The sequence below is a fragment of the Oryzias latipes genome, chromosome 9 (assembly GCF_002234675.1).
Source record: "Oryzias latipes chromosome 9, ASM223467v1".
In the NCBI taxonomy this organism is placed as follows: domain Eukaryota; kingdom Metazoa; phylum Chordata; class Actinopteri; order Beloniformes; family Adrianichthyidae; genus Oryzias; species Oryzias latipes.
The window spans coordinates 14,237,627-14,308,834 of NC_019867.2; the positions used below are offsets into that span (position 1 = coordinate 14,237,627).

Genomic DNA, 71,208 nt, shown 5'->3' on the forward strand with positions numbered 1-71,208 from the left:
CAAACACCCTCCCTGGGCTGATGGTATCCACTGAATTTATTATGTTTTTCTTTTTTCTCCCAAAAATAGAGTAATAAACATGTGTAGGCTGCTGAAAGAAGTCGACAGGAAGCAATTCTTTGCTCACTGTCATTTATATTTGCTCAGAATTAAATAGGCACCATTCAGTGTCTGCCCACACAAGAGTTTGCAGTTAGCTTTTGAATTGCAGGAGATTATTATTAACAGAATTTTTACTAGTTTGACTTTTCAATTTGTTTAGAATTTTTCTATTTCTATATCACTTTGCAAGGATTTAACAGATTATTTTCTTTCTTTTATTAGTTAATTGATATGATTCAGTTATTATCATCAATATTTTTTTCAGACCCCTGTGCGTAATTCAAAGGATAAGAAAATGCATGTCTTCACCTCTGGGTCTGTAGCGATGGAGGTTAATCTTGAAAAATCTGGTTTCTTCCAAGGTAATATCCCCCAGAATCCCACCGACACTTCCTGGTTTAACATTTAAGCTTGCTCTAACACGAATGCCCTTTCTCACAGGGGAAGGAATAAAGGTGGTGTCGTCCATCCAGAACAATTCCTCTCGGGAGGTCAAGCCCAAGTACTGCTTATACAGAAAGCACAGCTTCTATGCACAAGGGAATAAAAGATACCATACTAAAGATCTCGTAAAAGAGGTTGGAGCATCCATCCCTAAAAAAACATCAGAAACGGTCAAACAGGTTATTACCATCCCCCATGATGCTGAGCCATCCATCCTCAACTGCAACATCATCAAAGCAGAGTACAGACTCAAGGTGAGCAACGATTGGATAAGGTCAACAACACAGATCTTTGTTTCAAAAATCATATTTTGAAATAACAAAAAGCTACAACCAGAATTAGAATTGGGGACTTAACTGTTGTTTTAGTAGTTTAAATATTAAATCTAAATGGCACAAAAGGTTTGTTGATGAGGATTTTCATTCATCCTGGTGACGTTTTCTTGTAGTTATGGCATCTGGATTTCATCTCTACTTAAAAAATGTTCTTAGACGAGTGGCAGAACGAGCTAAACAGTCAGTCCTCTAGACACGCCTATAATTGCAAAATGGAAAGCAGACCATCTTGCTGCGGTGTGTCATGCATGACATAACAAGACACAAGGCTTTTGTAGAAAAACACGCAAAGAGATCATTATATCTAGGTGAAAGGTTTTCACGTAAATTGGAAACATATTTGCAATCAAATAATAACTAGCATGTCCTAAAAGAATTCTGTTTCAGATGCCATCTACAGCTTCTTTCCAAAAAAGAGAAAATGAAAAAGGGTATTCATTTCCATAATTCCATTCAAAAAAATTAAACTTTCATAGAAAATAGATTCAGGTTCACTTTTTAAATGATTTCAAGTGGTTCCAGTTCATGAAACTTACAAAAACAGATGATTAAAATACTGTGGAGAAATCATCATTTACTTCTCAGATTTTTCAAAAAGATAAACGATTAAATCAAATCAATCAATATGAAGTATTTTCTAAATGATATCTCCATCTTCAATTCTTCAGTAGTATGGGCTGGGGCCAGGTGCTGCTGTAAGTGTGGTGTTTTTTTGAAGCTTTTCCTGCAGCTCCTTCCACTCTTTCTGGATGTCTGCTGCTTCTTGAATCTTGTCCCTTTGACAATCTGCTGAAGTTTACAGTCAGTTTTTTTTTTGCTGGTGCATATTCTCCTGCCAAATTCTGGCCTTCCATTAGACTTCCCATTGGTCTGCTTGGACACAGCGCTCTGTGGAAAAACCAGCTTCCTTAGCTATGAACTGAACCATTTTGATGACATGTGGGGAACCTGTGCAGCTGCTTTGCATTTACTGGACGATTAGTTGGTGAAACTCAGTTTAAACATACATGCTCTGCCACATTTGGGCAGATTTCTCCACAGTATTGTAATTTTGTGAAATCCTATTTTTGTGGATTTTATGAGCTGGAACCACAATTAAAAAAAAATAATAATAAACTGTGGGCCTTGAATCTATGTTCAATGAAAACAGCATTTTTGAATGGAATAAAAGAAATGAAAACACTGTTCCATCTTATTCTAATTTTATAGAAAAAGGGTCTGTACATTTATTCTATTGAATATATTAGCATTCTTGCGGGTTAGTAGCATCAACAGGTGTTATTTAGCTGCACAAATTAAATGATAAAACTTGAATAAGTGGTGAATAAGTGGCAAGTTCTATCAATAATCAAATGTTGTTGGTATAAAACTGTAAAGTAACAGAATTGTTGTCCATAGGTGTACCTTGATATCAAGTTTGCTTCAGATCCAGCAATCAAATTTGATATCGTCATCCTGCGGGGGTCCCAGGGGTCTGCTGGCTTACCACCATCATATTCTGCTGCTGCTGGCCTTGGACCGGAAGCCTTTGGGAATTCAGCCCCTGCACCATGGAACCCAGCCCCTCCATCAGGGAACCCAGCCCCTCCTGCATGGAACCCAGCCCCCCCTGCATGGAACCCAGCTCCTCCATCAGGGAACCCAGCCCCTCCAGCATGGAATCCAGCTCCTCCGGCATGGAATCCAGCTCCTCCGGCATGGAATCCAGCTCCTCCGGCATGGAACCCAGCTCCAACACCAGGGAATCCAGCCCCTCCACCAGGGAACCAAGCCCCCCTACAACCATCATCAGTATCTTCACCTTTACCTCCTTCTTATGGCACACATCAACTATACCCTTCTCCAAACGATTTTTCTCAGAAAAAGTTTTAACAAAGCTTGGTCAGTCCTCACAGAATGGACTCTGGTGTTCAAACATGAAGTTACGAAGAGGTCTTTACGGAGACGTCATGTGCTTTCAATCATATTTGACATGGTTTGACTTACTTGCTTTTTTTTTTAAATACAACTTTAAACAACTATACTTTTAGTAATAAAAATGAAAGATTTTATTCAAGAGTATATATTTTTAATGCTTAACAGTATGTATTTTTAATGCATGCTTAAACTAATCAGCTAACTAGACTAGGAGCATGTGGCTGTGTCTTTCACTCTACTAAACTGCCAAATTCAGGGAGATCCTGTACCAAAACAGTTTTCAAATCTATAGAATTATTATTTTATGGATTAGCTCTTCTAATCAGGATGTGCTGAAACGTCGCTGAAAAGTCAAGTTGATCCAAAAGACTGCAGTCGGTCATGCTTTTAATCAAAGCTGCCCTTAATCAGCTGCATGGTAACACCTTTTTAAATAGCTCCCTGCTAAAGACATCATAGGTTCATGTGTTTGCAGAGCAGCATTTACCTCACATGGTTTGATTGTTTCCACAATGAGAAGCAGAGTCTTCTGCCATCATGTTAAGCTTGAGAAGAAGACTGCCTCATTGCGTCAGCCTTTTCATTGTTCTGGATTCCTACAAAGAGGCTCATTCTTGGATGCTGGACCTTCACAGCTCCCCTCTTTTTCTGCGTTTTGGTGTTTCTTTTGGTGCTTTTAGGGTGGTAAAATGATGGTTAATCTGACTATGAGTTCCTTGTTCTCTACCTCACACACAGATGCTGTGAATTTCCCTCAAGTTTCTCCTTTCAGCATGCTTGCTAATAATCTAAATTCATTTTTTCTATTGTATCAGAGGAACAAATATGCAATTAACAATACTGCATCATTTTGATAGGAGAAATGGCTAATTTTTGACAGCATTGTTACATAGTTTATTCTAAAGACAAATTTTCTTTACTGTTTTCTGTATATAATCATAAAATATGATTCAATCTGTCCTGTGTTTTTTGTATTTGTGCCTGTTTGTAATTTTAGATTCACCTTCCCAGTTTCAGATACCTCAACTTTCTTAAAGGAAAAACCTGTTTTAGCAAATTTATTTCCAACATAATGTGTCAGTAGCCTTGATTGGGGGCTGTGTTGATGGTGCTGCATACAATTCCTATTGATGTTGTCAGTTTTGCAAAATAGGCTAATATTGGGAGAAGCTGGTCCTGGAAAAGGGAACGGCGATGCGACAGTTGTGCAGAAAAAGGAAAAAATCTTATAAAAAAAGATTTTTAATATTTTTTATTTTATTAGCACAGAAATTGTAATCAGAAGCTGAAATCTTCAAATTCCTCAAAATTAAACATAAAAAGTATGACACTGTCAGCATCTCTCCATCTTTTTTCTGAATCCTTGGAATCCCAGCTACTGTTGGCTGACCATGAACAGATCACCTGACTGGACCAAGGTCACACACTGACGTTAACACCTTGGCACCAATTAGAATCACCAATTAATCTTTGAAGCATTTTGGGCTGTGGGAAGACGCCAGAGTCCCCAAGAAAATGGATGCATGCACAAGAACAACATGCAAACTCAACACAGAAAGGAGTCAGCCTGGATTTAAACCAGGGCCTTCTCGTTATAGGCAAGAGTCCTACTCACACAGTGCAGCCCATCAGCATCCCTCCTGGAGTGAAATTTACCAATTTCTAAATATCTTCTTTGCTTTAAGGTGCCTGAGTTACCGATTATGTATTCTTGCCATATGAACATGATTTATAGCTCTTCTTAGTGTTGAGACATACCTTTGTTCTTGATATTCACAAATGAATGGCGACAGGAGAACGTTATGATTAAAACTCATTTTTTGCATAATATCTCAGAAAAAACACACACATGCACAACTGTGCTTTTTTTATTGCTATCAGTACCATTTAAAGCGGGGTCCACGAATTACAAAAAATCACACGTTCCTGTAACTTAATTTGTCAAACTGCTGGTTAGAGTTACTTCTGTGAAAGCAATACCTGCAGGCCTTATCATGTGATCACTTGTGGCATGATTCCAGAGGAATCCATGACACAGCATGCATCTCTGCTCAACAAAGGGAAGCCAGGTATGCCTGCGTAGGTTGATTCACACCTGTTGGGTGAGTTTTGTCTCATTCTTTCACGTCTGACGCTTCGGAAACTTTCAGGTGTTGCCTCATCATGGCTGTCAAACATTTCTCTGTGGAGTACGACAAGCTGAGCGAACGAGGCGCCCACTCTCCCGGAGACGTCCTTTCCGGAAAAGTAACTGTGGTGACAAGTAGGAAAATCAAAGTGCAATGTTTTTATGTCAAAGCAAAAGGAAAGGCCAAGGTCGCCTGGTATGAAGAGGAAGGACAAACAAAAGTGCTCCACAGCAACAAGAAGAAATACTTTGAATTTGAACATATTGTTATTCAGGATAAAAACAAAGGCGATGGTTAGTAACTTTCAGAGGACTTCAGGAAAGCTATGTTTTAGTGCATGTAAGAATTTGCTTCTTTTTTGTTTTTAAAGGTTCTGAAATAATGCCACCAGGGAAAAATGTGTATCCATTCAGCTTTGTAATTCCTAATATGTAAGTTTACATTTTCACATTGGATTTATATTTAGCATCTCCCACACAATCTTCTAAATAACACGATTTTCTTTAATGCAGAGACATGCCTTCCTCTTTTAAAGGGAAATGGGGGAAGATCACATACAGTTTGCGAGCTAAGCTCACTCAGTCCATTTGGCTTTTTCACAAAACCAAAACCGAATTTCCTTTTTTCACCAACTCGGAGTTTCCGTTTGGCTCTAAATCGGAGGCAATGATCATTGAACTCAAGGTACCAAGGCTATTTTTTGTGTTATTTCTTTTTTTCCCACCACTGTGATCCTCTTGTTTCCATGAAAGTCATTTATTTTTATTTTTTTTCAGGAGCAACAATTTGCCTCCAGGGTTACATTTTTTGGCTCTGGAAAGGTCACCATGAATGTCAGCTCTGAAAAAGTGGGGCTAGAGCAAGGTAAACAGATGCTGGATATAATATCTGCCTCTGCATCATTCTGTCATCATTCAGATGTAAACTGTTCATTTCTCCCACATACAAACAGGTCAGGCGGTGGGAGTATTTTGTGAAGTGCTCAATGATTCAACGTGCCTGGTAACTCCCAAGTTCTACCTGTGCGAGAAACAGACATTTGTTGCTCAGTCAAAGCGGAGAATTCACACAAATGAGATTCTGTTTGGGACAGGAGATCTGGTTCCTGTAAGCAGCTGCATCACCACCAAAGTTCTAAGTATCCCTCCACAGAGCTACCCCACCTTTTTCAACTGCTGCATGATGAAGCTTGAGTACAGAATCAAGGTACCTTTGTCTTATACTAAGCATTACCCGCAATTCATGATGAATTATGCAAATGTGAGACATTGAAGTGTCATGTTACAGTTGTTCTATGACGCCACTTGTTACAAAAACAAACGGGAAAAACAAAAAGTGCAAATAATCTACCCATTGAAATCTAATGTCAAGCAAAATTCACTTATCTAGATCCAAAGTATCCCAATAATCTAGGCTTTGGGTTTAAACTTTGTTTGAGTTTGTGGATTTTTTTTCTTTTCTTGTCTTTAACAGGTTTCCCTTGATGTCCATTCAGCAACAAACCCAGAAATCAAACTCCCTCTTGTCGTCCTGCGAGGTTTTCCAAAACCTCCCACACAAAAACCAAAGAGATCCATCTGGTTTAAGAAGTTTCCTGCTTCAAAAAATGCATAAACTTAAAAAAGACAAAGAAAACAAATGTATAAAATATTGAATTTTCCTTTTGATAACAAATTAAAATTAAAATCAGTAGATATCTTTCTGCTTATTGGTACATTGTGTGAATGAACATTTTCTTTTCTCATACTGTTTCAGGCTCAGCTGATCTCTTTTTACATTTGTCCACTAGGGGGAGATGTTACTCTCAAATCAATTCCACATGCTTCTGAAGATTTTATTCAACGTCTGAGTTCTTGTAACAAAAGAAAATGGTATCATTAGTTTTTAACAAAGTCAACAGTTTACGCCAAAAAAAAAGAGATGAATACCTTTTCTGCATAAATTAGTCCAGTGTTTTTCAACAAGTGTGCCGCAGCACACTTAGTGTGCCGTGGGAGATGGTCAGGTGTGCCGTGGGAAATTGCCCTTATTCACTGATCTAAAAACATTTACCATCTCCAGGTTATCAACTCTTTGTTCATCCAAACAGGCCCTAATAAAACACTGAGTAGTTAAGAATATGATAGATCGTAAAATACTTTTTTCTTTGTGTTTATTTGATTCTATTAAAGACATTTTGATAAGAATGACGGTACCGCGATTTAGCCGCAGCTTCAGCTGTTTGTGGAAAAGTCCCGCCCCTTTAACTGTCTCCAACAATCATCAGTCTGGCCAATCAGAAGTGGTTAAAGTCTTCACTTCCTTGTTCCGATTTAGTTCATAAAGTCTCTCAGTTCCAACAGAACAAGTGAACAAAACCATGAAGCTTAGAGACGCGAGTCTTTCTGCCTTTTTGTGGCAGTTTTCACACTTCATCTTCCGTGATGCATTGGTTTAAAGTGACAGTGTCTAGCACATGAAAATATGCCAATAAAAAAATTATTTTATGTTTTTCAGAAAGAAATGGTACTGTATGTAAACAGTATAAAATCCTCCACTAACAAAAAAGCTGTCAGAACAATTGAAACATGGTCTCTTTTGAAACTTTAACAGATTCCTTAGCCTTTATTATTGTTGTTTTATGTATGCTTAACCTGTTTTACATTGTTATTATTATGGTTTTTTGATTTTTGTGTTCATTTTCCTGGCGAATGTGAAAATTGTATTTTGCACACAGTGTGGAGTTTTGTGTTTGGTATTTTGTATGTGCAATATTTGTTAATAAAGTTTTATTTAAAAAAGGAGTCTTTCTTGTTAAACGTCTTGAAACCACTAGCAAACAGTTTTTAAATCATCTAACTTTTAGTACATCTTTTAGAAAAAACAGCTGCAACTTCCAACTTTTTCTGCCACAATAATTTTCACAAAAATGCATCTGAGATTGCGGAGGTGCTGTAGATCAATGCAGACTATTATTTTATTTTTTTGGATGCTGGTGTGCAGCGGGATTTTTGTCAAGGTTAAAGTGTGCCGTGGCTCAAAAAAGGTTGAAAAACACTGAATTAGTCGATGCTGCCCATAAAATAGACTCAGTCCCACTCCGATCAGCTTTTGATCTATTGTAAAAGCATTTCCAGGGGTCTTTTAATCATAATTATGCCAGTTTTGGCCAAAATGAAAAAGCCATTGTCGTTTTCTAGGACATAGTTTCTGCAGAGCGCCAGGAGTTCACAGAAATTTGCCTCTGAGTTGTGGGCGGGACTATTGGCACCGAAGTAAGCCTCTGCTGATATCCCACCATCCCTTGGTTTACACCCTCTCCCACTAGCTTACAAGCTCGTGCAACCCCAAGCTAACATTAACAATGCAACAAAAATGTTGAGCAATTCTGGAGCTATCCAGTCGTTACAATTTTGAGCCAGACCCCAGCTCAGACGACGTAAAGGAAGACATTCATGGATCTATTTGTCTGCAAGTCTGTATCAGAATATAGCAGAGCAGAGAGCTTTGGCCTGTCCATTTCACTTGCTGCATCATAAAAGACAACTTTTCAAAAGGCATTTTTTCATCTGCTCCTGATTCATCCCGATACGAATAAAGAATATTCAAAAATGCAGTTTAATTCTTAAATGTTTTCATATAAGTTCTCCATTACGCGTAAAATGCTACAAAAACATGTTAAAATCACCAAAAACGCAATTTTCTTTGGAGTGGGTCTTTAAGACACCTTGATGCTGAATGCTGGAAATTGCACATTCTGTGGTTACAATGCATTTTTGAAATAAATAATCTAGATATTCTGGCTTCAAGCAAGTGTTGTTAATTTGTAATTTTAAAAATATCTCCATAATGTGACTGTTTGGCTGTTTTGCCATTAATTTTAGTCAAAACTTTTTTGATATTACTTTACACAGCTCAGATTCTGCTTCGTCCAGTGAAATGGCTATACCAACAAAGTATTAGTTTAGTATTATACGGATGTGATTGTAACATAAAGCAGCTCCTGTAATTCCAGCAGCACCTAAATGAAGATGTCCACAAAGCAAAGCAGCACTTTTGTTCAGTTTCAACAGCAACTGTGGTTTTATCGGAGGAGCAGCAGAGCCTGCCTGGTAACCAGTCTGGCTCTGAGTGGGGTGTAGAGGCTGCCAGCCAGCCCAGCTCCTTCCACACTCACACATGCACACACTCACACACCGCACTACAGCCCTCCCTAGTTTTTGGAGAGGGGAGTCGGAAGGTGTGGCATCTGGCACCTCCCATCTCCGCAGCCAGAGCCACTACCATGACAACCATGCGGGCCTGCTGGCGACTCCCTGTCTTCATCGGCCGCTGTTGCCATGGCAACTCCCCACGGGGGCTGCCGCTGATCAGCAGGAAGGGCGTCCAGTTGACTAACCCTTTCCCAGCTGGGGAACGAGGGAACGGAGAGGCGGAGACTGTGTGTGTGTGTTTGAGGCAGAGCCGTGCCTCTGCTAGCAGAGACTAAAGGAGATGAGTCCTAAAGAAGGAGACGGGGAGTCTGACCTGCTGAATTGGCCTTTCTCTGACTGCATTGCCTCGTCAAGTGTTCAGAATGCCTTCAACTCATTCACAAGTCAAATAATTATTCCTAATTTAACTGTACTTTCTGTTGAGGCGTCAGAAACAGCTTTGTTCCTCATTTTACTAGCTATGTACTTGCTGTTTTATACTCTAAGTCAATGTGTTTCAACCGTTTTTGAGCCAAGATTCATTTTTTCCTTGATAAAAATAACAAGGCTCACCATCACATGAAAATGTAATAAAAATAATACTCTGTAATCTATACTAACAATATATGATGATTCTTATCTAAGTGTCGTGAATAAGAATCAAATAAACATTTAAAAAAAAGTATTTTATTATCCTTCATAAGTGTGAAACCTGGACCTGTTTGGATGAACACAGAGTTAAAATCCTGGTAAATGTTTAAGACCAATTAGATGAAATCAAATAAATTCCTCAAGGCCAGACCTGGCCATCTCTAACGGCACACTGTTTGAAAAAAACTGCTTCAGGTGGCCACCCTCCCCCCCTTCCAACTGGAACCCATAGCTCTAATTTACACCCAAAATGATCTTCTAGTCTGTATAAAAGGGTCATTTCTGGTTACAGTATTTTTTGGAATATAAGTCACTCCAAATAAGTATAAATCACAGCCGTTCAAACTTAAACAAAAAACATAATAAAGAAGAAAAACAAATGATAAATAAGTCGTATTTTTGGGAGAAACTTATTAGTAGAGGAAAGTAGAGGAACACGAACCGACATTTTATCTTGAAAGGAAAATCTAAATAACGGAATAGAAAACCATAATAAACTGAATATCTACACGCTTCACTGCTGTTGGTGCTTATTTAGCTTCAAGAAACATAGAAGGAATCTAGTATATCAGTGCAATAGATGAGCAATTATTAAGATAAGAATAACAAAGCAAGTCAACTAAACTCTTTGTATCACTTCAAATCAGTAAATCTGTTGAATTCCTCAGCATTTGTGTCGCTTCTGAAAAAAATTACCAAGCAAGGGGTAAGACTTCTTATTCTGTTGTTGTCAGAAACGAATACTGATGACACACCTTTAGTGGTTGTTGCTATTTATTTAGTTTTTTATAAAAATTACATATAAATTGCACCTGAGTTTATGTTGCATCCCCGGCCAAATTATTCAAAAAAATGTCTTACACTCTAAAAAATACGGTAAGTAAACGGGCCACAGACGGATCTGTGTCTATTGAGCTGCTAAACCGTAACCTGTGTTGAGACGGTTCCTGTATCCAGACCTACACGTCTGTGAACATACTGAGAAGAGCTCTCCATCAGATCTAATGAACGTTTTAATATCAACCACATCGGGTGTTCTCTATGTTTAAAAAATGGAGAATGTTCAAAATCTCAAAATGAATTCTTTATTAGAAAAAAAAGAAATAACCATCCAATCTTAAACATTTTCTGATCTATAGCAAGTGCAGAAACGTTTGTTTTTTTCTTTTCTTTATTTGTTTATATATAGAGAGATAAAAAAATTCATACGGTATCTTTAAGTATAAAAAGTGACACAAGGCAAATATGTCAGTGTTACAGAAGGCGAGTTCATAAACATTCTATGCTAATTCAAATAATCTGCAGCTTTTTGGATAATTTTCTCTATGCGTGCAATAATACATCTAACCTAAAAGTAGCTCTACATAAAGTGTGTGACTAGAATCTTAACTGGAGAAGAAACCTTTGGAATTAAATGTTTTTGTTCTTGACTTTGAAAAAAAAAAAAAACCTGACACAAAAAGGTATAAAACAACATTTTTGTCTCATTTATGAAACTCAGAGAAGCAGCCGCCCCTGCATAAGTGGACATTGCATATCTTGCAGCCGAACACGCTTTCATGTCGCAGCCCCTTGTTGGTGCAGTTCCTGCATCGCCTAGAGCGCTCGGACATGCGCTCCAGGCGATGTCCATACTCTATGGGCGAATCTGCGTGTCTCTTGCGTGCTGCCCGCTCCATGCCCCTGGCCCCTTGATAATCTCCAATCAGCTGCTGTGCCAGGCGCACACGGAAGTGCCGCTGAGTGAACTGTTTTCCGTTGAAGCCTGCAGGTGGCGCGCCCCCTCTGCTCTCCCTCATCACTATGTATGCGTTGACGATGCACAGGTTGACGTAGAACCACAAAAAGTAGCGCCACCACTTCTTACAGGGCCTGCCAACCTGATAGCATTCCCTCAGCTGGTCACAGAGGTCAACACCTCTCATGTTTTCCTGGTACAACAGCAAGGGCAAAGGTCTGGGAACGCCAAGACAGCCATCCATGCTGTCGCTCTCCCCCTCCTCCTCCTTATCGTGCTGCTGTCGACCAGGGCTGATTCCCACAATTCCTGGAGCGGAATTAGTTGAGAGGCAGTTAACCATCTTCACGTCTCGTGTCACTGTGGCAACCAAGTTGCCATGCTGGCACTGGTAGAACTCCCCCTGGCATAATTTTCCAACGTTACGCGGGCGCAGGACTTCGGGGTAGCCCCTGCGCCCGGGCTGGGTGGGCCCACATGCATACAGCCCGTCCCTCAGCAACCTCTGGAGGAGAGGCACAGAGGTGAAGAAGCTATCCATGAAAAGATGGTGGTACTGCCTCTCCAAGCCACGCACCAAAAAGGTCACCACCCTGTGGCCCAAGGAAGCCGCCCCCTCATCTTCGCTGGGCCTGCCCACATGGATTTTGGTTCGGTGGCAGTAGCCTGAGCGCGAGTCGCACAGCATCCACACGGTCAGCCCTTTCTTCACAGGCTTGGAGGACATGTACTGAGTAGGGGAGAAGCGTCCTTTGGTGGCGATGGAACATTTGTCTATGGTCAAGCAGCGGTTGGGCGTGTAGGTGTCCCACATGGTGTTCTCCACCACGTCCAGCAGAGGCCGGATCTTGTAGAGGCCGTCATAGCAGCGCTCCCCACGCACCGGCTCAGCCTCTCGGTCACACAGCTGCAGATACTGCGTGAGCTTCTCAAAGCGCCTGGCTGTCATGGTTTTCTTAAAGCCTGCATTCCCGATGAAAATGTCACTGGCCCAGTACATGCCGGTGTCGGGAAGCTGGTTGATGCCCATCAGAATATTCAGACCCACATAGGCCTTCATCTCTCTGACATCAGTTGGATGCCAGTGGGGGTCTGATTTCCCGCTTCTCCTTTGCCGATAGAGGGCGTAATTGTTTGTTTGTTCTACCATGTGTTCAAAAAGAGAATCTGGGAAGAGTAGCCGGAAATAGTCACGGGTGTCAGCATCGTCCCCCAGCGAGTGCTGAGGGCCACTGGCAGCGGAGAAAGGTTCGATTGAGATCACCTGGTCGGGCTCGCCCCAGAAGTCCGGAGACGCGCAGTCCTCGTCCAGGTCATCGTCAAAGCGGAAAAAGCCCCTGCGCTCCTCCTCCTCCTCCAAATCCGAGAAATCAATATCGGAATCGTTGGAGGTGGCGTCGGAGCAGTTAGTGGAGGTGGAATAATAGCAGTCCTCGGCGTAGTCCTCCTCGTCGTGCTTGATCCCGTTACTGCCGGTCACCAGAATTATGTTGCAGCCTCCTCCAGCGATGAAGCTGGCCGCGTCTGCAGCCTCCGCCGCGGCGGCTGCGGCTGTGATTCCATTCTCCCCCTCGCCGTCCTCCTCCACCTCCTCCTCCTCCTCCTCCCGTACTTCGTCTTCTTCTTCCTCGTCCGAATCCTGCTTTCTGTTGGGAATTTCCAACCACTTCACATCGGCTGAAAGATTAAGGGGAGACTCTTGGCTGTCGCACTCCGTGCTACTTTCTGGGTCCGCGCTAGTTTCCAAAATAGTAAAAAGCTCCCTCTCTGTTCTTGCCGTCGCCATGTCGGTGTATTAAAGTGCCCCTGCATGAGTCTTTTTGGGTATATTTCTCATCAATCGCTAGAACTGCTCATCTGAAAGGAGCTGATGCGCACTTAGAAGCTTGGAAACTTGCTGGTCGCGGGTCTATGCGACGTCTGGAAGCCCGGTTCTCATTGTTTCCGCTCCTGGGTTTTCTGGTCTTTGTAGCGCAGTGTGGCCGCAGACGTCAGAAGCTGCATGCATGTCCTGCTTTGTAGGGCGTTTTGCGACTGCAGCTGGTGGGGTTGCTAGTTCGCTAGGCTGGCAGATGGCCGCTTGCTGTTCTAATGCCCGCTGGCATTCACCGCCATCAAGACGCAGTATATACATAAATATATATATAAATATGTGAAGAAACACAGAGCAGAACCTCAAATCCTGACATCACTCCTGTCAACCAACTTTCAAAAATCTTAGCAAGATATAAGAAAGTTTGTAACTTTACACAGGGGACACACTTAGAAGTGATCAACACACATCTTTAATGTTTAAAGCTTTTGCGTTTGAAGGAAAATGCGTAAAAACGCACACACGCACCAAAACAAACACTTGGACTTATTTCCACACGAATGATTATCCCCCATCAGAGTGCATGCTACTGTCTGAAAGCAGTATGTTCATTCATAAACATGCTTCCTCCTTCTGACAGGTTCCTCCATGAATCTGAAGCCCTATAGGCTATTGTAGAATGAAGGACCTCCCTCTAGTTTATGAATGTGGGCAGATCCTGTTGAGTTTTACTCCAGGATTGAGGTTTGACATCTTCTTTTGGTGGATTGGTTGATCCTCTGTGATAGAGATGCTGAATCAAAGGAGGAAATCTCTTTCTATGGATAATCAGTCCATCACAGTGCCAATAATTGGAGTGTTTGAAGCATTAGCCCATTCCATTGACATTGTATATTGTAGCCTGTTGGAGTTGCTGGTTTTATTGGCAGAATAAACTCCACATCTTTAACTTTGGCACTTTCCTTTTTATTGTTTTTGTCAGCTCTGTCAGGCTTTACACAGAGTTAGTAATCTTGTATTAGTCTTTTCACATTACTATGATAAATAAAGATGTAAAGTCAAACTTTCACTGACATAAAATTAATCTTAGCGAGCTTGGCTGCTTGTGAGAAGGTTTCCTAAACCTTGTCTTTATGGGTGGGGTGGGGGTTGACTGCAGGAAGGCTCCTTTCCAAATTCTTTCAGCTGTGGCCTGAGTCTGCACGGCTGGCTGAACGCTGGGTTGCTGCCCCCCAGGCCCTGCAGCGGAGGCAGGATTTATGCGTCCTTCCTTTATTGCACAGATTCTCATTGTCTCTGTGGTTTCATATTGCCTCTGTGAGCTGCAGGCCTCACTGCTGTTTCTGTCTGCAGCAAGAGCAAAGGAGCGGCAAAAGCAGCCAACACTGGGAACCAGTATGCTTAAAAACAGTGGAAAATGAGGGAGGCTGAGAACCTTGGATACGCAGCCCAAAAATAGAAGTAAGAGGGGGGGAAAGGCTCGCTCCAGCGTTTCCAGGCCCCTGGAGCAGAGTGCTGCAGCAGACCCCTCAGAGACTCCTGTGGTGGGGTGGAGAGACGTCAACCAATGGGGGCGAGGCGTTCTGTGTGTGTGTCTGTGTGTGTGTGTCTGTGCGGCAAACTCAGCTCCTCCACAGCTCAGATCTTTTCCCGTGGATGAGCTCAGAGACGGCTTCAGTCGGCGTGCATCTGCCAGGATGTGAACGAGAGCAAATGGTGCAACCACTGCGCTCCCACATAAAGACAGACCAACTCTTGTCTCTGCAATCCCTGACAAGCTCCGTCTTCTGCTGTGTCTCCAACTCCCTCTCAGTGTGTTAGTGTGTTAGTGAGAGGGTTATTAATAATGATTCCTCCTGTTCCACTGCCAGCAGCACACAGAATCAGCTGATGTGATGGGAATTAGGAGAGCAAATCATACGCAGCTCTGTGGCTTTGAAGTAAGAAATTATCTGCCAACTTAATGAGACGAATTTACTCAGAATTAAGGGAAATAAGTTGCTGTTGGGGGATCCAATGAAAACAAATGTGCCCTGTCAGGACAACTTTGAATGTTTTTTTTTATAACTGCTTTCTCTAATAGGTTTGGATCACTTTAGACCACATCTGCATCATGTTTAGAAAGCCTCGTTACCTGTCCTGACATCAACCTGATCTGTAATGTTGACCTTGAAATACATTTACCTTATTGCCCCCTCCTTATAGTCAGTAGTGACATATCGCCCTCTTGTGGTGGTTCGGGAGTAGTAACTTAGTATTTTGACAAAGTTGGAGTGAATAATTTCAAATACATGAATACATATTGCAAACTAAAACCTACTTCAGCTGTAAATTAGTTTAACAAAAAGTGGAAAATTTTAAATTACAATCAGCATTAGAGATGATAACCTACATTTAGGAAAGCAACAGGTTTCCCTCCACAGACAGTGAAGCTTCTGGTTAACAACCGTTTTAACCTTTGTCCACTAGATGGAGGAAAAAGACAAAACAGAGACAAAGATCAAGTCCACCCAACCCAGTCCACTGTGGGTTCAGCATGCTCACATTTGTGAATACGACTCAGTGGAATCAAGAAGTCTGCATAACTTATCTCAGTTGGCTTTTTGCTTTTATTTGCTTAATATTTTCTTGACTTGAACAAATAAACATAACCAAAAAAGGCCTTGAGTCGGATTTTTGCAGATTGTTAGAATTTCTGAAGGATGCGCTTTTTCAAAAGAATTTTCGTGTAACTAACTGACTTTACTGACATTGTCTTTTACTCTTATTATTTTTTATCTGTCATAAGTAAATGTGCAAAAGAATTTGTAAAAATAACAAATTGATGGACCCCTTAACTTGATCCACAAGGCTTTTTTTTGCTCGTGTTTTATTTTTATTTTTTATTACTTTAACACTCTGTCCATAAGAAATTTCTAAAAACACTCAAATGACTATGGAAGTCCTTTTGACTGTGTGGACATTATTTGTATTTAATTTGGCATTTATTGAAAAGGGAGAATATGTAAAAGCACAACCGGACACTGAATGACACTTATAATAATTGAGAGTTTCACTGTCACCAACACATTATATCCTTTTATTTCATGGAATATTCATTTTATCAGGTGTTTCCCAATTCATGACAACCTCAGTTAACTGTCATTATTTATTTCTACTTGCTTGGGTTTAAAATGAAGCTATAACCAGATTTTTGCATCAAAGAGTATAAAAAACAAAAAGACAATACAGCAGAAGAAAGATCGGGAAATTGTAGCAAATACTGAAACATGACCCACCCCCTGTAAAAAGGATGGCATTAATTTGGGTGCTACGGTCATTCGAGGTAGAAATACTCAGATCTTTTTGGTGTTTTGAAATTTAAATGATAGAACAATCTGAGAATAAATTAAGCACACATTTAAGAAAAGGCAGGGTTTTATTGAATAGTTTTTAAGTTATGAGTGCTTCAGTAGTTCTAGTGTTAAAACTGCTTACAGCTGAGCAGGGGCGTGGTCAAAGAGAATTTAGACTTGATAACCATTAATCCGGAATTTCTTTTTAAAAATTCCACAAATGTAAACATTAATTTTCATGCATTTTTTTAAACAAGCGTTTAACCATTACAATGCATAAATAGAAGGACCATTGCAATTTACATCTGTCTTCAGTTTTTTAGTGTTGTCAAAGCTTAATTCTTAAATCAACAAATTGTTTGTCATAAACATAGTAGGTACACATTTTAGCAGATACTAAGAAGTGCAGTAGAAAAAAGGAGTTTGCAGATTTGCCACCTTGTTGCAATTTTTTTAAGTCCAGCTTTTGATTGGATTATTATTTGCGTAAAAGCGTTAAGTAAAGGCCTCTGTGAATTTATCGAACTATGTGGAAATCTTTTTTTTCCGATCACAACGGAACGTGTCGTACTGACATGTTGTACTGGGGGAATCCCACTTTGCCATCTTTCACTTGACTTCACTGTGGTAACAGATTCCCACAATGACGGAGAAAGGACCACAAAATATGGCACAACAGGGGATTGTGCAAAAGAGCTTCATCTGTTACACACTGACAATAACCAAAACCTTTTTTTTCATAGAAGTGAACAAGCAAAACATTTGTTTTGAACAACATGCCATTAATCCTCTTGCAAATATTGATCAGCAACCTTTACATGCATTTATGGGAAAAGGAAACTTATTACTGTGCATCTGGGATGTGGTTAATATTCTGTTAGGATGACGGCTGAGGCAAAAAGCTTCTTCTAGCAGTACTCTGCTATGATTCAATTTGCTGGCAGTAAATCATTCTTTTGCGTTGGAGACTCTCGGATTAAAAGAAATGCTTTTCTTCTTGTCTTTGATTAAATCCACACACCCTTGATGGGAAAACATCAAGAAATGCTTGGTTATTAAATGTTTTTCTCCATTTGAACAAAGATTTTGTTGTAAAGCAAGGATTTCTTAAGAGGCTTTTTAAAAACAATCTTATAGGATCAGTAAAAGTATAAAAAAACTCTTATTTTATGTGTTTATAGCAAATCTCTTCTTAAAGCTGCAATAATGGGCTTCAGAAAATTAGATTTAAGGTAGAAAATAAAGAAATAGAGACAAAACTGATTATTTTGACTGCTGCGGGGGCAGCAGTCTAAGCAAAGATGCCCAGACTTCCCTCTTCCCGGCCACTTCCTCCAGCTCCTCTGGGGGGACCCCAAGGTGTTCCCAGGCCAGCAAGGAGACGTAGTCTGTCCAGCGTGTCCTGGGTCTTCCCCGGGGCTTCCGCCCAGTGGGACATGCCCGAGCCACCTCAACTGGCTCTTCTCGATGTAGAGGAGAATAAGTTCTACACCGAGCTCTCCGCGGGTGACCGAGCTTCTCACCCTATCTCTAAGGGAGCGCCCATTTCAGCCGCTTATATTCGGGACCTCGTTCTTTTGGTCATGACCCATAGCTCATGACCATAGGTGAGTGTTGGAACGAAGATCGACTGATAAATTGAGAGCCTTGCTTTCTGGCTCAGCTCTCACCACAACGGGCCGGTACAGCAACAGCATAACTACGGATGCTGCTCCGATCCGCCTGTCAATCTCGCGCTCTTTCTTCCCTCACTCTGGAACAACACCCCAAGATATTTAAACTCCTCCACCTGGGGCAGGAGCACTCCACCCACAGAGAGATGGCAAACTATCTTTCTCCACTCAAGAAGCATACGCTCACATTTAATGGTGCTGACCTTTATCCCAGCCACTTCACACTCGGCCGCAAACCGCCCCAATGCACGCTGGAGGTCAACAGGACAACATCATCTGGATGTGAAGTAACCCTGCAGCAGCTGTTAAACTCACTAAAGAGCATACAACTTTAATATATTAAAGAGAATAAAGTTATGAACATTGGTTATTATAATGAAACACTGTAGCCCCGCTAAACAGGGCCCCCTCTGGAAAAGCAAAATGTCTTGTATTTTCCATTTTAAGGGGGAAAAAGATCCTCTGTTGTCCAAAATCGAAGTTTCCTTCTCTAAACTGTAATTAATATATGTTCCAAGTTTCATGAAATCCTCATTTTTTTGTCTAATCTAATTTTCTGAACAGAGAAAAACAAACTTCATTGATAGGGTTTATGTACCTCCACCCATTATTTCCATAGAAATGTGTAAACAGTTTATTCATCCCAATGACAACTTCATTTCTCACCACCGAGTCCGCATGGTGCAATCAATGTGCTGTGTGAGCGTTTGATTAAAATTATTTGAAACGAGGATTAACAACTTTTGCAAAAATTGTCCGAGCTTGTCCACTCTCTGCACTGGATTCTGCAGGATTGCCAGGGTTAAGCACATCAGTTGTAAACGTGACTTTTAGACACCATTTCATTTAGAAACTAAGGTAGGCTGTAGTTTAAATTAGCAATGGACATTTGATTTACTAATACTTTTTTTTCTTGACCCTGTTTGATGGTATCAATTGAATTCATCCTTCTTTAAAACTCATGAATTCAAACCAGCTACTTTTGGGCAAAGGTGGGATGCACTCTGAATAAGTTGCCAGTCAATTGCAGGGTCACATACTCACATGCACACATAGGGACAATATGGAGATACATACTAACTTACTAAGCATGTAAATGAGAGCACCCCCCTTTTGTTTAAACTGTTCTTCATGTTTTGAAAGTTATCAGTTGATCCTGTGGTCTTGTTAAGTCAAGCTCTTCACACTGGAGGAGAGTAGGGGAAGAAATAATCACACATGGACCTTGTTACGGGGGCCCTTGAAGCACAGCCGTGCTCTGGGTGACGCACATATGTGTAAGAGAAGGACCGTACAGTCTACACATGGTTGTAATCTTCATATACAAAGACGTGCTCATCTTGAGTTGTGTTTTTGGGTAGTTCTGCTTTTTCTGTGCTTTTAATTTCTAGAGCTGCAATAAAGAATCCCAGAAAAAAGTTTTGTCAATTGGGATTTTAGAGCTGGGTTCTAAAATATGTTTAACCACAATTTTACCTATAGAGTTGACTAAATAAGCTGTGATGAAAGGCATTTGTTAATTTTGATTTGTTTATTTTTAGAATTCTCCTTTTGAAAATAGACACTTATCTATGGTTTTAGGAAATGCAATACAACAGAAAATCATAGTTTGCAGACCATCACTACTACTACTACTGGTAATAATATTATTTTGTCATTTCTGTGGCTCAAAAGATAGTTCCCAACAACATTTTGTTATGTGTCCTTTAAAACTTTAAAACTATCAAGTTTGGAGCTTGTAAAGTAAAAAAACAAACAAACAAAAGAAAAACATATTTTCTTGAAAAAAAAACCCTAACAACAACATATTTCGTGTCATTTGACACCTTTTGGGTTGGTTCTATTATTTATCGACTGCTTGATTTGTGGTTACCAAGATACATCTGGCACACAACGAGATCACCCTTTTTTGATACACCCTTATTTGACTCATTCAGCAGTCTGAACTGCTTTATCACCAGCATGGGAAATACCAATCTGCACTGAAAAAGAGAAAAAAAAATCAGAGAAAGCTGATGTGAGGACTCCACAGAGCAGATTTAATACAGAAAAATAAGTGTTGCTAATAAATCTACTGAATTCCTTTCTTTATGTACTTTGCATCATGTGTTTACTTACAGAAACATATTAAAAATGCATGAAATAAAGATAAACATAGTTGATTAAAGTTGACAATTATGAGACCTGACTTCAGATCAGATTAAATTTTGGGTTGTATTTCAACATGTGCCAACTCACAAACATTTTACCTGGAATGAAGTCAGATTGATGTTGCATTACCGTATAGAAATTTTGGGCCAAAATTGTCCTTGTGGTGTACATAACTGTTATGCAAAGGTTTTTTAATATTATATAATAGTAGCAAACTGGTCAAAAAACACAACTCTGTAAGAAAATAAAATTGTGGAAATCTTTCTTTAACGTCTTTGAAATTCCCTGTGACTCATATAATCATTATAAGATGAGTTTTCATTTCTTGTAAATTGTTAAAAACACTTTTTTTTATTGATTACAATTGTAAAAGATCTATACACAAAAAAGTTGGGAAATGTGTCTCAAAAGTGTCTTTTAACCATTCTGTCTGGTGAAAAAGGACAAAGCCATACATTAACTGAGCTTTGTGACTAAACGATGCAAGCAACTGACATGCGTTTCCTCTACAGGGCACCTGGGTGCTCCCTCAGAGATAGGGAGGTCAGTGGAGGTGTCTTTGGCAGATTTTTTAAGCTTTTCTGTGGGGGGGGTGGGGGGGGGTGTCTTTAGGCACGTCCAATTGGACAGCGTTCTTGAGGAAGACCTAGTATAAACTGAAGAGATAATGTCTCTCAGCTAACGTGGGAGGGCTTTGAGGTCCCCCAGCAGAGCTGAAAGTGTCTCCGGAAAGGGAGGCCTGGGCATCTCTGTTTAGACTGCTGCGTCCAGGTCTGACTCTAGATAAGTGGAAAAGATGTTTGGATGGAAACAAAATTTTAAGGGTTCAGACAATTTTTGCAATCTGTTATCAAACAGGAAAAAAAAAATCTTCTTTGTCTTTCAGTTGCTCTCTTCGGGGCTCTCCAAAGAAAATGATCTGCCTCCATCTAAACCAGCATCCACTTTGGTCTCACCCACGACTACACCCCTGCCTACATCCACTTACGTCTTTTGTCGTCTTTCAAGGCTGTTCTTATGATAGCTCCAACCTCAGCATGATTTTACTGGCACATGTTCCTCCTTTCAATGATTCCAAACCATCTCTGTCTTCATTTATCACTAAAACACGAGTTGTTCCGCTGATGGATTCATGCCTGATCCAACCATTCTCGTCACTCCCAAAGAAAACCTCAACTACGTTATCTCTGCCTTCTATCTCTTTCATAGAGCCACTAAACCAACCCCATGGTTGCTATTACCAGTTTTCTATATCTTTCAGTCTTGTTGACATTCTTTTGTCACACATTTCACCTGAAACTTTCTCCACCCATTCCAGCCAGCTCCACACAACTGTTCACCTTTAAAAAAACAAACACAATTAAATGTGTTTAGTAAATAAGACGCTTCATGAGTTTACATTTGGATACAAACCACACAGCTGGTGGCGTGATTTAAATGTGTGATCCTGTAGAGTTCTGAGATTCCAACTGACAAATTGGTGATGGTTTACAAGCGGGAAAAGCAGCAGAAGAAGGCTGAAGTGACAGATTTAACAGCCTTAGGTGATAGCAACACCAGAAACAAGCAACACGAGATGCTTGCGAAATAACAGGAGCTGATAAGAGGAACTAGAAAAGATGTGGCAGGCAGTGGGAAGTGTGATCCCAGTGGTAATTAGAGTACTTTGGGATGTGATCCCCCCCCCCCCCCCCCCCCCCAAAGTGAAAGAGTGGCTCCAGCAGATTCCAAGAACAGCATCTGTCAAGGAGAGCGCAATAGAAGAGCTAAGTAAAAGGTTAATCAACCCCTGGTTTTTCCTATTTTCCTTTTATTTTCTCAGTTATATACAGTACATCAAATGTGAAGTGTTTACTATATAAATGTATAAACATAAATAGACAAATCTTCGTGGAATCCAGTTTAAACAACCGAAAAGACTGAATGCATAGAGTGTTAATGTCATTTCGTAACTTTTCTTCTTTGAATCTGAGCAGGACTGTTGTTTCTCAACCAACAGAAGTTTGCACCACACCAAACCCTGTGGCATGACAAGGGTGTAAATTGTGGGTTTGTTGCCCTCTGAAACGTCACTCCCTTCATGTGTTATTGCTCTTAATGGATTTCAGCCGAAGCAGATTTAAATCAGTTCACCAAAAACATTGTGGGCCAATAAATAAAACAAATGACACACTTGTAGTTCAATTAGAAACAGTCCTTTATTGTTGCAGCTTTCATCTGGCTTATGAAGATGTTGATGTTCTGAATCCTGGCCGACGTGCTACACCATACTCTATCTTACAGCTGGAGACCATTTATGTTATTTCTCAATCCAAGGAAACACCCTTGTGTTTGACTCTTAGATGGGCATCTGACAGAATTTCGGATGCAAAGACTTCAAGCCAGTTGATTTGAAGCTTTGGCCACGATGAACCTTGGTTGTGTGGAGCACTGCTGTCTGACATGTTTTCAAACCAGAAATCACACACTAAAGTCTGTTGCACATGCTTTAAGATACCTAAAAATGACAATTTCAGAACCAAACTCTGCAGTATTGGACTCCCTATGACTTTAATGCGCTCAGTAATACACATGGAACACAAAAAAGATTTAAACTCATAGCAGAGAAGGAAATGCTCCTGTGAAGAGGATTATAGACAGTAAACTGAGTAATAGTTGAGACACTTGTTCATTTCTGGATGTTTATAGAGATTACGCCTGTAAAAAAGGAATAACTTACCTGTGTTTGTTTTGTTTTGTTTTATTGGTTTCACTGTGTAGCCATAATGTTGGATATTCACCTTGATGGTGGTCCGAAGTGTAACATCAGAGTTTTACTGCATTTCTGAGTGTGATTTTGCACTCATTCAGTTACTATCTTGCACAAAAACAACAGAAAAGTATATAAGCCTTTGGAGATTATAGTCAGAATCATATCATCTGTAAATCATCATTTACAAACATGATCCAGATGGAAAAATTAAACCCAAAACCCAAGACATAAGGGACAAAATTTTGCAAAATAAAACTAGAAATGATTTAGCATAAAAGAGTGCAGTTTTCTAATGATACTAACAATGCTGCATAGAAATAGGACAATAGAAATAAAGTGACAAAGTATCATTGCAGTATAAGAGAAAAATGCAACACATCAGATGTGCTTGACCAAGATATTGAGGTGAGTCAGTCAAAAAAATAAGGTGAAATGACTGATTAAATAATAATTAAAAGCAACAACAGAAGTATCAGAAGTAAAACATAAAGCTACATCTATATCTCAGAGGGAAGGAGGGGGTCAGTAAGTAGATTGAACAATCTGACTGTGATCAGGAGTGACAGTCTTGGGTTCAGTTAGTGGTAACATCCACAAAAAAGATCTGGGATAAATGGTTTTAATCAAACACCTTTTCCTGTTAATTTCCTGCAGCACATCCAGTCTAAATTATAAATAAAAAAGAACAAACATTTTCAAAACCTACAAGTGCATCATATTGCATCATTCAGTCCCATTCCAATGATAATCGTGTTTTTGGTGTTTTTAACATGTTTTTGTAGCATTTTTCTCATGATGGAGGAAATATATAGAAAATATTAAGAACTAAGTATTTCTTTATTCAATCTGTTTTGAATCAAGACCAAATGAAAATATGTTATTTGAAAAAGCTTATATGTGTGACGGAGGATCTACTACGCACAACCTACAATACACCCACTTGTAGACGACCAGATCCACGTCCATCTTTGTTATCCTTGTCTGAGCTGGCATCTGGCTCAAAACTGTAGCTGAATAGCTCCAACATTGCTCACCATTTTTGTTGCACCGCTAATTTTAGGTTGGGATTGTTAGGGACTGTAAGCCAGCCAGAGAGAGTGTAAACAAGTGGATGATGCGAAATTGGGGCAGGCTTACTCCACACCAATGGTCCCACCCACAACTATGTCCTAGAAAAACGACACAACTGTTTGATTTTGCCTAAAAACAGCATAATCCTTATTAAAAAAACCACTGGGACTGCTATTACAATAGATCAAAAGATGATTGGAGTGGGACTTTAACAGGTTATGTACTGATGTTCAAATGTGTCTTATAAAGTAAAAAACTGTTGGGGTACAGTATATTGATGCTATGTGAGATCTGAAATTGATTTCTAAGGCTTCTTTTCACAGTTGTTTCTGCTATACTGTGACTGCCCCATAAGCAGGTTTCAATTAGCAGTATAAGGAGAAGCTGTTACTGTTTGTTAGTGTTGTTCTATCAACTAGAAGGTTCCCATGACTGCACTGAGAGTTAATGTAGAGGGGTCCGTGTCCTAGATTTTAGCTGGAAACCTGCCTGCTGGACATAAGTGGCCATCTCAATTGCCAAAGTCTTTGGTCTTCCTGGAAATGACAGAATAGTAACCTACAATCTGCAGAGCTCTTATGCCACATGCTCAAACTTGGGGCGCACTGAAAACTGTACAACTGTTGTTAATATTAAAGGCGACAATACATTTCATTTAGAAAATTGTTTAAATGTGTAAACATCTAACTTGTTTTTTTTTTGTTTTTTTTATTGCTTGAAAAAGAAAGAACACCTAAATATATCAGCTTCTATACAGAAAAAAAAGACTTTTTTTCCACAAAAAATAGATCAAGTACCCAAACAATCCCCAAAAACATTGCATTGGTACAACAAACATTGCATTATTATTATACAATGTTTTATTTGCCAGCATAATAGCAGAGCTTTGGCTTTTCAAAAAACAAACAAAGAATTTATACACTGTCCATGTTCTTACACTGCAGCCATAGTTAACTGACAAATTAACAGATATTTTATTAGAACTCACTAGAGTCCTCAAAAATAAACATTTTCCTGTACAATTTCAACCATGTTAATTTAATAAGAACTCTTCAGGTGTATCATAATGTCTTTCATCAAAATGGAAAATTCCAATATTAAATTTAACATGCAAACATGACACAAAGTGATTGTTAATTTGCAGATTTTTGACCTATATGGATAATTACTGTTTATCTGCTTCAAATCAGCATCACAAGTGCTTTGAAAATGCATCTTGTGTTTTTTTTAAAAGATATATTTCCCGTCTCCCTTCAGTCTCTGCCATTGATGTGGTCTCATTTTAATGTTTTATTGGGGAAACTGTCAGACTGACAAGAGATTCTTGATTCACGATGACTCTTGATTGAAAAATGATTGAGTGTATTAGTTTTAATTGAAGTTTTTTTTCTTTGGCCTGGTATTTGAGAAAGTTGTGACACAGTGGAAACCTTATGTTCTGCAGAGCTGATAGCTTTCCCCTATTAAACATAGCCCAAAGCAAACTTACAGGGAGTGAGTCCAGTCTGGTTGTAATGACACAGTCATTAAGAAGTCTACAATCACCAGCAATGAGCTGTTCTTCTGTGCACCATGACGCAAATATATAAGCAGCCAATTACATGCAAACCACGCATCAAAAACGGGAAGTGATTAATTCATTGGCATGCAAGTCCTGCCAAAGACGTTTATTTACAACCATCTGTAGCCTTCACAGAGAATGATTCTAAGAGGGAAACATCTGCAGTGAGTGAAAATTGGTTTATTACAGCTCCAGGTCAAGAGAAACTGACAAGAGAATAAAGAAAGGAAAAGATAAGAGATTTAATTTCTTAATTAACACTGAAACAGCTGGCCTGCAGTCAAAACTTGTTGTTTTTAACATAAGACAAAAATATGTTACATACTGAACACCTGAGGGGTCCAGGAGCCTCTGTTGGAAGGGGGCAGTACACCCTGGACAGGTCAGCAGTCTGTCGCAGGACCACACACACACTCTTTCACAAGTATGCTCAATTTAGAATCACCAATTAACCAATGAAACACGTTTTTAGACTGTGGGAAGAAGCCGGAGTCCCCACTGTGTAGCCCTCCCCCGCTGTCACCTTGGACACAGGACATCACATGTTGGATTCTGATTTTCAAAGTGAGAGTTCTGTTAAGTCCATCCATGGGTCTGCTTACCGGTCAAAAAAGACCTGCTTTATAATGCAAACATTTGGACACTGAGTAAATCAAAATAGCTAATTAAAAAAAAACACCCCCTCAACATGTGTTTCCATTGCTTTTGAAGCCGACCACCAGTGGTCATTTGAGGAACTGCAACATCTGGTTCTTTTGTGTCGGTTTCAAATTTGGAAACAGAAGTTTGGGGCTTGATAAATCCTCCTTTGCCCCATTGTACCCACATTTGATGCAGACTTTAAAGCCAATTAGCAAATAGTTAGCTAAATGGATCTTTTTATTTACCATTAGTTGTACATTCGCAGCTTTTACTGTTGGGTTGTGCAAAACAAAAGCTGGAAGGTTTAACTTTTTATACAGTGCAAAACTTACAGTCTATACATATATTAAAAATAAGAACTACGGCCCTGTAAATAAATGCTCAAATAATTAAAATTTTAAAACCTTTTTTATTGTCAAAAAGGAATTCAGAAGACAGCTGGGACAGTGTGATACTGACAAGAATGAAAATGCTTAGAAAAAAATACAGTACAAAGATTATATGATAGAGTCAGAGCTATTTTAATGATGCCAATAACTTTTCCATTTGATAATTATCAAAGCTGTGAAATTGAATACTTCCTTACCCGTTTCAACTGTACAAAAATGACTTTCAAATCATTTTCACATCTGATTTCAGACACAGACGGACCTGGAGAAAACTGATGACATATATTGGCAGAATGCAAAGTTGGCACATTTTTAACAAGGAAGTGAGGACAGGATGAAGACTTTGTGTGATGCCAAGCATTCACAGTATTGCCTCAGTGAGAAGACCATTGCAATTCCAACAAAACCAGTACTGGTCTACTCTGCTCGGGTGCGTTTTCCTCATCTTCTGCCATTATTTTGCTGGATATCTCTCTTGTGGCATGAAATTGTGCGGTTCAATTTTTTCATATTATTTCTTTTGAACAGACATTGGTGGAGGAATTGAAGGAATTCTAAGCACATTTGTTTGGGGATTCTATGACTGCTGGGACCTTTTACCCAGCAGGAGAGTCTCCGTACCTTAGACTGAGTCTTTGAAGTCTTTAAAATTACTTCAATAAGATCAAAGAGAAGAAAGACCAGGTAATAAAGCATCTACCTGTACTACTGCGGTCTAAAAAACAATGCTGTATTAAAATCTCCATATCTATATTTAGTGCTCAGTTGCAGTTAAATAGGATCAGTTTTAACTTAAATAAGTCTTGTGACTGTAATTACCCAAGAAATGTTGGTTGTACCTCTGAGTGTATCAAATTAAAACTGTAAATAATCTATATGACATTTAGAGTGTTTGATATTTACCGTTTCAGCAAATATTGAATCTGTTTTTGTAAAAGATCATGTGTGTTAAAACAAACAAACAAACAAAAAAACACTGTACATTTACAAGAAGTCTACAATAATACATCTTCTACATCTGCAAGAACATTTTAACAAAATCCGAGTTGGTCGAAATATGTGCATTGACAAAGAATTCCGTTTAAAGAGTATTTTTATTTTCTATCGAATTCAATTATTCGTTTCTTTATCTGTCTTTAGGACAAACTAGGTGCATTTTCTTTCTTCTTTTTAACTTGTTCTGTCCAACAACCGATCAAACAGATGAGCGATGAAGGCTTTTTGTGTTGTACAGGTTTAAGTATTACAAAAAGCGGCTATGAATCTTCCAATTAGCCAGGGTATGAATTTGTATCAACCCCTTTCTGGGTTTTTTTGTTTTATTTTTTTATTACTAGATGCATTTTTAAGTCATAGCCCTTTTTAGGAGGAGGTTGGGACTGCTGTTTAAAATGAGCCAGGTCTTTATGGAAACAATTAGTGGGAAGCAGGGCTGTTTTTTTTCACAATTTGGATTTTGCAAAATGTCTTGATTAAAGATTATTTATCAAAAAGGAACATCAAAGTGACTTAGTGTTGAAAAAATGTTTTATGGAATCTTGTTTGAAAGGTAGAGACGGAGCCTCTCAGAAACCAAAAGTTCATTTTTACACCACACTATCCATCACTGGAAAATAACTTACATCCATCACTGTGTTTCTAAGCTGCCCTGACGCATTTAAGCACACCTGTGTTTTATGTTTTTTTTTCAAATAATGTTGTTTTTGTGTTTTTAATTAACTGTATTCTTAAAAATATATCCTTATTTGTAAAATGTGTTTTACTGCTCTAATAATAAAATACTCCTCATATATAAGCTATATGATTCTTGGCAAATCTTACTAGGCTGAAATATTTCTTTAGAATAAGTGCAATCCAAAGAAAAGAAAAAATACAATACAATTCACAGATCTTTCTTCCCGTCAGCTGTTAGAGTCTACAATTCCTCAAAGACACTGAACACCGAACAATAATTTTTGTCATTTATTTTCCAACTATATTTTGAATTGTATTTATTATCTATTTGCTGATTTTCAAAGAGCTATGGTAAACTAACTTCCCCTTTGAAGGATCAAAACTATTTTTTCCATCTATGGACTCCTGTCCTAGTAAATATGAGATCAGCTTTATGAAAGTCTTTGGCTCTTTTGTCCAATTAAATCTTAGCCAATCCAAACACAGAAATCACAACATGAGTAATTGAGCAAACACAGCTCAACGGTTTGTTTGGGCACAAAGATTCTGTGAATTCTGCCAGAAATTCTTAATAATCACTTTAATCACAGATTATGGGAGAGCAGAGATAATCATTTTAACTACATTGCTATAGTTGTTTGGGTAGTTTTTGTCCCACAATAAGTCTGGCAACACCCAAGAAGTCTACACTTAATCTAGGGCTTTCTGAGCTTTCTACTAGTGATGGAGCATCCCCGTCTGCTTCCCTGACCCGGAGACCTCCATGCAGTCTGCCAGTATCTCTGCTTCTTAAGATAGAAGCGGAGGTCTGAGAGCTTCCTGCTGCTCTGTCTCCTGTACCTTCGTCACAGCCTGATTATCACAAGTTTACCGGTAGGCTTCACTGGATGCTTTATCTTAAACAAAGAGTGGCAAAATGGCTGCAAATGGTGGGACCCAAGCTCCCCAACAAGGGTCTAGATGAGTGGCTGGTGGCATCTGGACACTCATGACCATTTTTATCAACGCTGAGTGCATCAGCAAGAGCCCTCCTTCAGTGAAAACAAAGCAAGAGGCTGGGAATGAAAACGCTGATTCCCTTAGGTTATTATTATTATATATTATATTATATTTTCTCTCAATAGCACTTCTGAATAACAAATGTACATTTATATTTTAGAAACTTCCGATCACATTTTGGTTTTAATCTGTGGACGTTCTTTTAGATCTTTTTTGATCATTTGTAATTTTTGCATGGATACATTTAAGACGGAATAAAAATATCCACCGTGTGCAGATTAGTTTTTATTTGAACAGGAGGTTCATTGAATAAGATCCTTAAAACCACTTCATGTCACAAGTGTTCAGTCCTGCAGCTGCTGAAACATCACAATGGCTTGTGCAATTACTTTCATAGATTACGTTCAAAACCGTTGTCTGGGGCATTTTTAGAGTTGCATTGTGACAAAGACTTAACAAAAACTGATGAGTTGAACTAAATTACAAATATGTTCTTTAATAAACTGCTTCCAACTTTTTTTTTTCTTTTTACATCAGGAGCTCGTCGAAGCAAATACTAGGGACAACTAGACATCTGCAGAGGTACAACACTAATTCTGAGCAAACAAAAAAGAAAAAGGCAACACCTTCAAAGAAAACTTCCGTAGCTGACTTTAAATCTGTTAATATGCAAATGTGTGACATATTTTGGAGGATCCCTCTGGGTGAAGTTGTTTTTTTTTTTAAAAAGAAAGGAAAATGGGATTCCATGAGAAGTATTTCTCTCACATTTGCACAGATCAGGAGTAAACAATCCACATAATCCGACACAGACCTGAAAGTCTGTGAAATGATTTTAAAACACACTGGAGCCTCGCCAGTCGACGTTGTCCTCCTACAAAGACCGGCTTCGTCTCTGCAGCAGCGACATTTCCATGACAGATTGACTTCGGTACGTTATTAAAGCGGCGGCCACCCAGTGTCTTAATGTGCTTCTCAGGTAAGACCGTCCGCACTTCACCGTTTGTCCGTTTCTTCAAATGTCGCCATTTAGTTGGTTGTCTTTGGGTCCTTTTGCTACTGAAGAAACAGTATACTGAAAGCCATGATGACACAGCAGCACGCCACCCAGGGACTCTTCCGCTCACCTGGAGAGAATACTCAGAATTAAATTAAAAGCCACAAGATCTGCTAGAGTCTTAGTCCCAGAGGGGGAAAAAAAATGTGACAATGTTGTGCATAAAAAAATACTCACCTATTCTGGCACATTTCCAGAAAATTCCTAGAAGTCTGCAAAATAGAATAAGAAATTGCAATTGGTGTGATTCATTACAATAATAGCTAAAGCTGTAGAATAAATCTTTGCAACAAAACAAAAATCCTGTTTCTTCAAGTCTTTCTCAATGTAAGGAGAAAGCAAATAGAGACAGACAGACAGCAGGGCGTCTTGTCTGCTCCAACAGCTGAAGCTAACATGACATTCCAGAACTTCATTCTCCTGACTCCCCAGTGGAAGAGTTTCATTTCAGCAAGGGTGTATACGTTCACACTCAAAGCCATGACTTGTACCTTCGTTTTTTTTTGCCATCAAGCTCACTTTTCCGCTTTAGAGAAGACATAAATCCATGTTTTTCTCCATTTAGCTTGGTACACTATTTTGTGGCAAAAGTCAATATTTTTAGTTCTACACCTTACAAAGCAAAGTTGTTGCAAACCTGCAGCCTCTTGTCATTCTCAATGCATGGAGCAGAAGGGAAAACCTAAATCAAACCCTCTGTCATCTTAGACTTGTGGGTTTCTCTGGAGAGAATGCACCTCCCTTCTTTAATCCATCTTTTTCCTGCGCTGTGCCGGATTTATCACAGAAGTGAGTCATATCTTTACAAAGTACTAGGGTCGTAGCGATACACGTAGTTGAACCAAACCGTTTCGGTACGGCAGTGTCGGTTCGGTTCACTTTCGGTACGTTTTTTTTATTTTTTCCCCCGCACATGCATTGCAACGACCCAGCCGGTTTGTCACTCGTAGCGGGGAAGCGAGAGCCGAGCTGCTAATCAACTAGCTGTGTTGACTGTCCTTGCCCCATACTCCACCCGCCCTCTAACAGAGAGAGTAGACAGAGAAATAGATTACTCAATCTCCTTTCTGACATTAAAACCCATTTATCATGATCATATACGATTAGTGTAACACAATGAAACTCTCTTAGTGATGGTGAAGGGTTCAACACACAAGATTTCACACTTCCCATCTTCCCACACTTGGGCTTTGTTGTCAGCATCCATGAAGGAAAAAAGACAATTGGATAAATCGAATGCTGTGTGTTGACATGGTTACACAAAGATAGCGTATGCCACAGTAACACATCTAATCTGTTACGGAACTTAAAACGGCATCACCCAACCGTAACAATCGGGATTACAACAAAAAAAAAATGTGCAAGTTAAAATGTTTTTTTCAGACCAGTGTTAAGCATCCAAAGTTTTTGTTATTTTATTTTATTATTTTATCAAGCAGATCACCTACATAGGTCAATTTTATTTATTGCTATGCAAAACCAATAAATGCATTTTGTAAGTAATTTTTTTCTGCCTTACAGTTTTTTGTACCGAAAAATACCGAACATGGATAGATAAAAACTTTATTGATCTCCCAAGGGAGAAATTCAGGTGTCCGGCAGCAAAACACACACACTAAATAACAATAAAATAATAGTTCATAAAATAGCAGATTTGTTAAACAGCAGTACCGAACCGAGCCCTTTGAAATTCTGAACCGAACTAAACTGAGATTTTAGCGTATTGCACACCCCTACAAGGTACATGAGGCTGTTATTTTGCACTCTAAAAAAATACTTTTGTTCAATAAATATTGCATTTAATGAATCAAAGATGAATCATAACATTTTTTTTGTTACTTTGGTTTTACACTTTGTGAAGTCCTTTTATTAAACTGCAACGAAAATTCTTTGAGAATACAATCAAACAATGTCAACTTAGAAGTACTGAAAGAATGTAGAGTATTAAAGCTTGTAAAAAAAAAAAGAAGGAATTTTAAAATAAAACTTTACAACTTGTTGCACTCTACACAGCAGTTTGTACACTGCAGCTCATGTCAGTCGTACCCGGTCTTATTTCTGTCGAGCAGGCTGGGGGCCAGCGCTCTGAGGTAGGCACATGTGCAGATCAGGAGCAGAATCACAGTGAGCAGTGACTGGAAGTTGAAAATGGCAGACTGGAAGATGAAAAACAAGGTTCAGTGCAACAGCTCTGTTCTGCCTACTAGGAATGCATCATAAACACCCAAAACTGAAATCCCTACTAAACAGGGAAGTGCTGACTAAACATGATTGAAAGATGATAAAACATCTGTAGCTGTTTTGAAAAACATAACTCTCATTACCTACAAACCAAACAATACAGTGCCTAGCATTTACATTTCCTAAAATGGGAAGGGAATAATTTGTTTCTTTGGACACATGCTGACAAAAACAGAGGCATGAGTCTGACCTCTGAATTGATGCTTGGAATAATCTTAATTGGTGTAAAACTGAAGGGCTAAATCAGAATTAGATCGATTACAAACTCAGAGGATGAGAATTAAGACTTATTACTTATATTATTTTGCATGATTCAACTGAAAACTTCAAAAGTTTAAATGTATAAAAGAAACTAAAAAGGAATTGAAAATTAATGTGATTAGCAGGCTAAACAATAATTTGAAAGTTGCCATTTTCATGGTCTTGAACTTCCCTTTCTTTTAAACAGAAGCAGCTCTCCTTTTTTGTTTTATGTTCGTGATATAGTCAAGTCTGCCTACTTTCCTCTGGAGAGTTGCAGACAAACCATTGTATATTTTGATTCAGAAACTGTGATTACATTTCAAAGTGTCAAATTTAAATACCAATATCATTTCAACAAAATGCATTCTTTTTTGTATCCACAAATGTATCTTTTTTTATTTTTAGTTATGCTGACCAATGCAACTCTTTTAGCAAACCACATCTACTAAAACTTCCGTGTAGTTACCAACCCTGTCACTGTCACATGACCAATTTACCAGACTTTCTTTTCACTGTATTTTTCATTTTATTAAAGGTAAAAAAAAATTGCAATTTAACTTGAAATTTTAACTAAGGTGATCTTTTAAAAGCCATAAGCAGTAAAATTAAAGTGAAGTTGTGGCAAGCCTTGTGGGTCAACTTTAAAATTATTATACAAAAAACTTGTGCTTAAGTTACAAATAAACGTCTCATTGTTTTAAAAATAAAATGATAACATATTTGTAGTTCTAAAAGTTGTTTTCATTTGCTTGTAATGTATTTTGCATTCAGACTGCATATGTCTGAATGAAAACTAGTGAACTGTTAAAATCCAAATTAACAGATACTCACCGAACTTTATTTGTAATTTTTCTAAAATGATTTATCTTTCATTTACAAAAGCTTTAACAATATTTATCAAAGAACCATAAGCCATAAAAACGGATCTAGACCCAAAGAAGGTATGACATTCATTAAAGGTTTATAAAAGTCAAACAGTCATGGGGACATTATGTATATATATATATTTTAATAAACGTAGTTTTTTTCCTCCCATCAAGTTATTTTAATGAAAGCTAAAATTAATCTTTGATTAAACACAGAGCCACAATTCTTTACTGACGTTTGCTGTGTTAGTTTTGTAGTCAATTTAGCCGGGATGAGGGGACTTAATATGAAATATTATAATTTCCAGTACTCTGAATATGCTTCCATTTGATCTTAAATTGAAATAAATTATTTATTTGCAGGCATTCATAATCGACAGGCTTGACCGTGTAGATCGACATAGAGGAAAATGCTCTGCATTGCTTCAATGCTTGGATGAAATGGCTCTGGAGCAGCTACGTGGCACAAAACTGGAAGATACCATGAAGTTCGCGCTATTAGTTATATTATACTACTATCTGAAACGTAAAATCATTACACTTTCACTATATACGCAAACGTTTGTTGGACTTAAAGGGGATAACATGATTATGTTGTTATTATTATTTATAGGAAGCGAACGATAGCAATTAAGCTAAACATCATGTAGCAGAAAAGCTAGCTTAATTATGGCTGCTCGGTGACGTTTAGCACAAAATGCTGATAATAATTTCCTTTACCGCATATCTCAACAAAAGGGATAAAACGGACTTTTAAAATCTGAGTCTATAGCCAAAAACGGGCTAAAAAAGGAAAACAAACTCACCATTTTTGATGAGATTCAAAGCCACATCAAACTTCCTGCTCTCTGTGTTTTACGTAACGTAGCTTCCGTTACGTAGGCACGCACGCTGGAAAGGAGCCTACGCTCGCCTCTGATTGGCTAAAATCAAAGGAATTGAAAACCGCTGGTGTCAAAGCTGTCTAAACGAAGAAATGCATTCTTAGTTTTTAGTTCAAAGAATTCTTCATTTGGACATCGTAGCATTAGACTCCCAGCGTGCCGTAAGTGTTTTTAGAAAGAGTTGTGACTTTGCTGCCTCATTTTTATTAAAGATCTTGTTGAATTCATTTCGAATAACAACCCCACCGGAAACTCAAACTGAGCTAAATTTGCAGTAACCTTGCTGCAAATCTTTCCACGTGGCTATTTTTGGGCTTTTACATGAACTCCAAACACCTTGAAAACCGGAAAGATGCAACAGTATATAACAGTTGTAAAAAATAAAACGAGTTTTCTACAGAATTATATTTTTTCTTAAAGTAAACTAATTGCAAGTACTTTTATTTTAGAATATATTTTTACTTTTGATATATACACATAAAGGAGCAAATTTAGTGCTGATATAAGAGTAAATTAGTTGATTTGAAGATTGATTTCAGCAATTTATTTACTGTTCTTTCTTCCATTGATTATGTGGAACAAATGTTTGCGGTCCACTTCCCTCAGACAGTTTTTCACAATAAAGGCTCCTCCCTTTAAAGAGCCACACAGCATCTTGGTTGCATTTAAAATGTGTTTTGTAATTCCCCCTCGACCCTTCCTTTCCAGGCAACTCCTAGAGAGCTCTTTATGTGAGAGGAAAGCTGTCAGACTGTAAACCACACATAAATAACCTTTCTGGTGTACGAGTGTAAACAGCCTCACGTTTCTCCTCACTCGATTTGGTGTGTAGTTTGCTGGATACTGTTTTTATTTTGTCAAATTGTAATATAAATTTTTGGGAAATATTTGTTCAGAATATTTCAAATAAATAATTACTGAGGATACAGAATCAGCATTATTGACATATTTGTTAATGTTGTAAATATTGTTTTTGAAGTATTTTATGACATCCAACTTTTACTAAAAGTTTGATTAAAGTTGTTTGCTCCTTTCTGTCTGAAGGTATCTGATAATCGAGTATTCCAACATTATTTTCCTGGTTAACCTTTATTTAAAAAATTTGGATAGTGTCAAAATCAAGTTTACGTGAGGGTCAACACAGTGTCGATGTGTTACGTCAATACAGAGCTGATAGCTTTAAACCAAATTATATTTTAATAACGTATTTCAAGTTCAAAAATATTTATTTTGGACATGTGAAAGCAAGTGTAGAGTAACAAAATAACACAAAACAAGACATTATATCAAACAAGAAAATTATATAAAACAAGACAAGTCAAAATTATATAAACAACAAGAGTCTAAACTTTTAATGCTAGAAAGAAAAAAAAATGGCACAGCTGTGAAGATTTGCAGATAACTGAGTAACAAATTAGGAAGGACACAGAAGGATCAGAATTAGCTTCTGTAACATCTTTATATTTGTTTTCCTATTTCTGTGGCTCAAGATACTAAGACTTAACGAAGAGTTATTATTTATGGCATGTTTTGTCCATGGTTGTTCTGTTACTGGATAATATTTTTCTTACTTCTCTCGCCATTTTGCTTGTACCCAATCTAAATTTAATCAGTTAAACATAATTCTTTTTTCAAAAGTTATTGAAATTAAATTGAGTTAATTAAAGTTATTAAATTGAAACCCAAATTATTAAGAAATTCAACACTTAAAACTAAATAGAAAATTTTCATAAATAGTAAAATACAATAAACAAATAAAATATTTAAATAAAAACATACAAAATGCCATTTAGAGGAGCATAGAGATGTGATTACAGATCTAAATCCAGCGAGTTAATACATTTCTTAAAACTTAACTTTGTTTGCTGTAGAAGAAAGTGTGCTTTGCGTGGTTTTTAATACTTGTCCTAGATGGATGTGGCTTTTAAACTATTCCTGATTTTGGAATCTATGTAGGGTTTGCCCTGGTTTTCAATTGGGACTACCAGGTGGTGAAAGTTACTGCAGCCACATGGGGGCACTTACCAGTCTTTCCTTGAGCTAGTCCATATAAATGCAGAGGTTTGTATCAGGAAGAGCATCTGCCATGAAAAAATTGAATCTAAATCACACCTTGATGACCCTTGAATGGAGTCGTAGAAACAAACGAATATCTTCATATTGTGGAGGAAAGAAGTATTTGATGTTTTCTGTTTGGCTGCCTTGTACCTCATGTGCAGCAGCGAACAACATGACAATCTGTTTTAAGTTCCATTTGCTTGTGTTTTAAAAATATCAATTTGACACAATTTGTCGAATTTGTATCTTGGCAAATACATTCACCTCACCCTGACTTTCTCACTGCTTTCTCACAAAATTTGCTTTCTCAAAGCTGATTCCTGCACTTTTAATTCGTGCACTTCTCTACTTTTAACACAAGCAATTTATAAATAGCTTGTGAATAGGATTAACAAATGCTAATAAATGTATTTATAAGCAGCTTAATACCCCATTACTCTTGCTTGTTAATGTCTTATAAGTAGTTTATTAAGGAATATTTTAATGTATTTATAAACAGCTTATTTAAACTTATTAGTCAGTTGTAAGACATTTATAAATGCTAATTAATGTACTTATAAGCAGCTAACTAAAAACATTACTAGTGCTTGTTAATGTCTTATAAATAGTTTATTAAGGACTCTTAAGTGCCACAAATTATTAACACCATTGCTTTATAATATTTTTAGAAGTAGAAAAATGCAAATGAAACGGTTTTGGAGGAGGACAGGAACATATGTTCATGTGTCAAGGCTAGAAAGGAGTTTGGTTTATGATTTAAGCATTTTAGGGGTTTTGTGCAGGCTGAAGAACTAAGCAGATGCTGACAGTGAGTTTTTACAAATTAGCTTTGATTTTGTGCAGCTCTCCTCTCCTGACACACAGTGCTGTTTATTTAATTGAAGTTCCCTTCTGTCATTACCACAGGGTCATCGTCCCTGCACAACAGATGTTACAGTAACTAATGAGTAGCTGAGTTCACTTTATGAGGTTAAAGTTGATGCCTTCAGCTACCTTATTCATCCCCCGCCCCTGAAGCACAAGGGGGTCAACCTAAAACTACTGCACCTTTCAATGTGCGTGTGAGAGGTCAGATGTTAGTGAACATTCAAGTTTTTCTGTCTGATCGCCCTTTTAACTGTCTCTTTAGGTAGTAACCTTGAACCTTCTCTTCCACTGTATATGACAGATAACCAGTAATACAAAAAAAAACACGCTGTCAGGTCATAACTCAGCACAATATCCATTTGCACTCATCTTTTTTCACAGCAGGACTAACTGCTAATTTAAATGTCCTTTTTTCCTCTGTTTCCATGCTTTTTGACCCTATGTTTAAGTAGGGAAGCTGTCTAATTCGCCCCACACGTCTTGTGGAAGTAGTAATCACATGTTCTGGACTAACCATCACTGCTCAAGTAAAAGTTTCTTCAGCAATTTGTGAAGAGGAACACTGTGTGCCTGGCCAGCTGTCTTGACCCTAGAGGAATTGCATCCAAAAGACAAAAAAAAAAAATCCACTCAATAGAAATGAGTTCTCTGGGGTGCTTGGCACCAAACTTTTTCAGATGATAATTTCCCAGCTTGAAGTTCTTCAATAAATTTCAATTGCACAGCTTTTGCTTAGTTTGCATTAATCTGACATTGTCAAGGAGGAAAATAGCTGTTACTGCAGCACATCTTTGATATTTGCAGGACATAAAGACTTTCTTTTACTTTATGTAGATATTGAGATTAAAGACTCAATTTCCTTTATTGTAGAAGCTACTTGTACTTTTCTGTTGAACGTCCTGTGTTTTTGTCGTAAGCATGGAAGTTCCTTGCTGGTGGTCGGCATGGCGGTCTCAAAAACGTGCTGAAGCGTGTTAATCTCCATGTGGCCAGACTGACTCAGGACCCCACTGAAGACACATTCATGCACTTTAATAGCAAATCTGGCAAACAACGAAACACATTAGTGCAACTGCAGAATAAAAGCAACCTTGCAAGTTTTATATAGCAGAAATTAAGGTTTTCTTCATGGGAGGTCTCTGATTCTTGCAAACGGCTTAAAAAAAAAGACGTAAGTAATGTGGGAGACGTTGTTACTGGAATCCAATTTTTTTTATTCTGAAGTAGTGTTTTTTTATTTAATTTTGCAGGCTCTAGCAACATCCACGAGAAATGAATGGAACAGTTCGCCAAATTACCATAAACTCTAATCCAGGATTAGATTTCTTCCTGCGGGTGGACTGGGCTGTGGATTTGGGTGCTGGCTTCACCTTAGCCCTCACCGATGGCAGCTCAGCATGGATTGGAGAAGGTAAGTCAAAGATTGTTAGATTTTTTGCGTTATCTATTTAAACCACGTGTCAAAGTCAAGGCCCGCGGGCCACATCCGGCCCGCCCTGTAATCTTGTCTGGCCCACGAAATCATTTTATATTATTGTTATTAGTAGCCCAGTGAAATGTAGCGCTGATAACATATTCCCTACAGATCCCATAATGCAGCGCTTCAGCAGCCCTAATAAACACTTCCGCTAGCCCTCACGATGCCCAAGAGAAAAAGTTGATTCTGGAAACAGAGCCTTTAAAAACCGATTGGAGGCAGAATAACTGTTTACTGACATTACTGGTGAACCCGTGTCTAATTTGTGGAGTGAATGTGGCTGTAATGAAAGAATAGGACGGTGCTTTGAGACAAAATCAAATACGCAGTTTGCTGAGAAGCTGGGCACACTGAGTTTCCACGGAGCTTTGGGCACTTTGAAGAACAAAAAGGAATTTTGAGTTGCTTCCCAAGAGCGAAGAAAACACAATTTGATTTATTGCTGAATAGCACAGATTTCATTTATATTTCAAGGCTTGTGCAGCATATTCCTATTTTGAATTTGTGTAATTTTGACCGGATTTCTTTTTTGGAGAGCAAAATCTTTTGGTATATTTAAAATGTCAGTTTTTTTAATATAAAATGATATAGGAGTAAAGAAATTTCAATGTTTTTTTTCTTTTAACGTTTCTTTATTTTTAACTTGTTTAATTTTGACAGGATATATTTTTACGGAGAGAAAAATATAAGTTATCTACGGTTTAAGTTGTTTTTTTCCGGAATAATATTTTCAGTCTATTTTTTTTCTTCACATTTATGTTAAAAAAAAATAACGTTTTAAAAGTTTAGCTCCAGTCTCTTCAATAAAAGCTTATCCTGTACGTCCTGCGCTCTTTAGCGTGTTTTTGGATTTTGGCCCCCTGAGCACGCCTGACACCCCTGATTTTAATCCATGTTAGCTTCCCCCTATTCTACGTTTAAACGTAATCTGAGGAGAACGTTCTTTTGACCATTGTGACTATGTGTACCACTCATCAGGCTGTCACCTGTAGGCACCTGGCTGACCCCGTCTCATAATATTTGAACTGTTCAGGTCCCCCGGCTGGTTGGACACCAGTGACCTTGTTCCAGCACTGGGGTCTTCGCTCCTGTGCTGCAGCTTACAGCTGTATGAAGCAGATTACATTCTACAAGGCCTCTCTTTGTGTATTCCACGCCGACCTGTGTGCTTGTGTGTGTTTTTGTCTGCGCGGTCGCATATGCACATAGCTGTATTCTTAGAGGGACACCTGGAATATAAGTGCTGCATGCCCATCTGCAGGGTTGACAGGTAGAGATGGGTCTGTGACAGCTCTGTGTGGGCTTCTGGGTCAGCACTGTTTCTGCGTTTGATGTGCTAATTGGGACTTTCAAGCTTTAGTGAGCAGCTGTGCAACAGCTGATGACATCCCTCTAGGTTTCTCTGTATGCTTCTCTGCAAATCCGCTTTCACATGCACCCGTGTGTTACTACATAATTAATGTTTATAGTTTTGTCCTGCAGTCCTCCGAAACCTCTGTACCCTTTGCTTCTCTCAAATCTGCAGTGTACGATAAACAAAACTTTAGATCGTTTTTTTTTTTTTTTTTTTTAATGACAGCCTTGTTGTATATTTGTAAAAATGTCTCTTTTTGTTGAATGACTTGCTTCACTTGGATTTCATGTTTTCAGTTTCAGAAGATGATCTAACAAGGGAGGCCAGCGACAGGGGAATTGTAAGGGAGCGGTACGTCAGGGATCTTCTTCAAGCTCTAACAAAAACAGGCATGGAACAAGGAAAGAGGAGAGGAGAGGACAAGAAGGCGTTTTCCTTTGACATCTCTCCAGATCATCGGTATCTCTCATACCAGAAGATCTGTAACAACAACACGGTGAGAGAAAAACATCTGCTGAAAACTGCTTGGGTTAGCTGTGATGAACAGGACTGAACGCAAAACAAAATACAGTTTAGTGTCCAAGGCCTGTTGATATTGAAAGGTGTTTTATTGTAGAAAGTAGTTCACGTAATTGGGTACATTTAGAATATTTCAAGTATTTAAAAGATGCATGACAGGGCTACCTTAGCTTCTATGTGATTTACTCACTCACAGAGAGCACATGGTTTTCTCAGAGGCTCCGTCATCTTGAGGCTATGGTCACACCTGTCACGGTGCCTGGCGGTCTCCTCCCCCCTCCAGCTCTGCCCTAATGTTCCTGATTGCCACCAGCTGCCATCACTCTCCTCATCATCTTCTGTGGATTCAAAAGGAGATCAACGCCACTACTCGACGCCAGTTTGCTACCCCTTATGGATCCTACCGCTCACGAGTGACGGCAGCACGGTCCTTCCATTCTACGCCTCAGGAGCACGGAAACTCTCGGCAGCCGCTAACCGCTTCAAGACCCTCCAGCCACGCCACAGCCACGTCTAACCTGGACACTCCTCAAACCAGCCATCTTCACATCTGGAGCAAACAATAAATCCCTTCTCATCCTCCACTTACCTGTCTTCCTTCTGGGTTGCAGCATCTGGGTTCCTCATCCTTGTGAAATCATGACAACACCGCCCTCAGCAATGCGCGTTCAAGCAATCACTTTTAATAAAAAGTCTATGTGCGCGCTATGGGTTTCCAAATTTAAAAGTCTCGTGTTCATGCATCGCTAGGCACAGCTCTACGAATGTTTTTAAGCTGTGCGCACATAACGTGTGGCCATTGAACACGGTAAGTTAAACCAGTTGAACTTTGAACAGTCAGGGAGAAATTGCGGTTTTTGCCCGGCTGGAATTATATGACACCTCGTCCGTCATATATCGGAATAGAGCTGTGAAAGAAAAAGTGAAGAAAAAAATCAGCATTCGCACCACTTTGACATTTGGCACCAAGCCTCTTTCAACTCTAGGTGGTGAACATTCGCTAGTATGGAATGATCACTGAGCGCATTCTCGAACACGTGTCTGGTGTGAACATCGCTAAAGATGTAACGGCTAGCTGTGAAATTTCAGCACAGCAGAAGCTAAATGCTGAGTTTGAGGCTTGAGCAACATAAAAATATCATTTAGTGATCCAGAATGAATATAGAAAAATATAGAGGATGATTACACACCTTCCATAAATGCATCCAAACATCATATTTAAGTATCTGTGAAAGGCTATTCTCTTGTTTTGCTTCTCCCCCTACCTATTTTAAGATGAAGAACACGTCTTTTGAGTACACAGAAGTAACACTGAACCGAGATAAATCAGAGGGGTGCTTTTGGCATGGATCTAAAGAAAATAAAAATGTTTTAAAAATTGCTGCCAGCTTAGAGATTCTACTACATTTCCTAAACTGTGTCTTACTTTTCATATTTTGCTCGCAGAGATGAACATGTGTGCATTCATTTAATAGCTGGCCAAAGCATTTAAGTGCATCCTAAAACATACTTTGTCCAGTAAACAACCCCTGAGCATAATCTATATTTACTAAAATATTATGTTTAAGTCTCCCCTGCAGATCAAAATTTGTCAAAAACTTTGTCAAACTTTACTAATTACCAAAACTATGGCAATTAAAAACATTGCATTTGGCATCATGGTAGTTGCTTTCATCAGGTTATATTGAGGTGATTATAGACCTATAATAATTAATTGAAATCTCTTCTGAAGAATTTCCAAATAATGCCTTGTGGTAAATGGCAAATAACGAATGCTTTTATAGCCTTTTACAGTCACAGCCCCATTCACACACTCATTCACACATTGATGGCGGCTCTTCTGCCTAACACTGGCGTTAACCTACAACCACCAGGAGCAAAGTGTGCTTCAATGTGTTGCCCAAGGACAGTTTGACACATGGGTAGGCAGGGCGGGAACCGGATATGTGTACTTTGAATCAGAGGTTGACCACTCTACATCCCAGATGCATGATAATGAATGTTTGCTACATTTGGAGTCAATGAAATCAAAACCTGTGATATATTTGAATGAAGTACAATGAGATATTTTTCGTCCTTAACAACCAGTAAAATATATCCTTTTTTAATGTATTTTGAGGTATTTGTAAATCTATGTGGAGCTGACAATGTGAATGAAATCCTAAATTCCCACACAGCCAAAATCTTTGAAATATCAACACAAAAGTTAGTATATTTGACATCTAACAGTCTGTTCGTAAAGAAAGTCTTTGGTCATAAAATTCAAACTTCCACATTCTTCCACCTTAACCTTCTAAGTTAAGATTAAAGATAAACAGGTTCATTGAATTTTTTTTAGTTGACTGTGATAAGTGTATGTTTACAGCTATGGGTTTATTCATGATGTTACAGCTTTTTGTAACAGTCATTTGCAAACATGTTTAGGCTCATTTCCTTTGGCACATTAAGCTTAACTGGAGCAGCTTTGAAACATCAGACTGGAGCGGCCGGGAGTGTTTTAGATTAGTGGTCTAGATGTGTCATTACTTCACTTTCGAATCACATGACGGTGTGCCCCTTCCTGTTATAACAATTCCCCGAGGACAAATGCCTCTAACAACGTCCATCAGAAATGGAAAGGAAGCCTTTTTTTCTTTTATGGTGGGGCAGTTTAAAAGATAAGCTTTATGGACTCCATGCTTTACAAAGAATAATAAAGGTCTCGCCGCCTTCAGGCCAGTGTCAGAAAAAGCTGCTGAAAGCAGTCAGTGAGTCTGTTTTTGGCCATCCACACTGTAAAAACGGCATCTTTAGAAAGTAAAAAGATGCTTTTCTGCCTTACAAGAAAAATTATATTGTCATAGAAGTTTTTCAAAGGCAAAATAATCTTAGTTTAAGAAAACATGTCTAAGTGACTAGAATTTTTTTCTTGAATTAGGTATCCTTAGTAGGACTATTTTTCTTGCCCAACTAGCAGATTTCTTTTTCTAATTTATTTTTATTTTTTTAAAATATTATTTTATATATCTAGGGGGCCTGTTTTTGCAGTATTATAGTAACATAATCTGAAGCCAATAAACAAAATAAATCTAAGTAGGGTGTTCATTGGAATCTTGTGTAAATATTTGCAGTCGATGCTGAACATGTTTTCATGTTCCTGTGTAACACTGAAGATGGTTCACAGCGAGTGGCACCTTTGATAAAAGACAGGTCCTGGTTCAATCAGGGAACCTTGATGTTATTCTTTCAAACTGTTTGAGGGGGCTGCTGCTTTTAGAGGTCAGGTCACCTGGGGTCCTGGGACGCTGCTTTAACAGAGCTGACCAGAGAAAGAAGGCCAGGAGGTTAGGAACACTGTAGAAACAATAAAATCCTGATTTATGGTCAGGGCTGTCCCCATGTTGCAATCTTAAAAAACACCTGATTAGGCCTCCTTCCTCCTCTTCTCCAGCCTGTCCTGGCTTTCATTATCTCTTCAAATGGTTGCATATTGAAGTTTAAATATGTGTTACAACAGTAGCATTTAGTAGATTATTATATTCATGTATGCTTGTCTGTTATTTAATATGGTTCAGAAAAAATGTAATGCAGTAATTTCACAAATGAACTCCTCAAATAAGGTATTTGATGTTAATTTTTCTTTCTCCACCTTGTGACGGATTTTGCTAATTAAGTCACAATAACTATGACTTGGAATATCTGAAGATCAAGAGATTTTTTACAATTTAAAATGATAATGACGCAGTTCACAAAAATGCAAATTCACTTGCCACTTACATTTTTTAAAATTTTGCTTTTAGTTTGATCTTTTTGACGCTACATAATCTGATTAGTTCAGTCTTGTAGCTTTTTCAGACTGAAAGACTGACGGGATACGCTAATTGGTAATTTTCCCGGGTTTTGATGGAGAAGGTTTAATTAAAGGTTAGTGACTAATTAGGGTCTATCCTGCTGATTTAAATCCTTTCTCTCTAAAGTTGTCACCACGTTGGCTGGCTATGACGTAGCTGAAATCTTGGGGTCACTGGCTGATCGACTGTCTCTTGTAAAGCAGTTTGTGACTGCTGCCTGGTGCTGTATATATATATGTATATACAATTTTTTGACATTTTCTAGTTCATCCAAATCAATTTACTAAAACTTATAGCCTTGTTAAGGTAATACTGGTTACATTGTAAAGCCTTGATCATTAGTATTAAGTTACAATATCATTAGATGGCTTTCAACGTGTGATGTACTAAACCTCAGCAACTTGTTTCAGTTCTAAATTCTCATATTTAATGAAAACTAATCATTTTACTGTCAAAAACAAGGGATTCCTCACAAAACAGGTGAAAAAATATTATATTTTTTCGACCAAGTCCTTAGTATTTTATTTTGCAGTAAATAAAATGAAAACTATTGAATATAGATTAATACTAAACAGGTATTTTGTAATAATACATTAACTCCAAACTTCTTGAAGAATCGCTCCAAAGATAACTAGGTATTAATCTGTTTTGGTTTAAAAAGAAAATCTCTTAAAGTTCATAAAGCATTTCAAAAATATTTCAATTCAAAGTGAACCTTCAAATTGTACATTTTTAAACCTTTACAAAATTAGTTTTTTAAATTTAAGAACATTGTGTTGGAAACTGAAATAAGCACAATTTTTTCCATTAAATTGCTCTGTGAAAGTCCCACTCAAATCATCTTTTGATCTATTGTAAAACCGTTCCCAGTGGTCTTTTAATTAGGATTATCCTGTTTTTACCCATAATCAAAAAACTTTAGTTGTTTTCGAGGACATAGTTTCTGCAGTGGTTAATTTAGGCTCCTGCTACCTTACAGCCCCTCAGGAAAAATAAGACGTACATTAATCTATTTGTCTGCAAGTGGATATATCAAAATGGTGCGGAGCAGGGAGCTTGTGGCTTACTATTTTAGCTTCTACGACAGAATTACAAGTTTTTTTAAATGGGATTCTTTCATCTGCTCCTGATTCAGAATGATTTGAAGAAAGAAACACTCAGAAATCTAAGCTTGAACTTAATTTTCTTTATATATGTCCTCTGTTTTTGAAAAAAACTCACAAGATGTGAAACACCAAAAACATCTGTATTATTTTATCGATTTAAGTGTCCACTCAACAGCACATAGTCCTATTAAAGTATGATGACATGTCCATAAACGATGTTGCATTTATCACAAAGGGCAACAAACTTTCACAGTTGTTTTTCAGAATTATTGTTTTACCCAGACTTTTACTTTATGAGTAATCTGCAATGGTGCACTTTTATTTTACATCACTCTAGCAGAGTTAATGTAAATATGACGTCAGACAATGTCTGTTTATGCAACTGATCAGACAAGAACACTGTAAAGAACACTTGTAATGCTTCTGTGGAGCGTGTACAGTAAAGGTTATACTGACCATCTGAGGGCATTTAATTTTGAATTGGAGGTAGCAAAGTGCTTAGTAATGCATTTCCTGCAGATTCATTCATGCGGTTTTAACACAGTGGACATTTTTATTAATGGGACACAGAAGGTACACACAACGTACTGTCAAGTCAAAGACTAAAGTAAAAGCAATAAGGCAGGTGCGTCACCTGTCACCACCTGAAATGTTACTAAGGCTTAAATAACCTGGACTAATTTGATCTTATAAAACGTAAGTATGGACATGTCTTCATCCTCCAAGTGTAATTTTTCAATCAAAACCAGATTTGCACTTAAACTAAACTGGAAATTTTGTTTATTTTTAGTTTTGCAGTGTTGCTCGGTATAGGAGAACCATATTGCATGACGCTTTCACTTTTTGATGGCCTCACAGTCCAATCTAAAACCAATTCCCTCCTTGTTTGTGTCTATATGCTTTGCTTGATTATTTTTTAACCAAACAAGGACCAATGAGCCCAAACGACTATACCACGTTTTAAACTTTGATATAGAGGCCATTTTAAGATGAATGAGGGGCTGAACATGTTAGAACCCCCTCTTGATGCAATATTTTCTGTATTCTGCTAATTATATTTTTACTTGTAAATAAAAATAATCTACTTTCTAAATATGTGAAGTTGAGAGTTTGAAAAGTAAAATTTATGGCAGAGCTATTGGGTTGTACCTGTTAGATTGTGTAGTAAGTGCAAAGCCACATCCTAGTTTGTGTTGGTAGTAAAGGCCAAAACATCTCGACATACATTGTAATATTTCATGCAATAACCCATAAAGAGTCAGGAATTAATTAAGGATTACTTAAGTACATCATTTGCATCCATTTACAGTTTAACCATGACTTCTTCTGAGATGCTTTCAATCAGAAGAGGAGGATGTGATCTATTGCAGTGACATTTGCGACCTGTATCATGCTCCACTGCTGGAGACCTCAGTGAGCTAATTTCCTGATCACAAACATAAAACACATCAGTGTTTTACTCATCTGCTCAAACTTATCCTGAATCCTGAAGCTCACCACAACTGTTTTTAATTATTTACAGTGATGCTGTTCACAAAAAAGACCTAATTCAACTTAACAAAGCTGATTTTCTAAAGCACTATAATAATAACACTAAATGCCTTTGAGTGCTTGAGACAGAAGAAAAGGAATCAATTAAAGCAGAATAACAGGCAATAAAAGCACTCAAATTGAATACTAGCTTTGAAAAATAGTGGCACAAGTTGAAGCCTTTTCCACCATCTTTTATGCCGGCATCAAAAAGATCTACAGTTTTTATTTGCTTTTGTTGCATTACAGTCATCTTTTGGACATGTTTGTTACCAAAATCCTCCACATTAAAACATGTTCACCACTTTGTCTATTCTTGGGATTGTTCAGTTCTGGAGACTGCCCACTGCTCATGCATTGGTTTGTCTTATCAATGGTACACTGTCGCCCCTCACTTCCTGCGCTTTATCCGCCCTCACGCCTCCTCGCCGCCCATGAGGGAATTTATACTACGGGCTAATCTCTTTTTTTTTTTTTTTAGCCCATCTATCCCACGCTTGCCCAATCTTGTATACTGCCCCTTTGTCATTGTCCCTGTAGCCCTCACCCACTACCCACTCACTTCCCTGGTCCTCTGCAAACAATAGATACTCGGTGGCAGAGAGCAGAAAAGTCCCTCTTTTATGTTTTCATTTTGATGACATTATATTTCAACTAGAAAACATTTATTGAGGCATAAGCTTTGTGTTTGTGTATGACCTTAGTGAGTGCTGTCAAAAATGTTCACGATTTCCATCATATTTTCTCATCGGTAACGTATTCCGTCGATAGTTTGGGGAATACATGTTGGTTTAGGTGTGGTAACAAAAGCTTTGTGTTTTCTGCTCTCACAGCATGTTGTGGTATCATTTTCACTGGGACCTGCATACCTAATGTCAAAACATTTGACCTTCTGGTCTGACTGTCTGAAGACACACACAGGCACACAAACAAACAATTAGACCACACACAAGGAACCACACTGTCATGTCAGACACATTTGAGATTTTATTTTCACACTTAAGGATACATGTGGGTGTGTAGGATGTTGTACAGAAGATTGTAAACCGTCTAGGTCACGAACTCTGATATTGTAGGTCACTCATCTCATTTCAGCTGAATTTTGCTTGTGTTTGCATGTTTGTACTTTGGGTTTAATTGTGATAGAGGGCTAAAAGGGTTTCCGTGCACGATATTCTCGAGGGAGATAAATGTGACAGTGGGTCATCACAAACAGTTTGACCTCCCACACCTTGGCCGAGGTTGGCACCAGCATGCCAAGTGACCTTTAACTTTATCTTTTGGTCCCAAGAGAGAGGAGGAATCTGGAGTGCTCCATCAACTTTCCTACATATAAATACCTAAATAAAACATTCCTCTCAAACTTTTACTTGAAATTAGCTTGTCGCTTGGCAAAAGAAATTAAGATTTCTTGCATGTTTTGTGGAACTCTTCTTCTTCTGTTGCAGCAATTGTAAATTTTAGGCCTCCTCAAAAAACCTACTGCTAGTATTTAAATGGCTGCAGGAACTTGAATAAACAAACAACAGCTGAGTTTCATTTCCAGTGTTAATTCAGTAAATAGAGCTTGTGCCTCCAGCAGCTTAGATATCTGTTTCTGGTGTCTTGAACCAGTCGTGTGTCGATTAGGAAGATTTATGCTCCCAAACCGTGTCAGTGAGTAAAGGAGAGATTGACTAGGACCCATTCATTATTAAAGATGGATGTTTGTGCTGTTAATGTGGGACATTAGAGAATTCTTTGAAGTCAGAAAATATGAACGTGTTCAGCATGTCGGAGATTTCAAAGGTTTGCCAGAAAACATTTTCCTGTGGCTGATTTATTGTCATAGAAGCCATCTCAGGAGCACGGAGATACGGGAGCAGATAGCAACAAGCAGAGGACTTTCAGATCCAGTCAGAAGCTAGCTTAAAGGAAAGATCAAAGGCTTTTAAAGTTTTTACTCTTCACAAATTGTGCAGCTTTGCACAAATGCAAACAGATGGTGACATCAGCCTCCAGCGATTAGGACATTGATTTATCTTGGATCTATTGGATCAAAATCAAAAGATCAATTTTTTATCAAATATCTGTTCAGTTGTACTTTTTGTTTAGTTGGGACCACCTAATACCGGATTGCTTTTTTTTCAATCAGTAAGAAAAGCTTTGACTGGACAGATGAGTAAACCAATGCTGTTTTTGGTTTTAGAGTCGATGGGAACATTATCTGTCTAAGATCCTGGGTGGTCCCCAGTATAGAAAAGAGAAAATGAAGGAGTGAAACAGATAAAATAGAAGACATCAGGTTTCAACATAGCAAACGCAAGGATGGTGCTGCTGAGGAGGCAAATGTATTTGGGTGGTGTTAAACCCATGGCCGTTCAGTGACACGTTCAAGTTCAGCCTTAGAAGGAAAAACAGCTGTGTGACTTGCCAGGACAGAATCCGTCCAGAACAAAAAAATGACAAGTATTTTATGAGAGCTTTTGAAGATGGCTGCTTTATTACAGTGAGTCTGTGACCTCAGTACATCCCAGTAAAGATTTAGCACCCTATAACCTTTTGGTTTTTCGGGAAAAAAGGCTGGTTCAATCTCAAATTTGTGCATTAATGTGTGAATATTTAGCAGTTCAATGGTATTTCTTTTTCTCCACTCATGTAAGCTTTTTGTACACAGTCTTTGACTTTGTCATCAGACTGCCGAATGCAAACTAAATGAGTAATTCTTACAAAAAAAAAAATCCAAAATAATAAGGCAACCAACAAGAGGAAAACGTCTCACTTAGATACTTCACAAGTGACCAGTGAATTCCACCTTTATTTGTTCAAGAAGCAGGAAAACACCTCATCATCTTAAAAAAATCTCCCTCTTGAAAGACATTTTATGCAGAATTCCTTGCACCTCTGTAAGGATGACAGAAAGGTGCAAAAGCTTACTCACTTTTCACTAATATCTGATTTTGGAAACTAGATATGCTCAGACTTTCTGTGCTTTTGTTAGAATTTTGGCATCAGATGTTCTGTCTCTAAAAAAAAAAAAAACTGTTTACATTGCAGCCACTCTGGGAAACTGCTTTTTATCTATACTGAGCTGTGAATTCGGTGTGACCAAAGGAAGCCACATAGTTGATCTCATGCTTTAGCTGTTCATTAAACTCCTGCCCATAAATAATTATCAACAAATTGTCTGATTTGATCTTCTTATATACATTCTTCAAATTTATTATTCTTTTTTGCTCCTTGTTACAGATACATTTGGGCTCTGTGGAACTCCAGCCGGCTCCAGACCCTGTAGAGCTTACCCGGGGGATGATAGCTCAGTCCCTGCAGCGCAGCACTGATCTAGAAGCAGAAAACTCCATGCTGTTAGCAGAGAACCACAGACTGAGTGAGGAACACCTGAGAACAGTTAAGGAGTAAGGACTGTGAGAAAGTGTCTTGGGTAGCTTTCTATACATATAGGCATTCAGCAGGGGCTTTTATCCAAAGTATCTTTAAACATTGTATACATGACAATCGACAAACGCAGTCAATTGTTCCCATCCTAAGAAAAAACTTTTTAGAGCTGGGGATCTTCACAAATGAATCATTTTGGTTTTAAAGATATTCAAAATAAAGCAAGGTTCTGCCTTGCTTTCAGACATCTTAATTTTTTTCTTTTTCCTATCAGGCTCAAACAGCAAGTCCAGGACAAGGAGAAGCTGGAGATGGAGCTTTACCGACGTTTTGTCATGGTGATGAATGAAAAGAAGGCCAAGATTAGAAGCTTACAAGATGCAGTTCACCAGCTGTCCCACAGCGATGAGGATGGCAGAAGAGACGAGGGGATACAAAGGTCTAATTTTGAGTCATCCAAACCTGTTTTGAATGATAGAAAAAGAACCATGGTAATAAAATTAATCAAAATTGAGAAGAAGATTAAATTTAAACAAAGAAATAAGTCGAAGAGTCACAAAGTCCTTATGAAAACTTGATTAGATTGGTTCTTTTTTCATAAAATAATTTTGGATTGAGTCCATTGTCCTCCGAACAGTCCAAAGGGAAAATGTTTTGTCACATTTATCATTATTCCAACCATGTATTTTCACTCTGACATTTCTGATTGTTGTGATTTATTAGGCAAAACGAGAAGGCTCAGGATGAAGATGGTTGTTGGAACAGAAGACAACAGACTGTTCAAAGTATTCAACCGTCTCAGGAACCAACTATTCTAATTACAGGTGGATGTTAGTGTGCTATGCGATTTTGTGTACTGTAAGATCAACTGCCATAAATATTTAGAAAAATATCATGTAGAATACATTATTAGTCTTGCCCTTTCTGTGATGTCATAGGCTAGTTGGGACTTAGCAATAGTACGGACCCCAGATGAAACTCTTGACTTTTACTTGTGCATTTTACTGTCCAATAAACTGACTAGTTGAATGTAACTGGATATTCAAGTGGGGGGTTTGAGCATAAACATAAAAGCCGAGAATTCACCCCGAGGTCGCTCTGTTCTGGGAAAAACTTGTCAATGAGCCTGCAATGATTGCTTCAACACGCTCTGCAGTGAGGTGGTCTTTGCTTTCCTGCATCACGCAGAGTAGTGTGTGTGACGTCACACGCACTGAGTCATACCCCTGCAGACAATAGGGCTGGAGTTTACTGGCTTGACCCACCGATCACTTTCTCAATGGTTGCACTTGTGCACAGAGCCAAACTCAAGCCCATCTGGTAGAAAACATTGTAGCTCAACAAAGTGAAAAAGTAGGATTTGAGCAGGTTATTCTTTTTGCCTCTTTCTAAGATTCTCTTGAATTCATTCAAACACATGCACAATCGTCTGGCCTTTGTTCACACATTTTGTTGTTTATAGTCTTGGGGCATTTTAAAAGGATCATGCAAGGGTTTTAGTTTGCCACCTAAAATACTCTACTTTTTACTGTTAACCCTGTGCTCTCAGGTTTATTCTTAAATAGCCTTTGAAGAAAGCTCTTATAGCCATAAGGCTTATGTCTACACCCTTCACTATGCATGGTTAATGAGCGGGTTTAGCTCTGTTTTCAAGTCAAGTGTGAGGAAATGCTTCCAAGGCTCACAAGAATCCCTGAGAAGAGTCTAAGGGTGTATTCGGCCTGGACAAATTTGGTTCGCTTAAAATGAACGAGAGTTCGTTTCTCCGATAATCCGTAACACATTTTCAGTCTGAGTGCACCAAAGCGGGCCCTGTTGTGGTACCAGGAACTGCTCTCAGACCAATCTTTCGAGGGGGTCTCGCTTCGTTTCCAGTTGCACTGAGCTTTGGTTCGCTCTGCGATTCCTCAGTCTGAATACAATCTGTCCTCGGTGTAGAACAACTGGACCGAAACAGCCAGTGATCATGTGATCATGTGATGTAAACAGATTAGGAATGAAGGAACCGGGGAGTACCGGACAAATGTAAAGCAATGCTTGTCATTTTATCAGTCAAAAAAAAAAGGTTTCAACTGTTTATTTGGTAGAATGCTTATTTTAACACAGCTGAAAACTGTAACAGAATGCAATAACAGCACAACGATGAGACACAGCAACTTATTGAAATCTGATCGGATAAATGCATGCTCATCAAAACAACTTTTAACATGACAAACATTGCTTCTCACTGTTTTCCTATCTTCAATGTCATAAACACTTGGCAGCCTACCTTCATACCCGACGTCTCCTCATCACTGCAGTTGCTAGCCTCCTCTGAGTTAGAGCACACATGCTACGTCTCCTTGCCAGTAACCGCCTTGCAACATATCTCCACCGTACTAAAAGTAAAAAGCGTTGTTCCCCACGCTCAAAACTGGTGATCGAAACATAAAGTTTTAATAAGTTACCTATCCCAACAAGCGTTGTAAAGCGCAGCACATCCCACATTCTCTTTTTGTTTTGACACGTCTTCGTAATTCCTGGACATTGACAGAAGAGATCTTTAGTCACGTGATTTTATAGGCTTTGGTCCGGAACAGATCAAATGATTTTACCTGTCTGAATACATCCTAAATGTGACATTTTATTTTGAAAATCAAGCTGATTCTTTCATTATTGGTGTAGATTTTCCACTAAAGTATTGCTGTCTGCTTGATCAGAATAATGTAAATTTATAGTATTCAGCACTAGGGATACAATGATATACTTTCCCCATATTAAATGTTCAAACCTCGACTTTTGGGTCACGGTTTTGTTTTAGTTAAATATGATTTGTGTGTTGAAAAAAAACTGCAAAACTAAAAAATTAAGAAAAATAATTTTGTATATTTATTTATAAGCCAGTAACAGTAATAAAATAAACATTTCAGTTAATTTATACTTAGCCTGGTGTAATGTAACATAATAGGTGTTTGACACTTTTTTTTTGAGCATATGCAAATAAATGCAGTAGGGATGCAACGATTCACTTTCCTTACGATTCGCTTCAATTCTCTAACATACAGTTTGGTTTTAAACTGTAAATTCAGCAACATAGACATTTTTTTTCGATCCTTTCGATCCTTTAAGTGGCTCTATGTCCCAACTTCTATTTAACATCTGCGTTCTGTGTTTTACCACACACAATGGCTAGAATGAAGCCCAACAGTATGATACATTACACTCCTTGAGTCCATTGGAACTGAGTCTAGCCCTGTTTGGTCCAATTAAATCCAGTCGTTTTCTTATTGGAAGAAAGAATTGGAATCAATGCCAAAAGGAATTGTCATGTTGACATCTAAGCTGCCCTAGGCCGGTTACCATGGCAGCTGGCAGATACATAGCCGTCTTCCTGATGATGTAAAAGCGCGAGAAATGCAGAATTCATTGCAATTTACTGTATGTTTACACTTTCTTTCACCGGTCAAGTAATCTAACACCTCAGTCATTGTTTACAGTTTGAGTCCTCAACGGTCGAACTAATACAAAGCTTGACCCACATCGGATACCAGCACACCAGTGGTTTAGTGGGCTGCAGCCTTTCCCTTTGACATGCTTAGCCCCTGCTGACCTCCAAGCCCTGGGCTGTGTTTTCTTGCTAAGCAGAGCTGGGAGTGGGGGGGGGGGGGTTCTCTAACTCATTCCCTGCAGGTTTAGTTTCTGATGGTGACAACACAGGAAGCATCACTCACAGCGGGGGGGACTTTGGAGATAAGAAAGATAGCAAGAAAAGGGAAAAACTCCTTGAGTTGTGGAAGGCTGTGTCACTGAGAGCATGCCAGAGCGAGGAGAGAAATCAAGGAAAGGCAAAGGTTTTTTTTCTCCCTCTGAGCAGTTCAAATCAAATGTTCCTTTGTTTTCTAACAACAGCTCAATCTGTCGATCTTTGAATGTGAACATGCTTGTGGCAGTGTTAAAGGGCACACAGGTGTGTTTGTGTCTGTGTATAATCGATTGTAGGCAGACCTGTGTGGAATGCCAGATCTCCAGTACAGATAAAGGTTGAGATCTTGTCCCGGGTTACCAAAGGTTATCTGGGGTAATAACTGCAGAAAATGTGGACAAGAGGATGCCGATGTAGAGTCTGTGTGTTATGATTTATTAAGGTGTAATGCAAAATGTAAAGCAATGATGTAAGGAGTTGTAGAGATTGGTGTTTTTAACAGTATGCGCTTTGTTTTGTATCCAGGTCGTAATCTGGTGTCACATGGTATCCCTATTCACCATGAGTTTTCTGATGATCAGGAGGAAGAAGAGTCTAGACAAGAAGACATGCTGCTTCATTCCTCAAACCTGGAATCCTCTGAAAATTGATAAAATAATCCAGAGCAAAGGTGAGACTTTTTACCAACTCGACATGAACGCCTCGTTTTACGGCCAATTGAGGTTTCATTAAATAAGATCATCACCTTCATGATATCTTCTAGTGGCCTTTTCTTCAAACCGAGCAACTTCATAATATTCTCCAATAGCACACATTTGGGTGTTGGCTGGGAAATAAAAGAGACAGAAAATTACTCCAGTGTGTGGCGTCTCTGTTCAACGAAGTATTATGAAAGCAATAAGTTTGAACTGCATACTTTTTCTGCTTTCATTTGTCCGCTCACTCCTCCACGGTGAGAGTTCTTATCCCAATGATCTTAAAGGATATGATACAAAATAGTCATATCAATTGCTCTCTATAATGTTGCAACAGTGATTTTTTTTTTTACTAAGTAACTGATTCTCCACGAAGGATTTAGTCATTTCTTTTTGCAGTCTTTTTTTCTTTTCATCCATCTTAATCAAAGCGCCGTTGGTTATAACTGCTTTGATATGTGGCAATCAAGTTTACAGAACTACATTCAACCAAAACAGAGTGGACCAAGAAACAGTGCTTACATGTTTGATGCCAGAATTCATCCCAGATTGTGAAAACAAGTTTCTTAAAAACCCGAGAATGTTTCTGCCATCTGGTTCGCTTTAACTATGACAATTACCTGCCACAGCTTTCATCAGACTGTCTACTTGCCTTTCGTCTTCAATAAATTTCAACTTAAGCAATAAACGACACCATCTTTTCCCAGGATTTTGGAGCAAGCATGCATCCCATCGACGCCGTTGTGAAGATGTGTCAGTGGTCATGTGAAAAGAGCTGCTTTATGATTCTCCAGCACCTCCTTTGGGAGCTAATTGTGCTACCGCTAATCATGAGAGGAACACGATGGAAGATCTGGACCGGGAGTTGGAGAGGAATTTCCTAAGAGCCTCACACAAACCTTAAATCTTGTTGCCAAACCTCTCAGCCTCAGCTCTGTGTGAGACCCAAACAAGAGGAACAGCCATTAAAGGACAACCAGAAACACCCAGAAAAGAGGGCGTCACCAACATAAATCCAAATCTGCTTTGCTTCTTCTTATCCAGCATGCCTTTTAGTCAGTTTCCCTTTATTACATCTAGAGAACAAGTAAAATATCTTTCTGTAAAACATACCCCCCCCCCCACACACACACCTTTTTCATCTGTAAATACTCTGTGGTTCAAACAGTCTGAACAAAGGTGTAATAGGGTTATGTTGTCTGTCATTGTTTGGCTTTAGCTTCCTAGATCACTGCAGGGTATTTTGCTTGCGAAGGCAAATGAACCCGCCTGTTTAGGGTCTTTATCTGACTATTCCACCTCTGGGTTTTAGTCGCTCTAGTAGCCTTTTGTTATTTTGATTATACCTTTTTTTGTCAGCTGAAGTCCACGGGTGGCCACTTGGATAATCCGCCTGCAACACGTTCATTCTGGTATACTAATCCCCACAGGAATGTCACTCTCTCCTCTCCATCCACCCCATCAATTAGGTATTTTACAAAAGGCACTGGAGAGCAGTGTTGAAGGCTAATTTACAAATGACTGCATGACAGCATGATGACAAAGAGATTACAAGACTAATCTTAATATTTCAGTGCGTTCATTAGTTCACGTTACTCACAACTCTAAACCCAGTCGAAACTTTTGATCCTCTTTGGATTGATCTTTAAAGGCATTGCTGACATGTTTGTAGATTTCTTAAAATTGTTATGCAGTTTAAAGAATAAATATTTTAAATATTGTTTTAAATCTGCTGCAGAGTCATTGATGGCATTGTACTGTTTTGTGCTTGTTTAAATTGCAATATCGATCTCATTCATTCTTTTGCTTTTTTTTTCGTTTTTTTCTACCAAACTATTTTCCATTATTAAAAAAAAAAAGATAAATGTTTAAAAGACGAATATGTCGTTTTTGACGGCTGTTCAGTATCTTGTATTTTTTTTAATAAAGGTTGTTTCCTTATTCTGAAGAAGCAATAAACTGTATCTCAACATTTAGACAGCAATACTATACCAAAGTGTTTGCATCTTGGTAAGAAAAAAACGATTAACTATTAATTTTATATTCATTTTCACTTAATTTTTTATTAACTATTATTGTGTTGTGTCAACAGCCTCTTCTTTTTTTATTGTGTTTACTTTTAAAATGACACTATCATTGTTCTAAATGTTTTGGTGGATGTGTTTTCCCGACATCGCATGGTTAAAAAAACAAGGGCCCCATTTTTTGGTTCAACAGCTACAGGGGCCACGTCCGGATCAATCAGCTGCACACGTGCTCCTGTAGCTGAAGGGGTTAATGCCGTCTGGGGAAAGAGCATTGACATCTATGCCAGCCTGAAATTAAATGTTCAGTCACTTATCATCGTCATTCACTTACTGGGTGCACCTGTAGGATTCTCATCATGCAAGAAAATGACAGGACTCTTCCTGCCGCTTCTGCTGCAGAGCCGCAGCCAGACAGAGTGGTCTTTGTCTGCTGCAAGGCGGTTCTCTGGCCCCAGTGCTCACCGCCTCGCACTGTAATGTCTGACACAACTTGGCCTCGTACCAACATCGTTTCAAAGCTGAAGATGACATCTTGTACTTTTGCTAAACTCTGTTATCAGACAGTTATAGAGACGTTTTACTGTAACTAGGCACTGATTTGATGTTTTTCAACAATACACCGGTTTTATATGGCCAGGCATGTCAGACTATTACCTGCTGTTGTCTTTTATTGTAGACGTCACAATCATTTTTGCTGAGGGCAGGACACACTGTTTCTGTAAAAACTGATGCAGGAACTTCTTAAAAATGTTCAACCTTTGCACTCTTTTTACTCATTTGCTTTAAGCGAATCATAAATTTGATTTGATTCAGTCTTAAGTGATCGGAACTGGAGTGAATTGGAAAAAAGAACTTTATTGAATCAAACTAAATCAAATTAGATAAAAATTCAACTTAGTTTTAATTAAATAATTCAGAATAAGACTTATTAAAAAATTAACTGAATAAAGTTAAATTAAAAAATCCATTTGGATTGGAATAAAATAAAATAAATTAAACTTAATTTCATCTTGAGTCTACTAAACGTGAACAGAACATAACTGAATGGAATTGCCTTTATTTTAAGTGGAATATCAATTGAGTTAAACAACTAAGATCAGTATCAAACACATTGTTAGAACTGGAAAAAAAGCAATAATTTCAATGATCAAGATTTAAATATCTATTTGTCTTCTTTAAAAATAAGTACCTTATTAAATCCGTTCTTATTGTGCTCCTCTTACTGACATCACTGTTCCTCTGAATGCAGATCATTTTTGTAGCTGTTGGATTACAGATACCCCTTCCAAATGAGCGTGGAGTTGCCTGGACCCCGTCTTTGCTAGTGGCAGAGAGGGGGTTTCTGCATTGTTCCAAAGCAGTCATCAGAACATCCTTTTGAAGTGGTGGTTCTTACAGATGCTGGTGTGAACTGATTTGCCTCATTATTTAAATTAAACAAAATCTTTTGCAGGTTTTTATTTTAAGGGCGTGATAATGACGACCTGCTGCAGTGTTTTTTTTAGTAGTTTCTAAAAGCTTTAGAATTTTGAGAGAGGACTTTTATATGTATATATTTGAATTATTTACTGCACATTACAGATCAAACACTTGTATTATGCTTTATTTATGCATTAACTACTTCCGTCACCACTCTTTAAGCACATAATAACAGTGATGTGACCCGTATGTTAACTTGTCCAAATGAATTACAATGTTTTGCAAATATTTTCCTTGTGTTGCCACGGAAACCTTCTATTTAGAAAGGTACAGGGATGTACACTAACTGCTAAGCAGCTTTTAATGCTGTGTGTGCCACCCAAGCATTTAATGGGATGACTAAGAAAGATTTGTGTTGCAGTCTCACCAAAACATGCTTTAAAACGCTCATTTCAGCTGTAGGAACCATAATGATTGGGACTTTCTTTCATGGCTGGAAATGCAGAACGTATGCCAGAGACCAGAGGACTGTCAAGCTATCCATAATGCCTTCTGTTTAGTAGTGCCGCTTGGCTTTACAGCGCACACACCCACTGGTGCCGTGGTTGAACTGCAGTGAGAAGTGGTGCTCCCCTAATTTATCATGGGGAGTCGATGAGTATTTGCAAATGCTCTTAAGTCATACATTTTTAAACATCTTGATCCTAATCTGTTTACTATAAATCCCAAACTCAACCAAGATCATTAGGCCAAATGCAGGCTGATACAGACGGAATGAGAGTTAGATGATTGCCATTGTAATGCGGTACGTTTAATGCAGACGGTAAAGATCTGTTAGATGAGAACGTCTATGTTTGTGTGTCTGTGGATTTTCACCTGAATTCCCTTGAGTTTTACAATTTAGCTTTTTTTCTTTTTTTAAATAGAACCCCTTCAAAGTCAAACACCTGTCTAGAAAGTGGCAAAAGCAGTGATTCATAACGTTACAGTTTGCTCACATTGTGACAGGGATGTCTGAGCTGAATCACCATTTCATGTTATTGTGTGATTGGGGGCACTCGTCAGATTTGTGAAGTCTTTCCTGCATATTTTCACTTTTTTTATTCACTTACATGATTTTCACAAAAAAAATTATATATAAAAATTATATATACCCCTATTTTATGATAGCTCATTTTACAACATTTGGAGTGCACAGACCAGTTCAAGGAAAATTACAGAAATAAATGTTTGGAATGAATAATTAAGAGCTAAGTCTGATCAGTCATTTACAGTGAAAGCTACAAGCAGTAGACAGAAGGTTACATCTACCAGTGGAAGGACGTTTGCGTTTATTATGTGACAAAAGTTTTCCTGCTGGGTAACAGAAAGTGGATGAGGATGCCTCATCATAGCAGCTCCCAGTTTTATCAGTTCTTTCTTTCATTACTGTTTGTAAAGTTTGTAGTTTAATGAAAGATTCATGATCTTTATAAAAAAAAAATATTACAATCACCATTTTATTTCTTATGTTAGAATCCGTTTACTCAGTAAAAATACAAATTTGTCTTTCTTTTGCTGTATTTTATCTAAGCCATTTCCTTTTAAGCAGAAAAATGATGGCATTTAAATTCAATTATGAAGTAAAACATTAAAATCTATATATATTTCTCAAGGTTTAGAGAAAGCGAAGCAATTAAAACTAGATCAATGAAATAACATTTTCAATGTGCGTGAAAAAACCCCACATTTATCGTTCTCTCTGAAGATGTATGGTATTTTTTGAAGTCCAGAAGGCACTTGACTAAACCAACTTCTGTGTTGTTTTAGGGATCGGCTGTTCTGGTCTGGACCTCCTCACTTGACTCCAAAAGATCAAGGTTCACGTCTGTCCATTCCAACTCCATTTTCCCACATGTCTGCCTCCAAACTGGAGGTTCACTGACAAACACACACACTACAAGAAATCCACAGCAAGCTGTGTTGTTTCACTGTCTGTCACAGGTTTGGGCTTTCTGTCTACATTTCATTTCAGCAACTTGTTCAAAACAATAGTTTATTCATTTATCTTTCTCCTAGCAACGGCGGTTGTGCAGTTTTGTTGTGTGCCAGGTGGATATTTTTGTGTATTTATGTATGAGCAAACATGATGTCAAGCACATTTTTTATTGGCTCTAATCGGAGCAGCCTGACCTGTATCTAATCAACAGAGCACAATTAAACTGGACATATGAGGTTTTTTAAAATGACCGTTTGAGTTTTTGAAGACAATCCTCTTAAACTTGGAGAAGTTTAACACACTTTCATGTTTTTTTGCGATGGCATGGGGCCGGAGGCAGACTGTCTTTATAGGTCATGTGATACTTGGGTCATTTTGAGGCCCGCACAGCGGATCACCGGGATCAAACGCTCTGACTGGCTCTATGGCTTAGTGAGTTATAGATGGTTGGAGGCAACAGGGTTTCAGATACAGTATAAATGTTTTACAGAACACTAATTCACATCAAGCTTTCAACTTGACGTTGATTGAGCTGGAAAATGAACAGCTACTGAAATGATGCCTGTGAGTTGGTCTTAGTTAGGCTGCTTCCTTTGAGTAGTTTGAAAACCTGTAAAATGTTTGCCCTTGAGCCTCTTGTGTCGTCAAGTCGTCCATCTCTGTCGTCGTGCGTTTGTGTTTGCAGTGAGAAAGTGCCCTCTTTAAAAAGTTAAATATACGTTTAGTGTCATTTTCTGATTTTGTCTCTTCTCCCAGTTCAATATTGTCAGTGTAAAATTGTCAGGTTGGGGATGTGAAGTACAAAATCAACAGAAATTGACAGGTTGCTGCCTCCAGCCTTCCTTTACGGTCTCAAATGCTGCTTCCCTTAACTTCCTTTTTCTTTCAGAATCTGGCTGTCTAGACCAGTCAAGCCTCGTAAGGTAGAGATGCATCGTGGGGGTAGCTACTTCTTGGACATGAGAGGGACAAGAGAAGATAGCTTATTCAATGTGTATTGCAAGCCAGTCAGACATTTCTTTAATGTAAAGCAGGGGTGTCAAACTCATTTTCACCGAGGGCCAAATCAGCATAGTGGCTGTCCGCAAAGGGCCAGATATAACTTATACATGTCACTAAATGTAATGCAAAATAAACATAACTACTCCTTAATGTTAAAAAACTCATTATTTTTTATTATAACTTTTTAAAGTGACAATTAAAGTTGCACAGAAAACATGTTTGCTTGTTACTTTAGCATAATCCTTTTAAATTTTGACCGCTTATTAAAACCCACATAAATCGTTTAATGAAGGATCAAACTGTCCAAGTGAATAAAGAAAAATAACATAAAACTGAGCTGCAAAGAACACGTATTACATGTGGAACATTTTACAAAAAAAGGCTGCACACAGCCTTGCATCCAACTGATGGTTTGATGACAATTTGTCTGCATACACACATAAGACCTGCAAATATTGAATAATTACAACAGCAGCTGCACATAAATAATATGTAATCAACTTAAGAAAAATGTTATTTTAAGAAATTAAAAACTTTTATGCTCTCGCGGGCCACATAAAAAACCATGGCGGGCCACATTTGGCCCCCGGGCCTCGAGTTTCACACAAGTGATGTAAAGGAACAGGTTGTTTTTTTTCCTGGTTAGTTGGAGCAACACAAGCATCTAGTGGACTTTCAGGTCTTATCCTGATTATCACTCCTTTTAGTCAGGCATTAAAAAAAAAAAACCAACAACTTGTTTTTCGATAAAAAATAAGCAAAGTACAGATTTATTTTTTTACAGAGAAGTGTGTGATTGACTGTCTGAAAAGATATTTAAAATGTATTATATATGCTATTAAATTAACTTAATACAGATTCTTTCTTCAGGTCACAGGGTAATGACTAGCCAATTTTTATTTATTTACACTGATTCGTTTGTTATTTGGGGATTTATGAGAAGTTTTAATATAACATACTATCTGGGACACTATGGTGTCTGGGTCTATTCCATGCCCACACAAACTTATTCACTCTGCTGAACTTTCCTCATGCAGTGACCACTCTGCTGATTGTAAGTGAAGAGCTGATAAACTGTGATCCAGCCTCTCCCCCCTGTGGAAAAGTTAAGCACAGAGTTTCCAGTCAACCACCACTTTTATCCACTCAGATCGTGCTGCTCCCAAACTTACTTTCAATAAGATGAGAAAAAAAACCAAGGGACTCATGAAAAAGCCAAATCTCTCTAAGAAGTTCTATGACTCATGATAAACAATGTCGTTTTGGTAGCTGTGTCCTCATTGGGACGAACAGTGAAACTCCCTCAGAATTTTGACAAAATGTAGTGTTGGAAAGCACAATATTTTGTGAGTCAAGCACACTCAGACAAATGCCTGCACCACCCTGTTTCCATTGCTCAACCTTGGATATGGTCTGATGGTCTCTCCCTCCATATGGCATCAATGTGGCATCTTTTGCTGAGGCCATTTATTGTAAGACACACTCAACTAAAGTGTGAATTTTTGTTCCATTTGAAAACAAATTTGTTATTTTCTGATGCAAAGTGGGGATGCACTCATTCCTTGTGGGGCGGACAAGTTCAACTGGAAGAAGATTTAATACTAGATCCTTGTGATGAAATAAAGCCCCCCCCCCCCCCCCCCAACCCCGGCCCACTCCCACTCTACAAAGGTGTCTCATTCACTTTTTTTCAAGACCAGCCCCTCCTCTCTGACGAGATAGCAGTGTGGGGGTGAAGCAAACTTCACTTGTTCCTTTCCAACAGTTCGGACTCTGTCCCTTCATCCACAGCCAGGATCATCCCGGAGTGAGAGCCAGCGCGCACGCGGAGCATCCCGCATGAGAGGAGGGAAGCTGTTGAGTCAGTTTGAAGCGGACTTATCCGGGCACTGTTTACGCACGAACTTTACGCACGAGGACTCATTCAGTTTAAGGACTTACTTACATATTGTCATTCTTGATGGAATAAAACGCAAGTAAACGTAAGTTTGTTTCCCCTTAATAATTATTATAAACATATTTTTTAATTTATAGTTATAGTTATCTATAGTAATTTTCTAACCTTTTAGATGTTTCGTGGTTTCAATAGGCTACCTCAACTAAATAAAAATGGACCCATCCGGTGAAAGACAGGTTTTTAGCGATTTACAAATTACATTCAGTGCGGGTTGTCCTCAGATAACCCGCGCTTGCAATGTTAATTTAGAATGGTAATATATGTCAATGCAAAATTGATATGTTACGAGCATATGGTTGTTTATTTTTTGTAATGAGCATAAAAAGTTGTTTTTGAAGATTTTGAAAGGAATCACTTTGCCAGTTGCAGAAAAGCTCCTCTGCTTCTTGAAGATGATCAGGTGCTCCAAAAATCAATTGGCCAAAACGTGTAATTCTGAAGAAAGCGCACCGAGTTTTTCTACTTTGTTTTGGTTTTTACATTGACTTTCAGTTAAAAAAAATGCATTTGCACGTGGTTTAATCATTTTCAAAACAACTATGAAACTTCATCCATTGCCACAGTTGCATTCCCTTCAAGGCTTTGCTGTCAGATCCACTGATGAGGTTGAATAAGATCTTAATCTTAAGTGGTATCCAGTATTTCAGGTGAAAATCTTTAGTTGCTGCACAAGAGCTCCCCCAGTTCCAGCGTCCACTGGGACCCACCACCTTTGTTTATACAGGGGGTGCTGGCGGGAGAAGGGGTTCACAGCTCCTGTCATCCTGTCACCACAAACTTCAAAGTTTGACCTCACAGGATGTATTACCCCTCAATTCTGCCACCCACAAGTTCCCCGAAAACGTCAGATTTTTGCCCTTATGTGTTTAAAACAAATACAGAAATTAGTTCAATTGGATGACAAATTGTAATTAAACAATCACTTAAATAGTTGCAAACCACAAAGTAAATAAAATGAAAACTGTCCTAATAGAGCTTTTTATTGTCTCTGTCCCTAACAGATGATTCTAAATATAAGGCATATCCTGTGGTTGTATTATCTCAGTGAAGCTGCTGCAGCAACAGGTAAGGTTTGAATGGTTTCATCCATCTCCTCCTTCTTTAAACCTCTCCTCTGCTCCTCCTCAGTCTGCCTCCCTGAGTCCCTCCCCTTTTTTCCTGTTCATTTCTATTTGCTATCTCTCCTCTTTTCTAGAATGACAAACTTGTACATTTAGAGTCCCAAAACATAAAGGGTGTCAGTTTTTCTTAAAATTGTAGAAAACGAATTGGTCCTGTGTCTCTTCCAAGACTTAGCAATAGAGATGGCATAAGTACAGATGTTAACATTGCCTCCATGCCTCTATTGGCCCCTTCTCTTTTTGTCTCTGAATGGACACCTTTTAATTAAACACCACTCCAAGCATGGAAGCTGAACAGCTGGTTGTATCCTACATCCTAATAAGACCCTCTGTTAAAGCTCATAGGCTCATGCCTTTGGGGCTGTCCCATCGCTGTGTCCTGAGAATTTTCCACCTTTTTTTCTGTGAATGCTTGCAACCCTTTTCCAAAAGAGAGAAAAAGAGATGGTTTTTTTTCCTGTGAGAAATTATTGCCATTCATTTTGTTATTGCTATTCTTTCTAAATTGGTGTAATTTTACCATTAAGTTTAAAAATGGGAATTCAGTAAATAAAGTGATTTTGTTTTATGTTCAAGCTGTGTGACTATTAACTGGTTGTAACATTGTTTTTGTAATGCTGAACTCAGTCAAATATCCATCCCTTGGTTTAAAGCTTAAGTAGGAAAAACACATTTGAGCTTTTCTGTCTTTTGTGAACATGCAGTTGCTGTTGATGAAAGCTTGACATGTTCAGAGGTGATGCAATAATGCTCCCTCCTCTAAGCTGTTGTGTCTGACATCATACAAACATACTGTACATTCAACAGCCTTAAATGTCTTCCCCACACCCATCGATGTCAGGTTGAGGTTAAACTTTCCAAAAGCTACTTTCAAGTCACAGTCCTTTTTTTTTTATTAGGTGGGGTGTAGTTGCCACACCCCATCTACTGAAATGACTCAGGCACTACGTAGTGTCTGCCATAACCAGCTAAAAGTGTATGAGAAAAATGCCTTAAAAATATGCTAAAATGAATGATTATTGTTATTTTTTTTGCCTTTTAGCTTCCCATGCGATATCAATACTCAAACCGATAACTGGATCCCTGTCAGGGAAAGTGAATCTTCCTTGTTATTTTTCAACAATCCCAACATCTGCACCACTCATTGGTCCAAATGGATCAATCACTTATGGCCGGGATCTGTTAAGGATCAAATGGACCAAGATACAAAGAAATACAGAGTCTGTTGTGCTGGTGGCACAAAATGGGGTGATCAAGATAGGTAAGAGTTACAGGAACCGAGTATCAGTGCCCAGTCATCCTGAAGATGTTGGCGACGCTTCACTAACTATGGTCAAGCTGCGTGCCAGTGATGCAGGCACTTACCGCTGTGAGGTCTTGTATGGCATCGAAGACACCCAGGACACAATTAGCCTTGATGTCAGAGGTGAGATTTTTACACTCTCCTACACTTGTATTATCCAGAAAATGGCATTAAAAGGTTTTTGCTTCAAATGCTAAATGTTAATAACAGAATAGAATTGAAAGTTGCATAAATAGATCCTTAATGATGCCAAATATATGTTTTATAGTCTGTAATAATCAATCTAAGCTAATCAGTCATTAGAAACCAAATGTGGATGAAATTGAACTGATCAATTAATCTTACTGAAGTTATTTACTGTTTCCATTTTTCTCTTTTTGTTCATTAACATGTACTTTTAATCTGCCCATGACTTTATAACTTCATGAATATTTATTCAAACGGTGTCAGAGTGGAAGCAGGATATGTAAGAATTAGATGGGGAGCCCACCAGCTTGTACATGTTGTCGGCATTTACATATTTTTTTGTTTTTTCAAGTGTTGTGGGAAATATTATGTGACTCTAATTGAAAACATGGGTGGGGAAAATAATGGGATAGTTTTGGTTTACAGACTGCACAACCACGTTTCTAACTATCTGCAATCTTAATTGACACCATCAATCAAATCTTTTGCGTCTTTCTACTGTCCACAAATATGGGGATTTCAGGGCCATGGCATCATGTGCAGTTATCTTGTTCATTTGTGGTAAACTGTAGAGTGCTTTGCATATCCTCTTTGCTCCCCCTTTCCATATAAAATGCATGATTCAGTTATTTTACCAACAGATTCTGCTTTATAAGAGATTTCCCCTCAATTTACCACTCCAGGTTTACACTCATGAAATCCAGATGACAATCTTCAAATTTCTTAGCAAAGAGAAATTTTGCTAAAAAAATCCTGTCTCATCTTTGAAAAGTAGTTTTTTTTCAAACTCCTTTCTTCCAGGCGTTGTTTTCCATTACCGAGCAAAAACCAGCAGATACACTTTAGATTATCAGAAGGCTGTTCGGGCCTGTCAAGATATTGGAGCAACTATTGCTACCTATGACCAACTGAAAGCGGCCTACGAGGATGGGTTTGACCAATGTGATGCTGGCTGGATTGCCGATCAGACAGTGAGGTCAGCATCTTCAGTTAAAACTTTATTTAAAGCACCCAGATTTTTTAAATTTCTGTATTTTAGATGCATATTTTAAACATTGGCCAAAAGCAGCAAGTAGTGACTCATGAATTCTTGTAACTCTTTGTTTCTCCACTTGCAGATACCCAATTACAAAGCCCAGAAAGGGCTGCTTTGGAAACCTCATGACTAACCCTGGCATCAGGTCATATGGAACCAGAAAACCCACAGAGACCTACGACGTGTACTGTTATGTAGACAAACTTGATGGTAAGAAATGAGGTATCATTTAGGAGCAAAAAGCATATCTTAAATGATGAATAATTTACTAAAAAAGGATACATTCGTGTATGGACATGTGACGCCAGAATAAACAAACAAAACAGTCCACGGCTTTTTTATTGCCATCGTTCTTGGTTTTGATGTCGTCTCAGTTTGCTATCGACAACCACAGCAATATGCTTAGGAGGCTTTGGCTTAACCTGCTAAAAGATTAATGGAAATTTTTAGGGTTATGTGTTTGTGACACATCTTTATGATGAAAATTCCACAGGGACCCACAAAACAATAATTTCCTGCTGGTGTTGAAATGTAAAAATAATTTGGCAAAGAAATAAATTAATTTAAAAGTTTAGCTTCTCTCTTATTATAACACCTTTTTAATATTAGCATGACAATTTTATGTTTATGACATAAATAACAAAGGAAAAAAACAATCTGCTGGTCTGGATGCTGAAAGTGACTTGTTGAGGAGAGTGTCGTTTGTTTTGTCTGCTGTAAGAGGGGAACACATTCCTGAGTGGGAAAGCATCTGTATTCTCAACGCCCCCATAAATCAGGAAATGTCAGCCAATATTGTGATACTTGAAAATGCTACACCCAAAACTAAGTGAAATATAGCAAGAAATCATCTCCTTTCATAATCATGATTGGATTCAGTTGCAGACACACAATTTTGTTTTCTTTATTACATATCATCCTTTAAGAAAAGACATCCTAAGGTTGAGATTCACAAGTGCATGATCATAGGAAAAGATGCTTCAGGAGGCAACTGAAGGTGGGATTTATGTTACTCAGTTCATCTTTTATACTTATGCGCTTTTGCTTTCCCCAATGTTTTTTTACACCGCCCTCCAGTTTTAAACATCTTTTAAAAAAAAACAACTTAAAGTACAGTCATTGGCGCCGACAGGGTGGGCACATAGTCTGCATTGTTATCCCACATTAGGATGATATGCTGAAAGAACTAGTGTTCTCCAAAATGTTAAAGGTGGGAAATACTTTGGGTTTGTGCCTTGCACAAAAGTGAGTTTGTCATGATTTGGGGATTCCCAAAAGTGGTCTTAAAAGTTGTGATCACCACAGCTATGTTTCTCCTAAAAATAGGTTGATCTTATCTCTGTTTTCATTTATTTGTCTTTTCTTTGCTTTAATTAAGGTGAGGTCTATTATGCTCCTGTGACCCGTATGATGACTTTTGAAGAGGCCAGTGAAGAGTGTAAAAAGAGGAATGCTGTCCTTGCGACCCCCGGCCAGCTCCATGCCGCCTGGAGACAGGGGCTAGACAGATGCGACTATGGCTGGTTGTCAGACGGCAGTGTGCGGCATCCTGTTGCAGTATCCAGAATTCAGTGTGGGGGAGGTCTGCTTGGTGTGAGGACCATGTATCGCTACAGAAACCAAACCGGTTTTCCAGAACCAACAATGAAGCTTGGGGCCTACTGTTTCAAAGGTAAGTGTCATTGCATTTGTCGCTGTTTATTGTATGTTCAGTAAGTAAGTCAGTATTACAGTGTTTATTTAAAACAACAAAGCTGTCGGAAAATGATCAGTTTAAGAAAATACACTATATTTAAAGTAATAGATGATGGCAATGACCTGGGAAGACCTTTGAAACAATTAAATCCTTAACATTATAACAAATAACTCCATATGATGAAGTAGGAGAGTCTTTATAATTATTTATACTGGACACTTTATGAATTTGGAGAGAAAAAAAACTTCAGTTAAATTTCCTTAACTTTAGAACAAACAAATTATAACAGCATTATCATTTTGGTGGTTAAAACATTTTTCATTTTAGATTAATTTTAGGAGGATGGCCCAAATAAGCATAAAAAGGAATATAATCTCCATGCTGCCTTAAAAATGTTCCAATTGCAAACGAAGGGAGAAAAACATAACGGCAAAAAAATGGAACCTGAGGGAGCTCCTCATAGAAGGGGCATCTAGGATGACATGAAGCTCCAAAAAACAAACTGAAAAACATCTATCTCCATAGTAAGACCCAAATTCCAGTAAAGCTGTAATATTCATCTCCTCACAGTCTTGCTGTTTATGATTATAAACTTCATCAAATCAGATGTAATGCTTTTTAGGGATCAATTTTGGTGATTGTTTTCAGAGAGAGCTGTTTAAATGATTGCAATTGCAATCATGACGTTTATTTCAGTGATAGCAGTAAAGGCAGGAATAAAAGCTTTCCATAAGGAATCAAGCCTGACTGCAAAGAGCTATGAGTTCATCTTTTATACTTATGCGCTTTTGCTTTCCCACCCTTTAGTTAAATGTTTTTGCAACACCAGTTTTACATATCTTTAAAAAAAATCAAATATATACACAAGAAAACATTAACTGTCCTTGTTAGAGAGCTATGCTTTAGTTTGATTAACACAAGCATGAGAAAAGGAGTGTGATAACTTTTCATGACACTGTTGGTTACGTGCCAGACCAACGTTTTGACTTCATTGTCTCCTTTCTTGTCTGAGGCGACAGCGTGAAGAGAAGAGTAAAATACCTGTGGCATACTCTAATTACCCTGAAAGTAAACGTCCTATCTTGTTCAAGGGCTAGATAGATAAATTATTGTTTACACAATTTTTTCTTATTATTGTTATTTGCCAGGGCTTATTAAAAAGTAATTTCCTGGCTTTGAAAATCTACTGAAAAAGCTGTGATTATAGCCACAATCCAGGCAAAACCAGGAAGAACTTATTGGTCAGTAGAATTGGACACCGTTTTTTAAATGATATTGTTTATAACTTATCGGTATTCCAAGAGCAGCAACAAATCACAGCCATTTAGAGAAACATCAGAAGTCTTTAGGTACACCCTGCAGCCTTTTTCGTCTCTCTATCTGACCCCTTTTGCGTCTTTCATCTCTCATTTCCGCTGTCAGTTTGCTGCTTGTCATTCTCACTTGCACTTATCAGAACAGACGTTCAGAAAATGGACAAAGCTACTGCTGGACTTCTAAATTCAGTCATCCTCGGTGACCTCTGACATGGCCTTTCCATCTTTACAAGTGAGTGGCCGGACAGATAAGCCGTCCACTGTCTGGTCATTTTCTCTCCCTTGGGCCATACTACGTTTTGCAGTGATAAGTCCCAGTGGAGTTCAAAGGTCACACAAACAGGCCACCCTCACGTCCAGCTCCGTGTATGTCATGTCAGCTCTCTCAGCAGTGTTGTATTTACACCTTGGAGTAAGTGCTTTTCAAGTACCTGTGTTTTCTGGGGCTCTCTCCATCACTTCCTGTTGTCCTAATGCCCGTGATATCTCAAAAGAGAAACATTAGGTGAACCAGTGCCACTTAGACTGTACAGAGACAGTGACTGAGGAGGTGGGAAAAGAGAAATAGAGAACTCCTTTCTGATAAGTCTAAATATTGAAACAACATATCCAGTGTTTTTGTTAGAGAATCCAACCGTGCTCAGTTTTTTTCTTCAAAGGCAAAAGCAAAAAAAGGTTAAAGATTTTTAGAGAAAAGGTCAACAGTTCCTCCCGATCAACAGCTGCATTTAAGTAATCTGTCTGTGCCTTGAGGAAAGCTTTCTCTTAAGATGCTGCTTTTATGGGTAGGAGTAAATGTTGGGGAGGATGGGGGAGGAGTGCAAAACAGGCCACC

The 71,208-nt window shown here is 38.4% G+C and overlaps 5 protein-coding genes across 9 annotated transcripts in view; 3 read left to right on the plus strand and 2 right to left on the minus strand.

Moving 5' to 3' along the window:
* The window catches only part of LOC101165151 (arrestin domain-containing protein 3), a 7,270-nt gene extending 3,514 nt beyond the window's left edge, over window positions 1–3,756 (plus strand). For 2 of the 3 annotated variants that reach the window (XM_004072635.4, XM_011479256.2), the window contains exons 4-7: window positions 1–23; window positions 368–464; window positions 544–800; window positions 2,280–3,756. The exon at window positions 1–23 is cut by the window's left edge and continues 128 nt beyond it. In XM_004072635.4, coding sequence (XP_004072683.2) covers window positions 1–23; window positions 368–464; window positions 544–800; window positions 2,280–2,753 — 851 coding nt within the window. In that variant the 3' untranslated portion in view covers window positions 2,754–3,756. The remainder of the gene's footprint in view (window positions 24–367; window positions 465–543; window positions 801–2,279) is intronic. The other variant, XM_011479255.3, reaches the window with a different exon arrangement.
* A 490-nt stretch (window positions 3,757–4,246) lies between these two features.
* On the plus strand, window positions 4,247–6,947 carry LOC105354746 (arrestin domain-containing protein 4-like). The gene is made up of 5 exons (XM_023958527.1): window positions 4,247–5,358; window positions 5,440–5,611; window positions 5,704–5,791; window positions 5,880–6,133; window positions 6,401–6,947. The coding sequence occupies exons 1-5, from the start codon at window positions 5,309–5,311 to the stop codon at window positions 6,539–6,541; spliced, it is 705 nt and encodes a 234-aa protein (XP_023814295.1). The 5' UTR covers window positions 4,247–5,308; the 3' UTR covers window positions 6,542–6,947.
* A 3,865-nt stretch (window positions 6,948–10,812) lies between these two features.
* Window positions 10,813–14,121, minus strand: LOC105354747 (piggyBac transposable element-derived protein 4-like). The gene has a single exon (XM_011479258.3). The coding sequence runs from the start codon at window positions 13,272–13,274 to the stop codon at window positions 11,235–11,237; it is 2,040 nt and encodes a 679-aa protein (XP_011477560.1). The 5' UTR covers window positions 13,275–14,121; the 3' UTR covers window positions 10,813–11,234.
* Window positions 14,122–29,723: 15,602 nt separating this feature from the next.
* tmem167a (transmembrane protein 167A) lies at window positions 29,724–34,855 on the minus strand. The gene is made up of 4 exons (XM_004072438.4): window positions 34,762–34,855; window positions 32,652–32,761; window positions 30,783–30,817; window positions 29,724–30,675 (listed from the first exon to the last, which is right to left on the minus strand). Exons 1-4 carry the CDS (start codon window positions 34,762–34,764, stop codon window positions 30,605–30,607), a joined length of 219 nt encoding a protein of 72 aa, XP_004072486.1. The 5' UTR covers window positions 34,765–34,855; the 3' UTR covers window positions 29,724–30,604.
* A 29-nt stretch (window positions 34,856–34,884) lies between these two features.
* On the plus strand, window positions 34,885–58,009 carry LOC101159022 (DNA repair protein XRCC4). Of its 3 annotated transcripts, none has more exons than XM_020705996.2 (8): window positions 34,885–35,000; window positions 39,015–39,175; window positions 40,892–41,091; window positions 50,809–50,975; window positions 51,230–51,394; window positions 51,679–51,779; window positions 55,163–55,307; window positions 55,401–55,490. In XM_020705996.2, the coding sequence occupies exons 2-7, from the start codon at window positions 39,037–39,039 to the stop codon at window positions 55,285–55,287; spliced, it is 897 nt and encodes a 298-aa protein (XP_020561655.1). In that variant the 5' UTR covers window positions 34,885–35,000; window positions 39,015–39,036; the 3' UTR covers window positions 55,288–55,307; window positions 55,401–55,490. The 3 variants fall into 3 exon arrangements, with proteins under 3 accessions (XP_020561655.1, XP_004072487.1, XP_023814296.1); XM_004072439.4 differs by lacking the exon at window positions 55,401–55,490 and adding an exon at window positions 56,040–58,009 and having other exon boundaries at window positions 34,886–35,000; XM_023958528.1 differs by lacking the exons at window positions 34,885–35,000; window positions 55,401–55,490 and adding exons at window positions 38,664–38,935; window positions 56,040–58,009.
* Window positions 58,010–71,208: the final 13,199 nt, after the last annotated feature.

Excerpts from the sequence above, each read along its gene's own strand:
- LOC105354746 (XM_023958527.1), top strand. The coding sequence starts at position 5,309 with ATGCCACCAGGGAAAAATGTGTATCCATTCAGCTTTGTAATTCCTAAT. Across the intron at positions 5,359-5,439 it reads AGCTTTGTAATTCCTAATAT|AGACATGCCTTCCTCTTTTA; the intron begins GTAAGTTTACAT and ends TCTTTAATGCAG. Across the intron at positions 5,792-5,879 it reads AAAAGTGGGGCTAGAGCAAG|GTCAGGCGGTGGGAGTATTT; the intron begins GTAAACAGATGC and ends ACATACAAACAG.
- LOC105354747 (XM_011479258.3), bottom strand. The coding sequence starts at position 13,274 with ATGGCGACGGCAAGAACAGAGAGGGAGCTTTTTACTATTTTGGAAACT.
- tmem167a (XM_004072438.4), bottom strand. Across the intron at positions 30,818-32,651 it reads CTCGACAGAAATAAGACCGG|ACTTCTAGGAATTTTCTGGA; the intron begins GTACGACTGACA and ends TCTATTTTGCAG. Across the intron at positions 30,676-30,782 it reads CTGGAAATGTGCCAGAATAG|GTGAGCGGAAGAGTCCCTGG; the intron begins GTGAGTATTTTT and ends TATTCTCTCCAG.
- LOC101159022 (XM_020705996.2), top strand. The coding sequence starts at position 39,037 with ATGAATGGAACAGTTCGCCAAATTACCATAAACTCTAATCCAGGATTA. Across the intron at positions 39,176-40,891 it reads CTCAGCATGGATTGGAGAAG|TTTCAGAAGATGATCTAACA; the intron begins GTAAGTCAAAGA and ends TCATGTTTTCAG. Across the intron at positions 41,092-50,808 it reads AGATCTGTAACAACAACACG|ATACATTTGGGCTCTGTGGA; the intron begins GTGAGAGAAAAA and ends TCCTTGTTACAG.